General features: G+C 31.9%; 5 protein-coding genes and 1 long non-coding RNA gene across 6 annotated transcripts; all 6 read right to left on the bottom strand.

The window, feature by feature from the left end:
- Positions 1 to 6,832: 6,832 nt before the first annotated feature.
- Positions 6,833 to 14,886, bottom strand: LOC136275924 (eggshell protein 2A-like). The gene is made up of 2 exons (XM_066086396.1): positions 14,709 to 14,886; positions 6,833 to 7,752 (listed from the first exon to the last, which is right to left on the bottom strand). Exons 1-2 carry the CDS (start codon positions 14,884 to 14,886, stop codon positions 6,833 to 6,835), a joined length of 1,098 nt encoding a protein of 365 aa, XP_065942468.1.
- Positions 14,887 to 22,675: 7,789 nt separating this feature from the next.
- LOC136275927 (uncharacterized) lies at positions 22,676 to 23,545 on the bottom strand. Its single transcript, XM_066086401.1, has one exon. It carries the CDS (start codon positions 23,543 to 23,545, stop codon positions 22,676 to 22,678), a length of 870 nt encoding a protein of 289 aa, XP_065942473.1.
- A 6,132-nt stretch (positions 23,546 to 29,677) lies between these two features.
- LOC136273810 (N66 matrix protein-like) lies at positions 29,678 to 31,745 on the bottom strand. Its single transcript, XM_066079371.1, has 2 exons — positions 31,718 to 31,745; positions 29,678 to 30,517 (listed from the first exon to the last, which is right to left on the bottom strand). Exon 2 carries the CDS (start codon positions 30,501 to 30,503, stop codon positions 29,721 to 29,723), a length of 783 nt encoding a protein of 260 aa, XP_065935443.1. The 5' UTR covers positions 30,504 to 30,517; positions 31,718 to 31,745; the 3' UTR covers positions 29,678 to 29,720.
- A 5,375-nt stretch (positions 31,746 to 37,120) lies between these two features.
- LOC105337262 (multiple epidermal growth factor-like domains protein 11) lies at positions 37,121 to 41,751 on the bottom strand. Its single transcript, XM_066086406.1, has 9 exons — positions 41,733 to 41,751; positions 40,735 to 40,872; positions 40,060 to 40,200; positions 39,527 to 39,667; positions 39,083 to 39,223; positions 38,503 to 38,628; positions 38,056 to 38,184; positions 37,691 to 37,796; positions 37,121 to 37,458 (listed from the first exon to the last, which is right to left on the bottom strand). The coding sequence occupies exons 1-9, from the start codon at positions 41,749 to 41,751 to the stop codon at positions 37,314 to 37,316; spliced, it is 1,086 nt and encodes a 361-aa protein (XP_065942478.1). The 3' UTR covers positions 37,121 to 37,313.
- Positions 41,752 to 45,512: 3,761 nt separating this feature from the next.
- On the bottom strand, positions 45,513 to 55,433 carry LOC105337225 (multiple epidermal growth factor-like domains protein 11). Its single transcript, XM_066067543.1, has 11 exons — positions 55,298 to 55,433; positions 54,644 to 54,868; positions 52,833 to 53,075; positions 49,927 to 50,064; positions 48,906 to 49,658; positions 48,377 to 48,516; positions 47,939 to 48,079; positions 47,683 to 47,808; positions 47,236 to 47,364; positions 46,967 to 47,072; positions 45,513 to 46,743 (listed from the first exon to the last, which is right to left on the bottom strand). Exons 1-6 carry the CDS (start codon positions 55,353 to 55,355, stop codon positions 48,410 to 48,412), a joined length of 1,524 nt encoding a protein of 507 aa, XP_065923615.1. The 5' UTR covers positions 55,356 to 55,433; the 3' UTR covers positions 45,513 to 46,743; positions 46,967 to 47,072; positions 47,236 to 47,364; positions 47,683 to 47,808; positions 47,939 to 48,079; positions 48,377 to 48,409.
- A 10,953-nt stretch (positions 55,434 to 66,386) lies between these two features.
- Positions 66,387 to 67,968, bottom strand: LOC105337224 (uncharacterized). Its single transcript, XR_010708056.1, has 3 exons — positions 67,832 to 67,968; positions 66,837 to 67,532; positions 66,387 to 66,515 (listed from the first exon to the last, which is right to left on the bottom strand). It is a non-coding gene; the product is annotated as an uncharacterized lncRNA (long non-coding RNA).
- Between the last annotated feature and the right edge of the window lie 4,121 nt (positions 67,969 to 72,089).

The raw sequence follows: 72,089 nt of genomic DNA on the forward strand, positions 1-72,089 counted from the left end.
TTCTTTTCATACGGTAACAATTGTTGCGTAGAAAAAATTGGAATTATTTGAATAAATAAAATTTGCAATAGTTCAATTTCCTGAGTTTTCACTTATCTCTTTTAATTTAGTTAAGGGTCATTTCATAAACTTTAATCATGCCTTTAAATCCTATTTACAATGCATGTTTCGATCCAGCACAGGCATATTGTATTAAGCATGTAATTTTTTCTAGTGTGTTTTTGGTACAAATTTAATGCATTTGGCATTAGGATGCCTACCATTATTCACTTTATACAAGGGCATAGCACTTTTTAATACAAATTAAGAGAATGTTTAATTAATCAATAAGTGCTGCGGCTTCAATAAAACCAGTTGAATAAATTAATAAAGACGTAAAATATAAAGTACAGGTCACATCAACTGGAGCTTATTTCTTTGATATTTATTCTAATAAAAGATAAAGTCTATACAAAGAAACATCACGTTTCAAAACCTACTAGAAAAATAGAATTTAGTTATCATTTAATTTTTTCATTTAAATATGGGTATGTCATTGCGATATTGAAATGTGTTTATGGCCTCTATTCGGGAGAATAAACAACACATATTAGGTGACTGTCCAATCAGGTGACTACACATCTGCGTTCTTGGTGAAGAAAATAGTTTAAAGTTAAATACGCTGCACAGTTAAGGCTGTCAATAAACTCCTTTCAGACAAAAAGTACGGGAAATGTGCGTTATGACATCACAGTATATTACAGACCTCGAAAGTACTTATTAATCTATTTATTAGCAAAATTAACTTATGCTAATCTTTTAATTGAAAACAACTAATATTATCACTTACAATTTTGATGTCCGTTATATCGTACACACTGAAAAATAGGCGTGATGTCGTTCTCGCTGTACTACAAAATATGACGTCATATGCTTCAAAATGACGCATTAAGTTAAGTCATTCAAGGCTATTATGCAGTTTTATAGCGAAGAAAAATAAATGTCATAGATTAACGGAAAGTTATAAATTGATATTTTGTGTAACATTATTTTTAGTAAAATGCTACCTATATAGTCCTGTTTTCATTTTGTTAAAAGTATGCATCGTATAAAGAAGCAACCTCGGTTTTGTATAAAATATCGTATATCTGAAAGCTGAGTACCTAAATAAATCACTTAATTGCAAGGGCATACACTTACCCGATCCTGAAAAACTTTTACATGTTAATTTGAAATATGCTATGTAACTAAAAAAACTTCTACGATCCTTGTAAAATCTTACAAATTAATTATTTTTTAATTAAAATAACCCTGTGACCTTCAAAATTATTCAACAAATGCATTATAAATTACGGTTTCTACTAACAAATATTCTTATCTTATAAAGTTCGCACCGTTTTGCAAAATCTACGATATAACATCAAGTTATTTTATAATTCAGTTGAATTTTATAATAATTCAGTGAATTTTAACATTATTATGCCCTTGCAATATTGAATTTTTTTAAATGACTTCAAAACCACAAATACATTTGCTTGTACCATGCTACTGCCATATCACGTGACCACTATGAACATAAAATATTGTGTTGTTACATGTATATATATATATATATATATATATATATATATATATATATATATATATATATATATATATATATATATATATATATATATATATATATATATATATATATTAGAAATATATTGCATTTGAGTAACTGTTATTGATTTTAAGAAGGACATGCCAGTTAATCTAAAGTAAACGTGTTTTCATCACAAAAAATTGCCTATATTTTTATTGGCCGCCTTAACTGTACTGCGTATTGATGTCAACAAAATTAATTTGATAATTATTAAGATGTTCTTGAACACAATTAGTCTTTTTGGAATTGTTAAGATTTTTCTTAATTCGTACTTCAAATTTTTCAGATTTTGTTAAATTGTATTAAGAAGCATTCGAATTTTTATCGTTTTGTTTCAGTTACACTTGTTATAGATTTTCGATATCTGCTTCTTACAGGAACTCCCAACTTTACCTTCGATATTAAAGGAAGAGGTACTCGTTGTTCTGCAACGAGCGCTGCCCTAGTTTTTAATATACCTTTAGATATGGTAGGTTACTTCATTATGCAAAGTGAACTTGAACAATAATGTGCACTTCTACAATTCTGTCAAAATTGGCTGATAATTTTTTAGAATACATTATCAAAACATAATTTACTTTGATATGCGTCATTTTTCATTTTCTTTTTTTAAAGTGCTTTTGAATCATGCTTTGTCATACCATAATCTCCATTATAATCTCATTGCCAATAAAGAACATTTATTTATTTATTTATTTATTTATTTATTTATTTATTTATTTATTTATTTATTCATTTATTTATTTATTTATTTATTAGAAAAAATTTAATGATTTGATATTTTAAATGTAAAAACCAAACCAACTTTTTTCCAAAACACTTATATATTAATATCAAGTTGGACAAGACCTTTAATATCGGGTGGTCGTAGACTGTATTTCTCTCCTTAAAATGATAAGTTCTGTATAAATATATAGTAAAATACTTGAACTATAGAACTGACATATTTATCTTTTCCCCCATTAAATATTACTTTATGACCAAAAGGATTATGCATCAAAGTAAAGGTAGAATTGCCGGATCATTTCTTTTATTATAAGGGCTCCTTAAAATCAGCCGATTTTTTTTTCTTCTAGTTAAGTTTTTTATTAAAATTATTTTATCAAAATAATAATAAAAAATAATAATACATTTAATCTTTAATTTATATTTATTTACTTTATGTCAAACATGTATATAGATATATAATCTATATCTATAGTCAAAAGCAAGGACATATGTCTGATTGGTTTTCTTTTATGGGTTTTCGTATAAAATATATATTTTATTGGGTTTTCTTCGGGGGGGGGGGTCTTTTCGATTTTAATTTTTTTTTTTTGGGGGGGGGGTCGGTTTTAGTGTCGTTCTTTTTTCCCTTGTCCGTAATCTGTAACGAAAGAATTTAACGAGAAATAATAACATTAAGTGCGAATATCATCAACCTTACCATAACCTATTGTTTAATGAAGTTCAACCAATTTGTTTCAATTTATTTTACATTATCCTTGCTCAGCAGATCGTCTTTCGCATATTTTACCTGGATTCCTTTGCAAATGTATTTAGTTGTTATGAAAAACTTCCAGGGAGAACACATTTTGCTTAATGTGTTTTATTTAACATTAAAGAATAAGTGGTGCGTAACGATTTATGGTTTAACAATTAACTCTGTCAAGAATTGAGGTCAAATTGTGAATGTTCACATAATGTAAACGTCTTTTTGATTAAATATTAAATATGTTCAATTTCATAAAACTTAGAATATTTATATTTTGAATAGATTAAATCACTGTTTTAATCTTAAGTTGTAAATTTTACAAGATGTAAAAATCGTAAATGTTGTTTCTCGATTTGTTTTCGATAAAACAAATTGAGTTAAACCGCTTGAACAATTTATCTTAAGGAAATCTACAATACGTTTTTGCAAGAAGGCTTCATACGTCGTTTAGTGTAAGCTGGGTTTTTTTTTACTCTAGCTCTTCGAGTTATAAACTACCTGATGTTTTTTCTGTTTATAGTTAAATGTAATACCAGAATTTCAGTTTGTCGTGTGTCAGCAATTCTTGTGGATTTGATTAGATAGCTCATTTTCTTTAATTTAAACTTTTACTTATCAATTTCGGAGAGCTTCACATGCAATTATCGGTGAATAAATAAACCGTTTTGATTGTATCCTACAAAAATTAAATATCATTTACCTTTTATTTCAATCTTGTGATTTAGATCGATGAATTTAATTATGGTTTCAGTTTTGTTAGAGACTTGTTTTTAAAAAAGTTAGTATCTTTGGTAGCTACATCAATAAAATGTTGCTGGATTTATTTTTTTCTACTTGTCTGATTTGATACTATCTATAGTAGGGAATTTTCAAAATAAACCCGGTGAACAAAATATAAAGTTGTGTCTGTTTGAATTTAAGCGACAAAATAAAACTTCATAAAAAAAAGAATAAAAGTTTAACCTGGAAAGGTAAAGACTACACATTATCTTATTCTCTATATAGAATACAGCGTCTTCTCACAATTTCGTCTCCTTGAGATCAACGATTAATATTTACAGCGAGGCTGGCTGTTCCAATTCAAGGAATAATGAGTTACTCAAGGACTGAACAAAGAGGCTTATGCTCGTTCACGGTAAAAATGATGTTCAAATTTGGTAACAATTGGTTTTTATTTAACACACGTACATGATCGGTCATCAGAATAACTAGACATTGTAAAGCAAAAGTATGAGTAGAGGATCAACTCCTTCAGCGTAATCCAAGTAATCCAAGATATACCAATACAGCGTCTCACAGGTTTTATAGTTACCGCAACATTTACAATAATTGCACGTACAAAAAATTCTTTGTCGACATAACTATTATAGCTTATGATAGCATCTCCTTACATCAAGGAGATGCCCAGTTGTATATTCCAGCGATCTCACTCACAAATGACAACAGTTTTAACTAATCTTTCTTCACATTGAATAATATCACGAGCCATCGCATGTATGCTTCTTTCGTTTTTAATTCAGACGGTTTAAATTTCAACCTTCTATCTATTTGTGACTAAGTCATTAAATTCAGCTCAATACATCTAGCTCTACATCAGCTGTGGGTGCATCCATTTTGAATATTGTTGCTGTTATTGTTTTGTATTCATACGCGCCGCTTTACTTACATAATTTATAATACTTATAAATGACATTTCACGTTTTATGATTTGAAAATGTTTATTAAATGATAAGAAATAAATTTAACAATTGTTCTATTGATATCAGGATTCAAGGAAAACTTTCACGCGCATTGATGAAGTTTTCCGGTCAATTTTTTTATACGTATATAATTCAATAGAAAAATTATTAAATTTATTTATGAGAACGTAATTCTAAAATTTTAATGCTAAAATTTTAATACAATGACGCTGTTGTGAGAAAAAATGAGAGTTTAGTTAAATGAGTACTTTTTTTGTTTGGTTATTCATTGTAAAGTCATATATAAACCACTTTTGATATAAAATGAAAAAGGCCAGATTTGAAGAATATGGTTTACTTGTTAGGTAGACGATGTCTAATTTTTACATTTGATTTACGAAGCTGATAAACAGACTTATCCAAATATAACATATGAATTACATCTTGCTATAACAATATCAATTCTCCTTCTCCAACATATATTCTATGTAGCTAAAGCGATTGTATGCATTCAATATTTGGTTTTTCAGATTTTCGGATTTTTTTATCTAAAATCATCCTGGCTTTGAGTGGACGGACGTTTTTGATAATTTACGTGGCTAGCTTTTTGTTACCTTGTTTTGAATTGTGCAAATTGGGTGCATTCAAGGAATGCTTCTGGATGATAAACACCACCTCTTTAAAAATTGTTCTTCCATAAATAATTTGTTATTCGTTATCCGAAATGAAGAGATGAATTCAGTTCTTGAACCAAATCAAAAAATATTCAAAAAACACTCTAACTTTATTGTCTAAACCATAATTTGAATGCAAATGTATTTCTTTTCTGTATCTCCTTCGGATTACCTTTTCTCATAATTTACAGATATCTCTGTTTAAGGTCTATGTAAAAAATGCAAAGACTTGAGTTGATTGTCAATGATTAACAACCAAATTTTAATCGGATTTATTTGTTGCTAGCTATAGAGCTACTTATGAAAAATGGCGAAAAATCTCAAATTTTAATCGTACGCCTTTCTCACAATGTTATCATGGCTGAAAATGGATTTAATCTGCCTAATATTTTTTTTCATATACGCCGTAGTGTTTGTTTTGTGTTTCTAAGTAAAATTTTATATTGACATCATCCTTTAAGATGGCTTTAAGATGACAAACGTTTTCATTAATTTGCCTGTTTAGCTCTTTTGTGTCTTTTATTAAATTGTACATATTACGTGCATTCTAAATTTAAAATCCTATTGGAGTTTCTAAAAGCAGGAATTATATGTCCTGTAGGAGAATAGTTTTTCCTACAGGAATTTTTATTCAGAAAGGTAGTTTTTCTATAGGAAATTAAGATTTCCTATAGGTCTCTAAAATACTATTGGTGTTTTGTTTAATTCCTATTGGAATTAAAATTTCAATTGGAAGTTTTTTTTGTTATTCCAAGAGGAAATTCCAAATATTCTATAGGAAAATTGTTTTTATATGGGAAAAAGGTTTTTCTGTTATAAATTATTTTTTAAAGGTAAATATCTCACCTGACAGGTAAAATGCATAAATAAAAAAGGTGGATATGAACTCTTTAAGCAATGGTCTATCGCGTAGTTTACAGTGTACATGTTTTTGAATTTTTCAATACATGCAGCATATACGGGTGCAAAAATGCCACCTAAGCATCAGTATATCCGGCACAGTGTTATAAACTTAAGAATATTTTAAAGAATATGATAAAACGTAACATCTTTCCATGATTTAATATTATCTTTTTGCTACTTAATTTTGCAAAACTGGTATGTCGTGACTAACAGGAATAATTATGATTATCTGAAAAAATGACAATCTTTCTTTTATTCAAAACTCAAGAAATAAAACTCTTTAAATTGATAAATTTATATTTTACAATCTTTTTAAACATCAATGTTTTGAAAACCAAAAAAATCATCATAAATTGTAAGAGTTTTCTTTACATTTAATAATAATTGACATATACGTTAGCCAAAATTGGCTACAATGTAACAAGTTCAACTTCTTAACAAAATACACGTCATCACTTTGTTTCTTGCAGTTACCCTATCCATCGTATACTCCATTTCCACCACCAAATTTTCCGTTTTTATTGTTATAGTAATATTTGCCTCCTTTTCTTCCCTTTCTTCCACTTCTTCCACTACCTTTTCCAAATCGACTACCACCTTTGCCACCTCGACCTTTAATTTTTTTTGATTTTTTGGGATATCCTCCATCATTTTCTCCACCAATGAATGGGTATTTTTGTCCGTAGAAAGACGTTTTCACGCCATATCCCTCGCTGTATCCTTTTCCGTTATCACCATTGTTTTCTCCTTCTCCGTTATAAGAATCTACTTCATATTTCCCGCCATTTTCACCATTGCCACCATTACCACCATTTTCGCCATATCCATTTCCGTAACCGTATTCATCATTGCCACCGTTTGCGCCATTTCCATCATTTTCACCGTTATTTTCATACCCGTTGTAGCCTTTTCCTCCATTTCCACCATTGTCCCCGTAACCGTTTTCACCATATCCATCCTTCCTGCCATTGTTGCCGTACCCGTTTTTCTCATATCCACTATTTCCACCATTGTTTCCGTTGCTGTTATCCCCGTATCCTCCGTTTCCACCATTTTCCCCGTAACCGTTTTCACCATATCCACCATTACCACCATTATTTCCGTTGCTGTTATCCCCGTATCCTCCGTTTCCACCATTTTCCCCGTAACTGTTCCCTCCATATCCACCATTTCCACCATTTCCACCATTATCTCCATTACCTTTATCTCCGTATCCTCCGTTTCCACCGTTTTCTCCGTATCCGTTTCCACCATTGCCACCATAACCGTTTCCTTCATTTCCATATCCACTCTTCCTTCCGCCATAGCCTGACCTGTATACCACAGAGGCAAACGTATGTGATACAAGCACGACGCACAATAAACCGAAGAATAGGTGAGGATTCATGTTTGAGTCTGTAAAATGAAAGTATGACAGAAAATATGATTTCTTTGCACTTCTAAGTATGCGTTTATATTATTATCTGCCCCCCCCTTTCAGTTTTGTCTTAAGAAACCTTTGTTATTTTTTTTTTATTTCAATGAACCGTGAAACAGAAGCTGTCATAAAAGGATACCTTTTTTTGAACCTTGTTGAGCTCACTTTGCCACAGTACTGTTTAAATATTCTTGTGAAGCAAGTAATAACGAATGAAGCCAACAGCTTTATGTTTTTTATTTGAAATTCAGCTTTGGCAAAATATCATTCAATAACGAGAACTCCGTTTTTAATTGATTATATGTAAAGTAGTTTTATTACTCTTAAATTTAGTAAAATGTCTACTACCTGACAGTATGCAAAATTTGAAAGGTTAAAAATGTTGAAAGTTATACTTTTTTACATAAAATCTGGTTTGTTGTGAATTGAAACGTACTAGTATAAGAGCACAATGAATACAATGTTGCAAAATTATATTTTTTGATTTACAATATTGTTATTAAGCATGCGAGATCCCAAAACATTCATAACAAGCTTGTTGATGTCATCTTTTTAAACTTCTTACTTAACAATACGCCAGAAAATTGTTTTGGGTGCTTCTTGTAGGTAATTATCAATATATTTTAAGCATATAATAGAAAAAAAATCGTTGAAATTTGTATTTGGTTGAATTAACCATCATCTATATTTCTGTCTCTAAACAAATACATAAAAACATTAATCTTACCTTGTGAACCACTATTTATATTTGTATTTCATTGCAAGTACATATAAGCATTATATTCTTACCTTGTAGATCAGCCACTGAACAACTGAGGCAACTGTTGTGCATTTCTCTGTATATATACTTTAAGATACGTTAGTTTACATTCATTATGCAAAGATGACTTACAAAATAATGCACACAACTGCAATTCCCTCAAAATCAGTTTATAAGTTTAAATGTCATATTAACATGATTCAATTGGATATATATTATTTTTTGTTATCTTTATAATGCCACTTGATTTTAGCTGCGTCATGAAAAAAAGTAAATTTAAGAGGGTTGGGGATTTATTTGACCAAGAGAAATTTCCATAATCCGTGTTCTATTGCCGACAGAGAACTAGAAACTACAGTCAAACTTGTATTAATCAGTCACCTGCGGGAGGCACCCAAAGTGAGCTCTTTACTGAAGTGACCTTTGAATAGAGACTTGTGAATTTGCCAACATCCAATACCTTATAAAAACAGTTATCACAATAAAACAATATTGTATCAAAATGATAGATAAAGTAATTGATTATATGTTTTTTTATAGTATCTATTATATTTACAAATAAGTACAAGTACATAACAATGCATTGTGCATGCATTTTTTTATTTTTTTTAAATTATTGGAAAAAGTCATTTAGTGGTAAAACCTTGTCGCTGACATGTTCACAATTATAACACTAACTATTTTCAAAGCTACCGTATATATAAAAAACAAAAACTTTTAATACCAATCAACAAATAAGTTTTGAACTGACCGTATCTGAACTAAAAATCATATTATCAAATCAAACACTCTTCTATTGCCTCGCCGCAGACATTTTTACACCTATTTTATTCATGTTTATAAAACAAACATTGTTAATACATGTTTAAACAATTCACTTGATTCCCATTCGTATCTGATCTGCCAATTATGTATTATAAATACATCGATTTCTTTGGTTTCTTTCGCCTCAAGAGTATCATTATTGTTTACATTTATTACCGACATTCGGAAGCAATGTTTAAAATTCCCGGGTGTAAATCATGTGACCGGCAAAAATAGCCGCCTAATGCATGTCGACTGTACAGATTCGGATCAAAATAGGATGACCGATGACCGCGTTAGACAGCTGACCGCTCTTTAGAGGACAATTATTTTGGATTTGTTATCGGGAGGAAATAAAGTGACCGCTTACAAAAGGTGACCGCTTAGTAGGTGTGGCCGCTTCGGCAGTTTTGACTGTATCATTGTGGAATCAATTGAATTGTGAGTGCCAATTTTTGTGGATTGTTGGTTGTTTGCTTATTCGGGATGATATAGTTTTGTGGATGCGTCAGTTTTAAGTTTTAGTTTGAGAGATAATTCTTCTTAAATGGTTTTTTCGTCGAGAAGGTAAATTTGTTTTAGAGGGACACCCACGAATTTAACAAAAAATTTGATTTCACAGAACATGTATATATTAGAGAAGGTTCGATAGAAGGTACGTTTGAGTGTTATATATATATATATATATATATATATATATATATATATATATATATATATATATATATATATATATATATATATATATATATATATATATATATATATATATATATAACTCAGTTACATGATAATTAATGTATGTTATCCTTCATTTTGTTTCTTTATTTTCCTTGGAACATTATCCAAGTAAATTGACAATAAATCTCAATAACAACGAGTTTTCTTAATCGTTGGAAATAAAGGGAGAAATTATATTATGTGCAAACACAATAAACCTCAACATCACCTACTGTTTGACAAAGTTCAAACCATTTAATTCAATTTGTCATAAATTATCCTCGCACATAAAAACGACTTTCGCATATATTACCTGGATGCCTCTGCAAATGTGTTATGCTGTTCAGAAACATATTTTTTTATGTGTTTTAGTTAACTTCTTAATGAGTGGTGCGTAACGATTCGTGGTTTTACAATCAACTCCGTCAAGAACTGAGGTCATTATATTGATATTAACATCGGGTTGTTTTCCTTTCGATGAATGTAATACAATCTAATTGTCGTTTATAAAAATCATGAAAATCAAATCTAATTTCTTTTCATCGTACGAGAACTAATTAAATTGTTTATGGTATTAAACCTCATTATAATCATTCACACAAAATTCTCCAATGTGTCATTTTCTCTAAATTACAATTAGTAATACGTTTGCTTAGAGGGGCGGAAATTCATCCGATAAGAACAAAATTTCAACTTTTTATACATTTTACCCCTTTTTGTGGTATTGTTTTTTATTTTCAAATAACTAGATCAATGACCTATTTTTTTAGTTACCTCTTAATGTTTTTTGAAAATTTTGTTAAATTTGTAAACCCATACCAAGGTTTCCTAATTTTAAAATTATTAGAACAAATAAATCAATCTGATGGTTGGAAAATGATAAATTACCAAAATTTATATTACTTTTATATTTCAATTTTCAATTTTTTGTAATTATTAGTAATAGTTCAGATTTTATAGTTCAAAATGTGATAGTTTAAAACACGGCAGAAAACAAAACCTACAAATATAAAAATATGTTGTTTATATATTTTTTATTAAGCGTTGGAGATTTTTTCTTAAAATGAATTCAACACAACATTATAACAAGTATCAGTTATTTTTATATCTGTGCGTGATATGTCGTATACTTTCAGAAGGAAATCTGAAAGCCAAAGATTTTTTTAAACATCAAACCAAGAAAAGATTAATAAGCCGTTTTAATATTTCAAGTCGCAGAAACAATTCCAAAAGTCAGTTGCTGTTTTTTTCTTGGATTTTTTTTTATCGAAATGCAAAATTATAGGTACATGTACATGTAGGATTAGTAGAATAGGTAGGATGCGTACTCTGAATAAGAAAGGTCTTTGATGATATTTTCTTTGTTTTTTTTTTCTTTTTTAAATATTATCCAACTTTTCATAGCATAGTTTTGAGGATATTGTTGATATGTACTCCAATATGTATGCAACAAAAATAAAACCTCAGAATTGCTTAGTCTTTTTTTTGGGGGGGGATGTTTTGGGGTTTTTTGTATTTTTTTTTTTTAAGTGTGTCTTTAAATGCTGTAATTTTGTATTAAGTAAATTTTCAAATGCAATAACTCAAATAGAATTCAAGGCTTCTTTAATTTTCTTGCCACAACGCTTTCATTTTGTGGGATTTTTAACAAATAATATACTTTTCTGATAATGAATTTGTACGTAGCTTATGAACCACAAAGTGAGATATACTTTATACATCTGAATCCCTTTGTAATATTATACCTTTTTAATCGAATTGTGTTTAGTTCAAGAATTTGAGTTCGAAGGCCTTTTTTGATTTATCAGGTGCTTTAGGCGAGCGATAGTCGAACACTATATGAATTTCTAAAATTGTGTTCATTTCAAATACTACCATTAATTTTATGCATATAAAATCGATGGCTTTATTTTACGGAAAAGGGGTTATCTTAATTTTGGTCGGGATCGGCCTGCGGCCTTCTTATATCATTAAAGTCTGGAAACTCGGGGTCAACATTCTTTTCCAAAAGTTGCTGCATAGAGAGTAGGTGGAAAACTTTTAGAATTTTTGAAATTGTTTGCCATAAAGTTTTTGCATCCGTCTTTAATATATTCGAGATTCCATTAATGGATAGACAAATTATCCGGGGGGGGGGGGGTACATTATTTTTAATCCGGCCTCTATGTTTTCTATTGATAGGGCCAGAATAAAAGCAGGGTGTTTCCAGCATGTACCATTCATATATATATATATATAATTTGTTAATTTTAAATCGACATTTTAGAAATCGTGTTTTTAGTTTCAAGTGATTTATTGTATGTGTATTGTTCATTTTAATGACAACAAAAACTAAGAGGAATTGCAGACAGAAAGATTAAGGTCAAAAAGGTCAAGACTCGACCAATCAGCTCCATCCGCTGACGATCAGGCATCAAAGGAACCCGGTCCATAACGAAGCAGAGGAAGCGTCATCGATTTAGAAGGTGAAGATGTGGCAACTGTGAACCAAAGTTTGCCCCCTGAAACATGTTCCTTCTTTAGCTATTCAATCAGGTACAAGCATTGGTGTTGAAAGTCAATACATAGATAGCATTCATACATTGCTATCTAACAATGTTTTTAACTCATTAAATTAATAAAAAAATATTAGTTCATCATACATTGACATTAGCTTATTGCTTGATAATACCTCTCTGGCGGAATCTTCAGAGATAAAGAATATTTTTAATGAAAAGGGCGAGTAAGTCACAAGAGAGGTTATAAGGCCCAGCATAAAGATTCAATATATAGATGGACATATGCATTTCTAGTATATGCAAGTATCTATGCTTTAGCCCATCCAGAATCTTTTCAAGGTCTTCTAGAATATTTGTATGACATTAGACTAGGGACGTCAAGATATGGGGAGGGAGATTTGAGATGAAAGAAATATGATGAACAATTTAGACTTCGCCGCAGTATCGATCCCACCGAAGGAGGTCTAAAGTAGGCTACGAGTTACGGTTGATGTTTATGACATAATCTCCACAATCTAAAGTTCCACTCAACTCAAATCGCTCAACGTACATGTATAAAAAGTGTTTTGATTTCAATTTAAAGGGAAATTGCTACAAACCGTCTTGTCAGTGCAAAAGTGTAAAAGATGTTCAAGGTCTCATCCACAATACCAGTGTCTCCCTTCCCTCTCTCTAACCATATATTTAAGGCCACATATTGCCCGAGGGCACCATTGCAGAGACAATCCAAGTTTAGACCCCCTGTGTCACATCCAACACAAACTCCAAGGCCACAAAGATATATGGGCCCCAGGATCTTACCCTATTAAAACTAAAATATTTGGATCTATATTTACAATCATATCCATACAAATATGCCTCTTATTATTAAAATTGGTTTTTCCATGAGTTTTGAAATAAATTATACTGGCCAAGGGTTTCATGTGAATTCAAAACATCTCAAGTCTGCAAACGAAAACCATTATCATTTGTGGATATGATAAATAAAGAAATTAAGCTGGGCTGGAATATGGGTCCTTTTGATCAATTGCCTATTTCCAACCTTCACATTTCGCCAGTTGGTATTGTTCCAAAATCGGATGTGGGTTGCGAATGATAATTCATTTATCATATCCTAGTGATCGTGGGATCAAAGACTTTATAGACCAAAGTGCTGTACAATTTTTTTTTACAAAACAAATGACACCTCATATTTAAATTTCCATGATCCTTTTGGGTTTTTTTTTATTTTGAAATAATCCATTAAATAACTTTAAGTTGATAAACGTTTTCAATAATGTGCCTGTTTAGCTCGGTTGTGTCTTTTATTAGATCGTAAATATTACGTACATTCTCAATTGAAAATCCTATTGAATTTTCTAAGTCCTGTAGGAGAGAAGTATTTCCTACAGGATTTTTATTAAGACAGGTAGTTTTCCTATAGAAAATTAAGATTGCCTGTAGGTCTCTAAAATACTATGGGTGTTTTGTTCAATTCCTATTGGAATTAAAATTCCAATTGGAAGTTGTTTTTTTTTCAAGAGGAAATTCTAAATATGCTATAGGAAAATTGTTTTTATATGGGAAAAATGTTTTTCTGTTATAAATAATTTTTTAAAGGTAAATATCTCACCTGATAGGTAAAATGCATAGAATTAATAACAAATTAAAGGTGGATATGAACTCTTTAAGCAATGGTCTATTACGTAGTTTACAGTGTACATGTATTTGAATTTTTCAAAACATGCAGCTTATACGGGTGCAAAATGCCACCTATGCACTGGCATAATCATATCCGACACAGTGTTATCAACTTTAAAATATTTTAAAAAATATTTAAAACGTAACGTCTTTCCATGATTTCATATAATCTTTTTGCTACTTAATTTTGCAAAACTGGTATGTCGTGACCAACAGGAATATAATTATCTGAAAAAATGACAATTTTTCGTATATTCAAAACTCAAGAAATAAAACTCTTTAAATTGATAAATTTATATTTTACAATCTTTTTAAACATTAATGTTTTGAAAACCAAAAAAATCATCATAAATTGTAAAAGTTTTCTTTATATTTAATTATAATTGACATCTACGTTAAACACAGTTTGCTACAGTTTAACATGTTCATCTTCTTGACAAAATACCAGTCATCACTTGGTTTCTTCAGTTACCCTGATCCACCGTAAACTCCATTTCCACCACCGAATTTTCCGTTTTTATTGTTAAAGTTATATTTGCCTCCCTTTCTCCCCTTTCTACCACTTCTTCCACTACCTTTTCCAATTGGACTACCACCTTTGCCACCACCACCTTTATTTTTGTTGGATATTTTGGGATATCCTCCATCATTCTCTCCACCTTTCGATGTGTATTTCTGTCCGTAGAAAGACGTTTTCACGCCATATCCCTCGCTGTATCCTTTTCCGTTATGACCATTGTTTTCTCCTTCTCCGTTATAAGCATCTACCTCATATTTCCCGCCATTTTCACCATTGCCACCATTACCACCATTTTCGCCATATCCATTTCCGTAACCGTATTCATCATTGCCACCGTTTTCGCCATTTCCACCATTTTCACCTTTATTTTCATACCCGTTGTAACCTTTTCCTCCATTTCCACCATTGTCCCCGTAACCGTTTTCACCATATCCATCTGTTCTGCCATTGTTGCCATACCCGTTATTCTCATATCCACCATTCCCATACCCGATATTACCGGATCCTCTATTCCACCGTTATCCCCGTAACCGTTTCCGTCATATCCACCATTTCCACCATTATTTCCATTGCCGTTATTTCCGTATCCTCCGTTTCCACCGTTTTCTCCGTATCCGTTTCCACCATTGCCACCATAACCGTTTCCTTCATTACCATATCCGCTCTTCCTTCCGCCATAGCCTAACCTGTATACCACAGAGGCAGACGTTTGTGCTACAAGCACGGTACACAATAAACCTAAGCATAGGTAAGGATTCATGGTTGAGTCTGTAAAATGATAGTATGACAGAGAATATGATTTCTTTGCACTTCTAAGTATGCGTTTATATCATTATTTGGCCCCCATCAGTTTTGTCTTAAGAAACCTTTGATATATTTTTTTATTTCCATGAACATGAAACAGAATCTGTAATAAAAGAATAGCTATTTGAAACTTTTTTAAGCTAACTTTGCCACAGTACTGTTTAAATATTCTTGTGAAGCAAGTAATAACGAATGAAGCCAACAGCTTTATGGTTTTTTATTTGAAATGCAACTTTGGCAAAATATAATTCAGTAACGAGAACTCCGTTTTTATTGATTATGCGTACAATACTTTTATCAGTTCAAATGTAGTAAAATGTCTAATACATGTATGCAAAATTTGATAGTTCATTGGAGAAAGGTTATAATGTTAAAATGTATAATTTGTTGTCATAAAATCTTGTTAGTAGTGAGTCGAAACGTACAAGTATAAGAGCACAATGAATACAATGTTGCAAAATTATATTTTTTGATTTAAAATATTGTTTTTAAGCAGGTGAGAGCCTAAAAAAATTCATAACAAGCGTGTTCATGTAATTTTTTTAACTTCTTACTTAACAATATGCCAGAAAATTGTTTTGGGTGCTTTTTGTAGGTAATTATAAAAATATTTTAAGCATATCAAAGAAAAAAATCGTTGAAATTTGTATTTGGTTGAATTAATCATCATCTATATTTCTGTCTCTAAACAAATACATAAAAACATTATAATCTTACCTTATGAACCACAATTTATATTTGTGTTTCATTGCAAGTACATATAAGCTTTATATTCTTACCTTATAGATCAGCCACTGAACAACTGAGGCAACTGTTGTGCATTCCTCTTTATATATACTTTTAGATACGTTAGTTTACATTCATTATGCAAAGATGACTTACAAAATAATGCACACAACTACAATTCCCTCAAAATCAGCTTATAAGTTTAAATGTCATATTAACATGATTCAATTGGATATATATTATTTTTGATTATTTTTATAATGCCACTTGATTTTAGCTGCATCATGAAAAAAAGTAAATTTAGGGGGGTTTGGGATTCATTTGACCAAGAGAAATTTCCATAATGCGTGTTCTATTACCAACAGACAACTAGAAACTACAGTCAAACTTGTATTAATCAGTCACCTGCGGGGGGCACCAAAAGTAGGCTCTTAACTGAAGTGACCTTTGAATAGAGACTTGTGAATTTCCCAACATCAAATACCTTATAAAAACAGTTACTACAATAAAACAATTATGTATCAAAATGATAGATAAAGTAATTGATTAAATGGTTTTTATAGTATCTATTATATTTACAAATAAGTACAAGTACATAACAATGCATTGTGCATGCATTTTTTATATTTTTTTAAATTATTGAAAAAAGTCATTACGTGGTAAAACCTTGTCGCTGACTTTTTCACAATTAAAACACTAACTATTTTCATGGGTACCGTACATATGAAATACAAACACTTTGAATACAAATCAACAATAAAGTTTTGAACTGAACTAAAAATCATATTAATAAAATCAAACACTTTTCTGTTGCCTCGCCGCGGACATTCTTACACCTATTGTATTCATGTTTATAAAACAAACATTGTTAAAACATGTTTTAACAATTCACTTGATTCCCATTCGTATCTGATCTGCCAATTATGTATTATAAATACATCGATTTATTTGGTTTCCTTCGCCTCAAGCGTATCATAATTGTTTACATTTATTACCGACATTCGAAAGCCATGTTTAAAATTCCCGGGTGTAAATCATGTGACCGGCAAAAATAGCCGCCTAATGCATGTCGACTGTACAGATTCAGATCAAAATAGGATGACCGATGACCGCGTTAGACAGGTGGCTGCTCTTTGGAGGGCAATTATTTTGGATTTTTCATCTGGAGGAAATAAAATGAGCGCATACGAAAGTTGACCGCTTAGTAGGGGTGGCCGCTTCGGCAGTTTTGACTGTATAATTGTGGAATCAATTGAATTCTGAGTGCCAATTTTTGTGGATTGTTGGTTGTTTGCTTATTCGGGATGATATAGTTTTGTGGAGGCGTCGGTTTTAAGTTTTAGTTTGAGTGAAAATTCTTCTTAAATGCTTTTTTCGTCGAGAAGGTAAATTCGTTTTGGAGGGACACCCACGAATTCCACAAAAAGTTAGATTTCACAGAACATGTATATATTAGAAAAGGTTCGATAAAAGGTACGATTGAGTTATATATAAACTCAGTTACATAATAATTAATGTATTTTATCTTTCATTTTGTTTCTTTATTTTCCTTGGAACATTATCCAAGTAAATTGACAATAAATCTCAATGACAACGAGTTTTCTTAATCGTTGGGAATAAAGGGAGAAATAATATTATGTGCAAACACAATAAACCTCAACATCACCTACTGTTTGACAAAGTTCAAACCATTTAATTCAATTTGTCATAAATTATCCTCGCACATCAAAACTACAAAACGACAAAATCGCATATATTACCTAGATGCCTCTGCAAATGTGTTAAGCTTTTCAGAAACATTTTTAAGGAGGACATTTTTTTATGTGTTTTAGTTAACTTCTTAATGAGTGGTGCGTAACGATTCGTTGTTTTACAATCAACTCCGTCAGGAACTGAGGTCATAAGATTGATAATCACATTATTAAAATTTCAACTTTTTATACATTTTACCCCTTGTTGTTTTGTTTTGTTTTTATTATCAAATAACTAGATCAATGACCTACTTTTTTAGTTACCTCTTAATGTTTATTGAAACATTTGTCAAATTCGTAAACCCATACTAACGTTTCCTAATTTTAAAATTATTAGAAAAAATTAATCAATCTGATGGTTGGAAAATGATAAATTACCAAAGTTTTCATTACTTTCATATTTCAATTTTCATTTCTTCTTTTGTAATTATTAGTAATAGTCCAGATTTTTTACAAAACACGGCAGAATACAATACCTACAAATATAAAAATATGTTGTTTATATATTTTTTATGAAGCGTTATAGATTTTTTTAAAATTAAATTCAACACAACATTAAAACAATTATCAGTACTGACATAAAAGATGAAACAGGCAAACATCAATGTTTAACATGATGGTGATTTTCCAATTTTTTAATATCTGTGCGTGATATGTCGTATTCTATTAGAAGGAAATCTGAAAGCCAAACATTTTTTTAACATCAAACCAAGGAAAGATTAATAAGCCGTTTTAATATTTCAAGTCGCAGAAACAAATAACAATATTACCAATCTGGCGCATAATGTTCATACGAATTATTGTATACAGACGATGAATTCTAATTATTTTAATGAGGATGTTATATTCAATCCCAAAAGTCAGTTGTATTTTTTTCTTGGATTTTTTTTTATCGAAATGCAAAATTATAGGTAGGATTAGTAGAATAGGTAGGACCCGTACTTTGAATAAGAAAGGTATTTGACTATGTTAATTTTTAAGTATTCTTTGTTTTTTTTTTTCTTTCTTTTTTTTGAAATATTATCCAACTTTTTCATAGCATAGTTTTGGGGGTATTTTTTATATGTACTCCAATATGTTTTTAACAAAAATAAAACCTCAGAGTTGCTTTGGTTTTTTTGTGTTTGTTTTTTTTTTGTGGGGGGGGGGGGGGGGTTGTGTCTTTAAATGCAGTAATTTGGTGTCAAGTAATTTTTCAAATGCTATAACTCGAATAGAATTCAAGGCTTCTATAATTTTGTTGCCACAAAGCTTACACTTTGTGGGCTTTTTAAAAAATAATAGACTTTTCTGATAATGAATTTGTACGTAGCTTATGAACTACAAAGTGAGATATACTTAATACATCTGAATCCCTTTGTAATATCATACCTTTTTAATTGAATTATGTTTAGTTCAAGAATTTGAGTTCGAAGGCCTATTTTGATTCATCAGGTGTTTTAGGCGAGCGTTAGTCGAACACTCAATGAATTTCTAAAATTGTGTTCATTTCAAATACTACCATTAATTTTATGCATATAAAATCGATGGCTTTTTTTTTTTAACGGGAAAGGGGTTACATGTATCTTAATTTTGGTCGGGATCGGCCTTCGGCCTTCTTATATCATTAAAGTCTGGAAACTCGGGGTAAACATTCTTTTCCAAAAGTTGCTGAATAGAGAGTACGTAGGTGAAAAACTTTTAGGATAGAATTTTTGAAATTGTTTGCCGTAAAGTTTTTGCATCCGTCTTTAATATATTCGAGATTCCATTAATGGATAGACAAATTATCTGGGGGATTTTTTTACATTATTTTTAATCCGGCGTCTATATTTTCTATTGATAGGGCCAGATTAAAAGCAGGGTGTTTTTCAGCATGCACCATTCATATATAATTTGTAAATTTTAAGTCGACTTTTTAGAAATCGTGTTTTTAGTTTCAAGTGATTTATTGTATGTGTATTGTTCATTTTGATGAGCGGAAATGTCAACCAAAAAAACTAAGAGGAATTGCAGACAAGGGAAAGGATTAAGGTCAAAAAGGTCAAGACTAGACCAATGAGCTCCATCCACTGACGATCAGGCATCAAAGGAACCCGGTCCATAACGAAGCAGAGGAAGCGTCATCGATTTAGAAGGTGAAGATGTGGCAACTGTGAACCAAAGTTTGCCCCCTGAAACATGTTCCCTCTTTAGCTATTCAATCAAGTACAAGCATTGGTGTTGAAAGTCAATACATAGATAGCATTCATACATTGTTATCTAACAATGTGTTTAACTCATTAAATTTAAAAAAAAATAGGTTTTTTTTGCCACTTAGACCTCTATTTTTGTTAGATCTTTGTTGATATCCTCCATACACTCCACCTCTTAATGAGTACTTCTGATCGTAAGAAGTTGTTTCGACGCCATTATTATTAAAAATTGGTTATTCCATGAGTTTTGAAATAAATTATACTGGCCAAGGGTTTCATGTGAATTCAAAACATCAAAAGACCATGATCATTTGTGGATATGATAAATAAAGAAATTAAGTTGGGCAGGAATATGGGTCCTTTTGATCAACTGCCTATATCCAACCTTCACATTTCGCCAGTTGGCATTGTTCCAAAATCGGATGAGGGTTGCGAATGATTATTCATTTATCATATCCTAGTGATCGTGGGATCAAAGACTTTATAGACCACATTGCTGTACAACTTTTTTACAAAACAAATGACACAATATGATATTGTATTTTTCACCTCATATTTAAATTTGCCCCTGACGTCGAGGCGGGTACAATTGTATAACGACTTTGGCATTGCTTCACATGTGTATATAAAGGTCAAAAAATTTTGGCAAATGAAGAAAAATAGGTTTACATTTGGAGCTCTAATTTATATTTCAGGATTTTCGGGAATTTTTTTTTTCAAATTGATGCATAATATACGGGTTGAATAAAACCAATTATACTTGGCATGAAACCAAACGGTTCCATTTTCAAAACATTTCCATGACGCGTTAAGTTTGCCTTTCTCTCTCTCTCTCTCTCTCTCTCTCTCTCTCATTCTCTCTCTCCCATTCTCTCTCTCTCTCTCTCTCTCTCTCTCTCTCTCTCTCTCTCTCTCTCTCTCTCTCTCTCTCTCTCTAACTGATCATTGTTCTTTTTTTCCCTGGTCGTTGTTAAATTAAATTTACTTAAGAAAACAGAATGAAATTATTAATAATGAGACATCATAAAAGTAAGCATATTGCAAGGAATAATAACTGTAAGTGTTAACAGTCACCATAACCTACTGTTCAACACATTTGATTCAATTTTTTACATTATCCTTGCTCCTCTGAACGAATTCCGCACATTTTACTTGGATGCTCTTGCGAAAGTATTAAGCTGTTTTCAAACATTTTTTAGGGGAACAAATTTTATTTCATGTGTTTTATCTAACTTCAAAAAAAGTGGTGCGTAGCGATTCGTGGTTTAACATTGTCAAGAATTAAGGTCAAAATATAAATATTCACATCGTGTAAACGTCCCTTCAATTAGATATTAAGCAAGTTAAATTTTATTAAACTTTAAATATATATTCTTTGAAATTATTTTAATTACTTAATTCTAATATTAGGTTGTCAATAGCTTACGATACAGACATCATGGAGTTTGCGTCTGTCTTTGTTTTTCATAGAAAATTGACCAAAACCGCTTGAACAATTTTAATCATGTCCTTAGTATATCTACGTTACCGAACGTTTTTAGAAAAAGGCTAGCATGTGTCAATAAGTGTGAGTATTTCTGTTACTTCAGCTCCAGCTCTTAAAGAATTTGCTCCTCCTCACATAACTCGTTTTTCGTTATCCGAAATGAAGAAATGAATTTATTTGTCGAACCATATTACAAAATGCACAAAAGGACCCTAGACGCTATTGTGAGTATTGTCCATGACATGATTTGAATACAAAACTTTTTTTGACAGTATCTAATTTGGCATACCTTCTGTTATGTGTTACAATGTATATCTATTTAGGTCAATGTAGAACATTGCAAAAACCTTAGTTTGTTTTTAACGATTAATTATCAAATTCAAACGAATTAAGTTTTTGCCAAAGCTACTTATGATAAAGCGCAAAACCTCAAGTTTTATTCATATGCCTTTCTCACAAATTTTATCATGGCGAAAATGGATCTAATCTGTATATTTTTTTTCTTGTCTGCTGTAGTGTTTGTATTCTCTGAAAAGTTTCCAACAAATTTTTTAAAGTATTTTTCAACTATCTTTCGAGTTTTCTTTTCATGTTTAAAAAGTACCAATGTCATCAATACGAGCAATTTTAACAGTATTGGATTTATGTATAAACATGAACTTAAAAGATTTTTTTAAGAATTTGATCAAGCTAATCGTCGTTGTATGATTTCTAATAATTCATTTGCTACTAAATCTTGCGAAACTGATATATTTTGACCAACGGGAATAACCAATAAATGGCAAATATTCGTATATATCAAAATTCAATGAATAAAACTATTTGAAATGGTATAAAAATATTTGACAATTTTATTCAACATCAATATTTTGAAAACAAAAAGAACTATTTAAAATTGTAATATCAATAATATCCGAAATCTACGTTAGCCAAAATTTGCTATTTGCTACAGTGTCTCACTTTCATGTTTTTAACAAATTACCAGTCATAACTTGGTTTTTTGTAGCTACCTTGTCCACCGTATCCACCATGTCTACCACCGTTGTTTCCGTTTTTGTTGTTATTTCTGCCTCCCTTACTTCCCTTTCTAACACTTCTACCACTACCTTTTCCGACCCGTCTGCCTCCTTTCCCGCCTCGACCTCTATTTTTGTTAGATCTTTGTTGATATCCTCCATACTCTCCACCTGTAGCTGGGTACTTCTGGTCGTTAGAAGTTGTTTCGACGCCATATTCCTCGCCGTATCCTTGTCCATTATCGCCGTTGTTTCCTCCTCCGTTATAAGCATCTACTCCATACCCCCCACCATTTCCACCATTACCACCTTTCTTGCCATATCCGTTTCCGTTATCACCATTGCCACCGTTGTCACCTTTTCCACCATTTCCACCATTATTTCCGTTGCCGTTATTTCCGTATCCTCCGTTTCCACCATTTTCCCCGTAACTGTTTTCACCATATCCACCATTTCCGCCACCATTATCTCCATTGCCGTTATCCCCGTATCCTCCATTTCCACCGTTGTCCTTATAACCGTTTTCACCATATCCACCATTTCCACCATTATTTCCGTTACCATTATCCCCGTATCCTCCGTTTCCACCATTTTTCCCGTAACCGTTTCCGTCATATCCATCATTTCCGCCACCATTTCCATTGCCGTTATTTCCGTATCCTCCGTTTCCACCGTTTTCTCCGTATCCGTTTCCACCACTGCTGCCATAACCGTTTCCTTCATTACCATATCCGCTCTTCCTTCCGCCATAGCCTGACCTGTATACCACAGAGGCAGACGTTTGTGCTACAAGCACGGCGCACAATAAACCTAAGCATAGGTGAGGATTCATGGTTGGGAGGTAGTCTGTAAAAAATGTAACGAAGAGATTGATTTATATGCATTAAGCGTTTTATCATTACAAGCCAACACTACAAAGTGTCTCAAGAATTTCTTTTTTTTTAATATTAATGAAACAGAAACTATTATAAGAAAATACTGTTCAAAACTTTATATTTACATCTACCAAGTATCATTTCCTATATTTCTCACAGAAACTTATAGTAAATTCAAAGTTCTATAGAAAAAGCTAAACTGAAATCTACACGCCCAATTTTTCGATTGGTTGATATCTACAGTGGCTGAAACAAACAAGGACTGATAGGACTGAGATTGACACGCGTGTTTATCGTTTGATCGAAACCTATAGCGACGAAATAATTATGTTGATGTTAGAATCAAAGTCTAACAGGAGATAATTTGGCTGTTTCTTTAAGCTAACGTACATATGTACAGTATTTTAGTGAATTTTACTAATTTTTCATAATCAATTTATCAATTAGTTAAAAGAAAGATGTTAATATTAACAATAAAATGCTTGTTGATGATTCATGTGAGTTATGAAGGTAGCGATCATTGCAGAAAAAATTTACACACTGTAATATCGCTACCTTCATATCCCGAATGGATTACCGTAGAAAACATTTTTTAGTTAAGCTCAGTTTTCTAAAATTACTGTTTAAGTATTTTTGTGGAACACGTAATAAGGTGAGGTTCTTTCAATTAATATCATGCATGTAAGAAAGGGCAATGTCTTTCAGGGTAAAAAAAATTCATGTGAAAATTTCACTGTTCCTAAACGTGTAGGGTTTTTGCAGTTGAAATGCAATCTTGGCAAAAATACCATTCAATAATGATAACGCTGTCTCTAATTCAATATAATAACAGTAGTATTTTTCGGTTTAAAATGTTGTAAAATGCCTAATTAACGGAATTTGATAGTTTATTATTGTTGCAAACGTATATTCCTTTTTTAAATATTGTTGGAATTGCTACTTATTAGATTGGACCACACTAAATACGTAACGAGCATGTTAATGCCTATTTAAACTTTTTATCTTATAAAACGTGTTAAAATTATTTTCGGTGATTTTTTGAGCTAATATAAAGATACTTAAATCAAATAACATTAAAAAGTTTTAAAGTTTGTTTTTGGTAGAATGAACCATTATTTGTATTTCTGTTTCTTAACAAACAAATATGAACATTATAAGCTTACCTTATAGATCAGACACAACTGGACAACTGAATCAATTGTCGTCATTCTTCTTTATATATACTTCTCGATCTGTTAGTTTACCTTCATTATGCAAACTTGATTTAAAGACTAATGCGCAATACTACAATTCTGTCAAAATCAGATAACAATTGTAAAATGTCAAATTTAACCTGATTCTATTGGATATGTAGTTTTTCTTCTAATTAATAAAAGTTGTTTTTGCTGTGTCAACACAAAAAAGTCAATTTTGGAGGAAAAACTTAAAGTCATATAAAAAATGATTTACATAATGCGTGTTCATTGCCAGTAGAAAAGTAGAAATTGTTTGTATATTCAAAAAAATGTTTACATATAATATTGTGATTCAATATTTTAGTGACTAAACGAATTTTTTTTTTTGGTAGTTAAAAGCAATGAAAACAATTTTTTAAAGTCTTAAATCGTACATATAACTCATTTATTTGTTCAATAAATAATTATCATGGGTAAATGTACTTTATCTTTTTTTTTTCTTTTCCCTTCGTCATTGTCCAGTTAAACTCATTTAAAATATAGAATGAGATTAATTACAGTGTCAGTAATCTGAAACGCTATGCATATAGCGAGAAATATCATTAAGTGCGAACACGGTAAACTTTAGCATGACCGACTGTTTTTTGAAGTTCAACCATTTGATTCAATTCATCATAAATTATCTTGCTCATCAAAATTTGTTCTACATATTTTACTTGACCGCCTTTGCGAAAGTCTCATGCTTTTATCAAACATTATCAAGTAGGAAAAATGTTTTATGTGTTTTTGTTAACTTTGAAATAAGTAGTACGTAACGATTCGTGGCTTTACAATTAACTTTGTCAAGAATTGAGGTCATACCATGGAAATTCACACATGTAAGCGTTTCCTTTACGATTATATATGAAGCAATTTAGTTTTCATTTATAATCAGCATAAGAAAGCAACTTTGTTTTTCCTCACACATTTTTTTAAAGAAGATAATGATGTTTATTTTGCAGCAATATGTTTCGCTGTGTGTTCCAGCTAATGAAAAAAAACAAATTCGTAAATTAGATTATTTAAAGTCTTATTCCTTACACTACACACAGAATTCCAAAATGCCTCTTCATTTCAGTTTACATTAAATATTTTAAACGCAAGTTTTAAACATTACTTAAAAGAACATAACCAAGCAATTTATTTTGTTTAATTATACATGTCCGCGTACTTGCATAAAATGTTTGTACGATTCGACGATTTCTCACCAAGATGTTATTCAAAAGAGACGGTTCTTTTTTAAGCGAATAGTACATCATTGTTTGTATATTTTATTCAATAATTTTTGAAAATATTTTGATTAACAAACATGTAATTTCAATAATCTAATTATTCTATGGCAAAATCGTTAAATTTATCTCTCATTTTGTTTTTCATTTTGAAAAAAATCAAATTATTATTTAATCAGGTATTCTATTATTTTACATCACTAAACGTGTTTAGAAAAGGGTGTATTTCCCCCTAGCTTCTACATAAAAAAAACCTGTTGTAATAATTTTTTGTAAATAATACTGAAATCTTGTTTGATTTCTTTAAGCTTTTTTGGTGAATTTGACGAGATAGCTAATTATACTTTACTCACACTTTTATTCATCATTTATAAAAAGACGTTTCATAAATGCATGCAATTAGTAGTTTGATTTTAGCAAAAAAAAAATCTATTTTTACCTTTAATTTTAATTTTTTTTTTTTTTTTTGGGGGGGGGGGGTTCAATATTATTATTAACTTGCAATGTATACATGTAATAATTCAAACCTCAATATTGTTTATAATTACCATTTTTTTATCAAAATCATATCTATTAATATGTAGATTTAAAAAAATCACAATTTTTTTTATTTTCATTTAAAATGTTTAGTAAGCAGATTATTTGATATTTAAGTTTGATTAGTAAGGCTGATAATCATACTTCTCTTACAAAGAATATGAATCGTAACTGCTTCTGCAAAAATTTTGTTTACATGAACAAGCATTGTCGGCAGCTACAGTGATTATATGCAAAACTTAAAACATTGAACAAAGGATTTGAAACTACCTTATTATTACCTAATTTTAAGAGAGAGAGATGGAAAGAAAGAGAGATGGAAAAAAGAAAGAGAGTATTTATTCACATGTGAATGAATACATTGTTGATCACGTATTTTTCGTGGTTTTGTTTTCTTTTTGGCCACATGGGTGTTCGTCCCTCTGTCTGTCCGATGTATATATTCCTGTACATTGCATTCCTGGACCCAGTTTAATGCATTATATACCCATAACACGTCTTTTGATATCGCGTGTACGAAATCGCCAGGTCCTTGTCAGAAACATATCTCCATTAAAGCTCAAACTTCACCCACAGTGTCCCTCTTCAAAATAATGTACAGAATTCGAATTCAGGTCAATATCTTATCAAACCTCTGGTAAATACTTAGCATTTTCCCTTGGCTAATTAAAGTTCATTATTCACAAAGAACGTGTTTGTAGGTAAAGGATGTGGAGTGACTTTGAATCAATTTCCTAGCCCAAAGGTAAATGCAATCGCGGATCGCTTTGAAATTCACATCGATTGGCTACATCTTACTTATATCTTGATACCTGTTTTTTTATATTAAAAGCTTTTATTGTAAATTTTAAGTTTTAGAAGATCTTTGTTAAAAAATACTTCTACAGATATTGTTTCTCTTTAATTTCTCGGCCATGTCCATACATTAATATTAATGGTACTGATTAATGCTGTGACCTTAAGTCAAGGTTATAACATATATCTAAAAAATAAGATATCTTTTTTTTTTTAATTTTATCAACTTCCTAACGACCAAGAAAAATTTTGACGATGATTGGACTGATTGAGCGATTGTCAACTACTCAATACCCGTTGACATCCTTAATTTAGTTCTTCATTTTTTTGAGTCCCCTATAAAAAGATGATAGAATTTTATTATTAATTATAATTAATTATAAAATGTTTGCATAAATTTGAAAAGAACTAGTTTCATCTGCGTTAAGGAAATTTTGAAAAATTGCAAGGTTGTGCTTGACACACATACACAAAAATATTCTGCATAATTTCCATATTTGTGATATAACCATGATGCTTATGTGCACGTTTTGAAAGAAATTCTGTTTAAAAACTCATAAGTTAGTGAATTTTAGGTTTACATATTTTGATTTGGGTATAAAATTATCTCTTTTGCGTATGAAATAATGATAATGTAAAGATCAATTTAGTTATCTATTTACGATTGTTTTGTAGATCTTGCGACATTTACAGAGCTATAATGACGGTAATTTTACAGAAATTGGTTAAGGTATACTAGCTATACAGATAGCGCATGAAATGACCCCCGGTCATTATTTTACGGGGGTCATTATTCTACGTTACACCGGCGCTTTCGTCAAACCCCTCCTCAAATGGAACAGTGTTTTCTAAACCGTGTATCATTTTCGTGGCGCAAAAAGCGCTTTTCATCGCTTTTCATCATTGCAAATTTGATACATGCAAATTATTTTGTTTAATTATACAACTGTGTATTGAATGGTATATTGACCATTTAACCTCATTGCACTTTAATGCAGCTTTGATTGAACTTTGACCTCTGATTGAACTTTGAACTTCGTTTGAACTTTAATTGACCAATATTGCAAAATTGCGTGGCGTTGTGCATTTGTAACCTACCCAGTGCACAATTTAGCCCAATTTGGGGTCGCCACATTTGTTTGTCGGAAGTATGATTCGCCTACTAAGTGTAAAGTGGTTTAACTTTGTGAAAAATCGGGGTCATAATATAAATATTTATATCATGTAAACGTCCTTTCAATTAAATATCAAACAAGTTAAATTTCGAAAAACCTTAAATATATATTCTTTTAAATAATTCTAATTACTTAATTCTAATATTAGGTTGTCAATTGCTTAAGTTAAAGAAATCAAAGATTTTGTGTCTCGTCTTTTTTTTTTCTTACAATATTGACCAAAGTCGTTTGAACAATTTATCTTTTAATCAGGTCCTTAGTAAAACTATGTTACTGAACGTTTTTAGATAAAAGGCAACATGTGTCAATAAGTGCGAGTTTCTTTTCAACTTTAGCTCTAGCTCTAAAAAAAATTCGTTCCCCCTCAAATAATTTGTTTTTTGTTATCCGAAATGAAGAAATGAATTCATTTGTTGAACCATATTACAAAATGCAAACGGACCCTAGACGCTTTTGTCCATGACATAATTTTAATACAAAAATATTTTACAACTGTATTTAATTTGGCATACCTTCTCTCATATGTTACCGATACAATGTATATCTATTTAGGTCAATGTAGAAAATGCAAAGATCTTAGTTGGATTTCAATGATTAATGATCAAAATTTAATCGAATTTCTCTTTTGCCAAAGCTACTTATGATAGAGCGCAAAACCTCAAGTTTTATTCGTATGCCTTTCTCACAAATTTCTCATGGCGAAAATGGATCTAATCTGCCTAATTTGTTTTTTAAAAGTTTCATAATATTTCTTAAAGTATTTTGTAACTATCTTTCGAGTTTTCTTTCATGTTTAAAAAGTACCATTGTCATCAATACGAGCAATTCTAACAGTATTGGATTTATGTATAAACATGAACTTAAAAGATTTTTTTAAAGAATTTGATCAAGCGTATCGTCGTTGTATGATTTCATATAATTTATTTCTGCTAAAATCTTGCGAAACTGATATATTTTGACCGTCAGGAATAACTAATAAATGGCAATTATTCGTATATATTAAAATTCAATAAATAAAACTCTTTTAATTTGTATAATTATAATTAACAATTTTATTCAACATCAATATTTTGAAAACATAAAAGAATAATTAAAAATTGTGGTCTTTATAACATCAATAATATCAGAAATCTACGTTAGCCAAAATTTTCTACAGTGTACCATGTTCACCTTCTTAGCAAATTACCAGTCATAACTTGCTTTTTTGTGGCTACCTTGTCCACCGTATCCACCATATCTACCGCCGTTGTTTCCGTTTTTGTTGTTATATCTGCCTCCCTTACTTCCCTTTCTACCACTTCTACCACTACCTTTTCCGACCCGTCTACCATTTTTGCCAACTCGACCTCTATTTTTGTTAGATCTTTGTTGATATCCTCCATACTCTCCACCTCTAGATGGGTACTTCTGATCGTAAGAAGTTGTTTCGACGCCATATTCCTCGCCGTATCCTTGTCCATTATCGCCGTTGTTTCCTCCTCCGTTATAAGCATCTACTCCATACCCCCCACCATTTCCACCATTACCACCTTTCTCGCCATATCCGTTTCCGTTATCACCATTGCCACCGTTGTCACCTTTTCCACCATTACCACCATTATTTCCGTTGCCGTTATCCCCGTATCCTCCATTTCCACCATTGTCCCCGTAACCGTTTTCACCATATCCACCATTACCACCATTATTTCCGTTGCCGTTATCCCCGTATCCTCCGTTTCCACCATTTTCCCCGTAACCGTTTCCGTCATATCCACCATTTCCGCCATTATTTCCATTGCCGTTATTTCCGTATCCTCCGTTTCCACCGTTTTCTCCGTATCCGTTTCCACCACTGCCGCCATAACCGTTTCCTTCATTTCCATATCCGCTCTTCCTTCCGCCATAGCCTGACCTGTATACCACAGATGCAGACGTTTGTGCTACAAGCACGGCGCACAATAAGCCTAAGCATAGGTGAGGATTCATGGTTGGGAGGTAGTCTGTAAAAAGTGTAACGAAGAGATTGATTTCTATGCATTAAGCGTTAATATCATTACAAGCCAACACTACAAAGTGTCTCAAGAATTTCTTTTTTGATATTAATGAAACAGAAACTATTATCAGAAAATACTGTTCAAAACTTTTTATTTACATCTACCAAGTATCATTTCCTATATTTCTCACAGAAACTTATAGTAAATTCAAAGTTCTATAGAAACAGCTAAACTGAAATCTACACGCCCCATTTATCGATTGGTCGATATCTACAGCGGCTGAAACAAACAAGGTACTGACAGGACTGAGATTGACACGCCCTGTTTATCGTTTGGTCGAAATCTATAGGGACGAAATAATCATGATGATGTTAGAATCAAAGTCTAGCAGGAGATGATTTGGCTGTTCTTTTTTAAGCTAACGTACATATGTACAGTAGTTTAGTGAATTTTACTAATTTTTCCAAAATCAATTTATTAATTAGTTAAAAAAAAGATGTTAATATTAACAATAGAATGCTTTTGATGATCCATGCGAGTTATGAAGGTAGCGATTATTGCAGAAAAAATTTACACACTGTAATATCGCTACCATCATATCCCGAATGAATCACCCAAGAAAACATTTTATTGTTTTAGTTAAGCTCAGTTTGCCAAATTGCTGTTTAAGTATTTTTGTGAAACAAGTAATAAGGTGAAGTTCTTTCAATGAATATCATGCATTTAAGAAAGGACAATGTCTTTCAGGGAAAAAAATTCATGTGAAAATTTCACTATTCCTAAACGTGCAGGGTTTTTGCAATTGAAATGCAATCTTGGCAAAAATACAATTCGATAATGATAACGCTGTCTCTAACTCAATATAATAACAGTAGTATTTTTCGGTTTAAAATGTTGTAAAATGCCTAATTTACGGAATTTGATAGTTTATTATTGTTGAAAACGTATATTCCTTTTTTAAATATTGTTGGGAATGCTACTTATTAAATTGGAGCACACTAAATACGTAAGGAGCATGTTGATGCCTATTTTAACTTTTTATTCAATAAAACTTGTAAAAATTATTTTCGGTGATTTTTTTAAGCAAATAATAAAAATTCTGAGATTTAATAACAGAAAAAAAAATATAAAGTTTGTTTTTTGTTAAATGAACCAATATTTATATTTGTATTTTTTAACAAATGCATATAAACATTAAAAGCTTACCTTATAGATCAGCCACAACTGGACAACTGAATCAATTGTCGTCATTCTTCTTTAAATATACTTTAAGATATGTTAGTTTACCTTCATTATGCAAAGTTGACTTAAAGACTAATGCGCAATACTACAATTCTGTCAAAATCAGATAATGTAAAATTTAACCTGATTCTATTGGATATGTAGTTTTTCTTCTAATTAATAAAAGAAATTCTTGCTGTGTCAACACAAAAAGTCGATTTCGGAGTTAGAAACTAAAAGTCATAAAAAATTAATTTCCATAATGCGTGTTCATTGCTAGTTAAAAACTAAAAACTGTTTGTTTGTTTTTTAAATTGTTTACATAATTATAATATTGTAATTTAATCATTTAACGACTGAACAGATTTTTCAATAAAAGCATATTTTAAGTTGTAAATCGTTAATATAATTCATATATTCTGTTCAATAAATAATTATCATGTGTAAATGTACTTTATCTTCTTCTGGTTCTTTTCCCTTCGTCATTGTCCAGTTAAACTCATTTAAAATACAGAATGAAATAAATTACAATGTCAGTAATCTGAAACGCTATGCATATAGAAAGAAATATCATTAAGTGCAAACACAATAAACCTAAGCATAACCAACTGTTTATTAAAGTTCAACCATTTGATTCGATTCATTATAAATTATCGATTCATTATAATTTTCATACAAAATCAGCATAAAAAACAGAACAGTATATTTTTCCGCGCTCATTTTTTTTAAAGAAAGATAATGATGTTTTGTAAAGCTTGTAAAGAACATTAGTATGGACTTGAACTGATATACTTATAAGGTTCGGATATTTGATGTACAGTGTCCGTGCGTATAAAAAAGTGCATGGAAAGTAGCTCTCCAGTAAGCATCTGGAAGTTGTTTTTGGCCTCCTCTTTTTATAGAGGTAAGATCATATTAAAATACTTGCGCGTTTTTATAAATTAAAAGTTAACATAAATGATTGAGGGGTTTAAATAAATATAGCGTTTTAAGAGTTTCTTGTCATCCATATCTGCTGTTATTTATTATACATTATATCATATTTAAATTGTGGAGTTTTAATCAGAATGATTTATAATTAAAATACTTTGAATAAAAGAAGTAGTCAAATGGAAGATGACTTTTGCCTCCTCTTTTTATACAGGGAAAGGGCTACTCCCCCAGTAGAGAAGGAGATAAGTCTGTGTTATATAACATGGCAGGCAACGCCAGCTTTCTGGTCAAAGACGAATATGGTTCTGATGATCAAATTAACTGAAATTTCGTATTAGGCGAAATCATAGTACGATATGGTAATGGAAATCCGGTCTTTGTCAAAGCCACGGTTACCCTTCCAGCTAAAGAACTTTGTTAATGGCCAAATTAGCGCTCAATCAAAAACTTATAAGAGCTGGGTCGAAAATTTCTGTAACATTTCACTCAAATTCATTCAACCTGATTTTTAAGATTCATACATTAAATTTAACCCTGACACTTATTGACTAGATTTCGTATCAGGATCAAGCCAAAACTATAAAAAAAATACATTTTGCAAACTTCAGATAATTTGATCCTCAGGACCTTATTTGTCCTTGAATAAACACTTGACGTTTCCTGTGCAACTTGAGTGTTGTCAAGCGATGTAAAGAAACAAAAACCCTCATCATCATTTAGTGTGACGCTATAGCCAAACAAATTAGAAAGTGCAATATTTCATTGGACGATATGAATACTCTAGATTCCTTATCAATTGCGAGGAATAAATTTCCATGTAAAATCGCGTGAAGTAAACCCTCGCAGATTTTAAAGTACCGCTTTTATAGTTCAGACAGTTTTGAACTATAGGAAATTATAACAAAGGATGGGCGACGCGATTATATATTCTCGTGATTTGATACAAAACAGAATTAAGTACTTTAGTAAAATAAGAAATATACAGTATATGATAACCATTCGTAGCATTTTCAAACATATTGATCTATTTGAGTCTAATGTGGAAAAAATAAACGTTTTATTGACATCTTCGATTACGGGCAGGTAAATATATCGTTTTATATTTTTTTTTATTTTTCTAGTTTGTTATATATCGGCCGATCAGAGATATAGTAATTATATTATAAATATATTTATACAGAAATAGTAAGAGTATTATTGGAATCGGCACGAAAATATGATGAAAAATAGATCAAAATAAGCAATCTTTATTATTTACTGAATATTACATATTTGATTTGATATAAGTATATATACAAAGCATTGACTATATATACTAAGTGTCTACATTGTCAATTCTAATTCTAAATGAAATATACATTTTTAGTTCTAAACTTTAAATTTTATAAAGAGCTTTTTCTAAAATTTTTATAGCAACTTACCAATGCAAATCAAGAAATTAACATTGTTTTAGACTATATAAAACATAAAGTCGTTATATTCATTAGGTTTTTTTTCTTATGTAATTTTGTAATTTTTATTTGCAAATTTTTATTACTTTAGAACTAAGCAGGCACGTAGCATCGGGGAGGGGGGGGGGGGCTTTCTTGCAGCAAATATTTTTTTTTAATTTACATATAAAAAGAATTGAATATGTTGTTGCCCCACTCACTTGTTTTGGAGTATGTAAAAAATTAATATGAAAAAAAAATTAGGAGTGAAATTAAAGTTATAGGTATACTTCGCCAGCCCCCCCCCCCCTCCCCTCACTTTCAACAAGAGGCCCATGGGCCACATCGCTCACCTGAGGAACAATAGGTATGATAAAATCAGCTTAATGGAGTCATAATACAAACTATCTGGACAATGTACAATAATACATGTAGATCCTGTATAAATAAAATCCATTTTCCCCTGGATATTCTTATGTTTATAATCATAAGTCCCCTTTCTGACAGGATGATTTTATAGTCATGTCATATGTTGAGTATTGCAGTTCTCAAAAAGATCCTTAACAATAGTTTATACATCGGATATAAACGTACATCAAACTCTGAACCTTCTCGTGAGGCCAAAGAATTGTCCTGGGGCCAAAGTCTTAATAATTATAAAGAATCATCTGGCTGATTAGTTTCTGAGAAGATTTTTAAAGATTTACCCTATATATTCCTTTGTTAAACTTTGACCCCCCATTGTGGCCCCACCCTACCCCTGAGGATCATGATTTTCACAACCTTGAATCTACACAACCTGAGGATGCTTTCACACAAGTTTCAGCTTTCCTGGCTGATTAGTTTTTGAGAAGAAGATTTTTAAATATTTACTCTGTTTATTCCTATGTAAAATATCGACCTCCCATTGTGGCCCAAACCTATCCCCAGGGGTCATGATTTTCACAAATTTGAATCTACACTACTTGAGGATGCTTCCACACAAGTGCCAGCTTTCCTGGCTAATTAGTTTCTGAGAAGAAGATTTTTAAAGATTTACTCTATATAATCATATGTTAAACTTCGATCCCCCATTGTGGCCCCAACCTACCCCCAGGGGTTATTATTTTCACAACTTTGAATCTACACTACCTGAGGATGCTTCCACACAAGTTTCAGCTTTGCCGGCTGATTAGTTTCTGAGAAGAAGATTTTTAAAGATTTACTCTATATATTCATATGTTAAACTTCGATCCCCCATTGTGGCCCCACCCTACCCCCGGGGGTAATGATTTTCACAACTTTGAATTTACACTACCTGAGGATGCATCCACACAAGTGTCAGCTTTTCTGGCTGATTTGTTTCTGAGAAGCAGATTTTTAAAGATATACTGTATATATTCCTATGTAAAACTTCGATCCCCCATTGAGGCCCCACCCTACCCCAGGGGGTCATGATTTTCATAACTATGAATCTACACTACCTGAAGATGCATCCACACAAGTGTCAGCTTTCCTGGCTGATTAGTTTCTGAGAAGAAGATTTTTAAAGATATACTGTATATATTCCTATGTAAAACTTCCACCCCCCCCCCCATTGTGGCCCCACCCTCTGGTGAGCTAAAAAGATTAAGTTTACAATACAATAAGTTGTTAAAGTTGGTTTCTGGAAGAACAGACTTTGAACATTTTCTTAATAAATATTGACAATTATTTTACTTTTTTAATCTTTAGTTTTTAAGATCTGTGTACAAACATAGAATTGTGAGCAAATCTTTGTATCTTGCTTATAATTCGAAGCTTAACACTCAAATATGGTTAGTAAATAGAAATTGTAAACAATTAAACACAAGAAACATGCACTATAACAAATAAAGAACACAATTTATTTTTTCGAAATGAATCATATATATATACATGTATATACCTACATATTTCCGTCAGCGATATCAAAAGAATATGCCGAATTACCGATAGAAGGAATTGTATTTCAGTACCCCTACATCAGATTTTGCTTAATTTGCGCAGGTAAACAGTTAACTGTTTGATTTACCGAAGTATCTGTTTGAATTGATACGTAAAAATCACGAAATACCTGTAGACGATAGTTTCCAGGTTTAAAAGCGTAAATAATGAAAACGAAACGAAAATCCGAACAAGCTAACACCAACACACTTGTTTGATCCTTGTTGGAACAATTAGAAAATTAATCAATAAACAATAAAAACAGAGGGAAATGCACTTTAGTACGTTGTTAATGCATCAGATTTAATCATTTTCGCAGGTAAACATTTACCGAAGTCTATGTTCCAAATACAAGGCGATTGTTTCCCAAGTTAAAAAGCAAAATGAAACGAAAAAATGAAAACAAACTAAAACCAACACCACAAGTGAAAATGACAACGCGTTGAAATATTTAACCTCAATTTACTTCACAATAATCGGCACCAATGTTATTTCCATGTTTCATATATTATATTCCCACGTGAACTGTTGCACAACAAACTGCCAGCTTCAAACAAAGAACCTCGTTTTCGAGATGCGGTAGACTGGCGATGCCTGTCATAAGACCAGTCTATCGCAATGAATTGCCAGTCTACGATATATGGAATAACGAGCCATTCTTTATAAGTATTTTCGCAATTATCTCAAATTTGGAACAGAAATCGCCTATAATTTTTGCAATTTATATTTTCCTTTCCCTAAGGATGATTTATGCTAAATTACGTTAAGATTAACTCGGTAGTTCTTGAGAAGAAGATTTTTAAAAATGCACCCCCCTTTTTCTACAGTTTCAAGGTTTTCTCCGCTTTGAATACAGATCGGACTTTTATTTCTGCAATTTATATTCGCCCTCCCATAAGGATGCTTTGTGCCAAATTTGGTTGAAATTGGATAAGCGGTTTTAGAGAAGAAGTTCAAAATGTAAAAAGTTTACAGACGGACAGACGGACAGACGGACGGACAGACGGACGGACGGACGGACGACGGACAAAATGTGATCAGAATAGCTCACTTGAGCTTTCAGCTCAGGTGAGCTAAAAACTATGCTATGTGCCTGCTAAGGTACATTTCAATATTGATAATAATGTATTGATAATAATGTCTTTGTATATGTACAAAGAAAGTATGTTGTCTTAAGACAGGTTTAATAGACCTGTTTCATCTAAAACCAAATATTTGATGCATTTTATTGATCAAATAAAATATTGGTTTGTACATAGCAAAAGAGAGAGTATTTATGTTAAATTCTGATAATTGTTTTCATTCTTTCTTTCCTTGAGCTCTTGGTAATGAGGTTCCTCGTCTTCAGTTTTATTCTGTTTGGTTTTGAACGTTGTCTTCAAACAACACTGGATATTATTCCAATTGAAAGATTTTTTCCTGTAATTTTCTCTAGTATTTTATAAAAATGGTAACATTTAAAAAGGTACTATAAATTTTGCAAAAAAATAATAATAAAAAAAACCCATACATTACTTTCAAAATAAATAAGATAAAATCTTTGATCCGCTCCAAAATAATTGGTACACAGAGCGATTTTTTTCAAGCGGATCAAATTTCAATTAGATTGCTCTACATTCAAAAGCCGCCAATAAAAAGATAAATAACGTACCTTCTCCGAAGCATGATCGCACTGATGACAATGATGTTGAGAACTAGTGAAACTGTAAACCCAGCGATCGATATTGTTAGAGTCGTTGGAGACTGCTGACTATCTGCTGTAATAAAACATTTTGTGACTTCTTTTCACAATGAGTTTTTGCAAGGCAGAAATTATAATTAATTCAATAAAGAGTATCATATATTTCATTTATAAACTCTAAATGATCCTTGAATTATTACAAAAAATAGAAAACGACTTACACAAATTTTAAAAAAACAATATTACAGGTTGGCTGCATTCTTACAAAAATTTTAAAAAGTGAGAAAACTTGACAATTCTTTTAATATATTGAGTTTTTTATTCGTATGTTTTACCTGATTCACAGTACATGTATTCATTACTGTAACCAAGCAAACAGCTTCCATTGAATCTGTCACATGTCTGGTTTCTACAGTGTCTACTGCACGGATATTGACAATGACCCCCATAGGACCAAACACATTCTGTAGTGAATTGTTTTGTATAAAACAAGTTCTTTTAATATAGAAGAATATTAATGATCTATCCATAACAGGAAGGGAAAAGTCAACTCGCAACTGGAATTCGCCAGAGTCTCTTATGTATCGAAACAACCGCTTTTACCACTCAATTACTGGGACCCGACATATTGATGACCATCACACACCGGATAACCCAGTGAAATAAAAATTAACAAATTGTATAAAGGTCCACAAAATTACATTTACTATTGCCTGTTACATATCAAATGGATCTTTAGTTTTGATATTTTATTCATAATTATTCGATGTTAATTTGCATACCTAAAGAGCAATTAGGACCTATCCAACCTGCGCCACAAGTGCAAAATCCGTCTGTGTTTCGACACGTTGTGCAGTTAGGATGGCAAACCATTGAACAATTTTTGCCATAATATCCTTCTTGACAAGCTGGTATATAAATAGAAAAATGCTACAGTGTGCGAACTTAGCAAAACACAACAGTTTATACTGGAACGAGTGTTAATAATGATATATTTCTATTTCTATTACTGAAACTTATGACTAATTCATAACTCTATAGAAACAGCCGGACTGAAAGCTACACGCCCCGTTTATCGATTGGTCGAAATCTACAACGGCTGAAACTGACAAGAAATTGACAGGACTAAAATTGACACGGTCTGTTTATCGATTGGTCGAAGCCAACAGCGCCTAAGAAAAATCATGGAATTCACGAAATAATCATGATGATGTCAGTTAATATAAATAATGAAATGCATTCTTTGATGATTCATTCGGGATATGAAGGTAGCGACATTGCAGAAAAATACATAGCCCGCGTTTAAATAAGATAAAATATTTGCAGATGTTGTGAAAGTTAAGGAGGGATATTTTTACATACAAATGTTACAGTATTTTCCAATATATCCATCGTGACACCCATTGAGACACAGTCCGCTGACGTGATCACAGGTTTCATTGTTTAAACAATGTCCAGGACACAGTTCCTTGCAATCCATTCCAAAATTACCAGAAGGACACTCTTAGGATAAAAAAAAAATATAATCATAAGTGATACACAATAATGTAGTTGTTCTGCATGCATTGGTTTAAAACAATCGAATAAAATACAATTATGTTTGATGAGGCGAAAAAGTCCAAAACGCATTATACTAATAGTAACACTATCATCAAAGGTCATATAAGTATTTGCTTCAATAAAGAAAGCCCCAAAAACAATAAACTTTGACCTCACAAAACCAAGTCTTTAATTAGGGTTATGTGAAATATTCTTATAAATGTTCAATGTATATGACAAAGTAAAACCGCCAAAAGCGTTTCTTACTTGTGCCACAGTCACTGTTTATGTATCCAACCTTACATCCCCTCTCGCAATGGCCAGTCTGTTTGTTACAGGGAGAATCTCCAAAACAGTGACCACTGCATGTGTTGACACAGTCAAAACCATATTCTCCGACTTCACATTCTGTAATAGACAATATTTGTTAATATTATACTTTTACAAACTGATTGACTTTGTAAAAAATACATTTTTGCATTCCTGTTATAAACAAAGATCCGTGTCCAATAATTCAAAAACAATCATGAACTTCATTACAACTTTACATAAATCTTTCCTTTTCTCAGGAAAAATCCGCCCGCAAATAATTTTACGGTTTTTACGGTTTTAAAACTGCTGTTCAATGTATTAGTGTTTATTGCTTTAAATAAAAATAATTAAATCAAGTTCAACCTACAAATAATGCTTACCACTTTTCAACTTTTTTAGATCTACGCTTGTATTATATATCTCCAAATAAAATTCAAACAAATTTACAAAAAAACTAAAATAACTTTTCATTTCAGATCCAAACTCACCTTTGTTACAAAAATAGCCTGTCCATCCGGCATCACAGCCTCTGTCACACTGACCAGTCACGTGATTACAAGTTTTCCCACTTCTACAATGTCCTACACATTGCTGACTACAGTTGCTACCGTACCATCCTTCTATACATTCTTTTAATAAAATGCAACAATAATTAAAGCTTTTTAATGAAAAAAAATCTTTGTGCCACATTTTTAATAGGCAACACACTACAGACCTTTTTAATTTGATTACAATAGTACTGAATTGAATTGGTCAAAACCTTTTGAAATTTTTTTTTCGGTAAAATTGCAGTTATCTACAAATATACGATCTCTCTTTTGTCTGTTTGCCTTTAAACGATAAGATATGACTCCGAACAATGAAATATAATTTCTCTGCTCTTTTCATGACGATAAGATGAATGTAAATATAAAATTTCTACATTCTTAAGAATTTGTTTTAAATATTAAAGTAAAAAAAGACGATGCTTTTAAAAGAAGAAATCAATATGTTCTTATAAGGCAGGAAATAATCGTTTTGACAACAAGTAACAGGAATTAAATCGGAATTTCAATATGAAATGCCATAAAAAACAAAACAAACTGTCAACTGTACCCGGCGCTGAATTTATGAGGGAATAAAGTTTATTATCAAATCAAGCTCAGATTTTTGAACTGACATACTTGTAATACAGGAGTTTCCTGTCCATCCAGGTGGACATGCAAAACAGTGTCCAAGTTGTATGTGACATGTGTTGTCCTTACAGTTGATGGGGCATGGTCTGTCACAGTTACTGCCATACACAGTAGAATTCTGACAGCCTTTTAAAGTAAAGAAAAACATGGGTCATTATGAATGTATGAAAATGTGTCAATGTTCAATAGAGTATTCATAAAGTATTTATTTGGTGCATCTACTTGCTAGCATAAAAAAGATGAATAAGGGTTTTAAAACTTAATTTACAAATATTATTAGTCACCACAAAACACAGTAAACTACAGTATCGATAAGATCCCACCTAACAGAAAGTAAACCCCAATTAAACCCTGGGTTTACTCCGGGTTTACTAGAGTGGGCCCAGAATAAACCCACAGTAAACCGACAGTAAACCCAGAGTGGACACAGAGAGTAAATCCCGATCAGAAGAATACCCCTGCAAGCAGATGCTTCATGATTATTCGGAATATACAAGGGGCAGGAATTACATGCAGTAATATGGTAAGACAAAATACAGATTTCCTCCACACGTCAGTGCGAACAGTTGACCTCAAAATCAATTCTCGAGTAACCCCTAAGTAAACCCCGAGTAGACCCAAATTTTCAAAATTTAAACCCTGATTAAACCCAAAGTAAACCCAGAAAGTAGACCCGGGTTTATTTGGGGTTTCCTTTGAGGTTAGGTTTGGTCTGATCGGTACTGTATATAGTTGATTTCAATCATAAGTTTCAACCCTTGTTACCTTTCAGATGTTAAGACAAATAAAGAAAATGTCCAAAAATCTTCAAAGATTTTGAAATTGTTCAGTTGTTGACTAAAGACAGACTTAATCCAATTGGTCAGTTAGTGGCAGAAATGACTGTAATATATATTCATGTTTATTATACCTCAAAATTGTTATTCTATATCATGCAACATCTGATTGTTTCCAGACAATCACGTGCAAGGGCAATAAAACTTCACATTTCCCTGTCATGGTCATATTTATGTCATATCCACACCCCTCGACTTTTCATTCCATGCTTATGAAAAATCTTGAGGATGGTAATATGATGTAATTAAATGATTTATTCTTTTAAAAAATCGTTTTAAATCTTCTTTAAATCAGAAAATTGTCATAGAAAGAAACCGATAAAACATTAACGTTTTTGCTCTACTGGAATTGAAAAACGAATAGAAACCGATGTATTTTATATTATCCACTGTCGTTCGTATAATAAACAATTTATTACATGAACGTTGGGGAAATATGATGATTTATTCCCCCAGAAAAATCATATAATTATGTAAATCAGGAAATATGATATTCTTTGTGGGAATAAATCTTCCTATTCCGTAACAATCATGCTATAAATGTATAGTAACCAACACAATACCTTCAACAATGACTTCACACAGTTCGGTGTAAGCATTTGCTAGTTGATAACCATCTGGATAGATTACTCCATCGAGCCTTTCGTTGTAAAAGATGACGTATCGTCCGTATTCAGGGCAGGTTGTTGTAAAGTTCAGAGGAGGCAACTGTGGTCCATCTTTATAGCACAGCGTAGCACCTTGTTTATCGCCAGTGATTGATACAAAGATAGAAAATCCTGCAAAACGGCCTCGTTGTCGGCTCTCTAAAAGCATTATTTGAACTACGTAATGCAATAACAGAACCAATTTTGACATGCATACAAATGTACACTACTTTGATATCATATATCGGAATACTTTCATGAATTCGTTTCAGTGTAAAAGCAATGATACATCAAATGTGTTTTAGTACATAATATTGCAGTTCAAAGTTTTTGTCAAAATCCTAAGATTTGGAAATATGAATAACTAGGTAACTTCTAAACTCAAAAATGCAACGTTTTGAAAATTTAAAAAAAAGTTACAGTATCAATGGTTGGAATGTAATATATTAATTCTTAAAGCGAGAACTTAAGTAACACGCATGAGGCGAAAGAAAGAAATATTTTTAGCTTCGATTGAAACTGCAAAACTTACACTGTTAAAAAGCATTTCAATATTAACATACCATGACCGTTGTAGTTTCTAAATAAAATGGTCACACTATAAATACTGTACACCCAACCAAGATCAACTTTCCACCAAACAGTCTTTTCCGGAGAATTTGGTCCTACGTTATTTGTCCTCATACACGTAATAAGGTTTCTATCAACTGCATTGCGTGCATTATACATGCTACTCGAGCCTGTGTAGGTATGTGATTGGGTGGCATCTTTATTTAAGGATAGATCATCTGCAGGATATAAAGATAGATAGATAGATAGATAGATAGATAGATAGATAGATAGATAGATAGATAGATAGATAGATAGATAGATAGATAGATAGATAGATAGATAGATAGATAAATAGATAGATAGATAGATAGATAGATAGATAGATAGATAGATAGATAGATAGATAGATAGATAGATAGACAATTGATATTACAATAGAAAAACGATACATACCGTAAGATAATACTAAAGCTAATCCTCCTAAATAGATTTGTAGAACTGAACACATCATCATTCTGATTCTGATAAGTCATTTAACAGTCGGGTTGTCGCGTACTAGGAAGATTCAAAAGACCCTGATCAAATAAACGGCGGATCTTTCCTGCAGTGAATATTAAGTCTAGTTTATCGGGTTTTTTTAAGAACGAATTTCTTATTTAAGTAATGTATATAGAGATACTTTAATTACATGTATCGCATCTTCCTCACATACATTATCAATTATCGTAGTAGTTTAAAATGTAAAACATTTCTACATATACACCTGATGGATTAAAATCAAATGTTTACATTTAATGAATTAGTTCTATTTAGTTCTTGTTAGAAATCCACATGTCTTATCAAACTTTTCTGCTTAAATTAAAAGTTTTTAGGAAATGACGTCTGGTTGAGGAAATAGCTTTAAACTATAAAATCTCAAATGTCTGTCTTTTTTTTTAAATGCTCATAAGGTTTTTATACAACATATCAAATTACACATACCTAGAAACACACCAAACAATTGAAACAGAGTTTTAAAAATATCGAGCGGTAAAATTGTGCCTAACATTTCTATATTCTTTCATATACCAAAAATTAGATTTTAATGATTTAGTTCTGGTTGTAACGCGGATGGGATAAGAAAGGTTTGTTAAATTTGTGTAACCTGGTTTGCATGTCACAAGACACGTACCGCCCGCGTCACAATGTACTAACGTCAAAACGTACTAATCCGTTTGAATTTTGAACAGAATAATATAATTTTAAATGTAAAACGCACTCAATTTGTACAGTAAATTACAGAAAATGAAATTATAATGAATGAACTCAATATCTACCCAAGTTTTACGGTATAACCTGAGATGGAGCAGTTTACGCTTTTTTATAATCCCCTTCGCGGATTATAAAGCGTAAACTGTCCCGACCCAGGTTATACTCGTCTAACAGACATTGAGTTCATTTCTTAAATGGATATACTTTTAAAATTTTATTCCTTAAAGACAATTGCTCTGGCTTCGAATCAATATTCTGAATTGTTCATTCCATTATCTTACTTTTTGTCCACATATATAATATATTTTAGCTAATCTTATATAAAAAATACGTATTTTTTATACGAGATATGTCATTTATCATTTTGGAATAGAAAAAAATTACCTGACTTAGTTGCCAGTGTGAACAATATTTGAGTGGGTAGAAATACGTTTATCTTCCTTAACGGAAATATAAAATTTTGACTTAATAATTATATTTGCAAACAAGGCAAGAATTTAAAAAATGTAAATATAAGCATTAAGTTGATATAGCCTTATAACTGCAGTGCAGCGGTGTGTGCATACAAATTTTCATAACGCGCGTAAGTGCCATTGCCAAATATCATTTACAACACTATTGAAAGCGAAAGCGGAAATTAGATAAAAGAGATTTATATTTTGCTGCTATTATTAGTTCACAAACAGACCTTTATCAATGTTTGTTGTACGTTCAATGTGTCTTAAACAAGAGGGCATGCATTTTCTTTATACCAGTGTGGTTATTAATTATTTTGTTTAGTTAAAAAATGAATTTTCGTTTATATCCGTTGGGAAAAAATCTGTCATCCTTATTTGTTAACAGAATGTTTCCCTAAATGAACAGTGCCCATAGCTATTCTAGTTCGATTATTTTAATGCAATTTCATATTCACCTGTGAATACACTTGTATGCAGTTTGATTGCACATAAGATAAACAATCTATAGGTAATGTAAATGTTATGTAATTTTTTTTCTGCAATGATCGTTACCTTCATAACCCATATGAATCATCAAAAAAGCATTTTATTGTTTATATTTACATTTTTCTTTTTTGACTTATTAATAATTTGATTTTTAAAAGTTAGTAAAATTCACTTATTTACTGTTAATGTACATAAGTAAATTAGCTAAGAGAAACAGCCAAATTGTCTCCTGTGAGACTTTGACTCTGAAGTAATCATGAATGAAGAAATAAAGATGTGTTGTACAATAAAACTAGTATGTTAATGCGCACTTGTCTACGGGAAATCTGTTTAAAAATTCAGAAGTAAATTTAAGATGTACATATTTTGATTTGGAAATAAAATCATCTTGTTTCGAACCGAAGTACGATAATGTCAAGATCATTTTACTTAATTTATTAACGATTGTTTTGTATATCTGCTTAAAACATTTACCGAGTAAATACAATAAAACAAAGCACTTACATAAACATAGAAGCAAGTCTTAAGTAGGATTTTGATCCAAACTATTCAGCGCTACTTTGCTCATATTATGTATGTTTAAAGCAATATGAGCTGCAACTTCCATGAATTTGTTAACGAAAATCTAATTTTCTACTAAAATGACAAAAATATCATGGTTTTTAAATTTCTTTTCGCCAAATTTTTCTGAAAAGGACCGTTTAGGAACCTTTATTGGGGCGAAATTGAATTATTGTCGTCCTGTACAAAAATTGATTTGCTTTATGTTCCATAGAAGAGATATCTTCCTCTGACAAAAATTAATGATTTTTTCCAACCTTATTTATCATAAAAGTTTAAGTTTTATGCAGACTTACCATACTAGCAGGTTTTTACACCAAACAGAAATCTAAAAAAAAATACAGCTCAAATTGCTTTAAGACTTAAATAATTCGGTTAAAAATAATTAAAACTTCGATTTAAATTAATCCTCTATTAAAGTGTGTTTGAGTCATATTGCTTGATGTTAGTTACATGTATATGATTCAGCAACGCGTTGATACAAACATATCAAACTGAGTGTTATTATGCAAAAAAAACGAATTACTATCAGTGTGGAAAAACAGCTAAAAGACACAAAAATACTTTAAAGAATTGTATCATTAAACAGCAAACTTTTTTTTTCTAAAAAGCAAACATTTGATTCAGTATACATCAATCCACAGCACTAATTATATATTAGGCTTCTCTATAGCAAAGCTTAGTTTTTAGTTTTAATATAATACACATTTCCTTTCCTCAACATTAAGTTAAATATGTAGCATGTCCATTATGCTATATTTTCTTTTAGCATCTTGCCACTACAACAACAGGAACCAATCATTGTCTTAAACTATAAGGGACATCCATTCATTCATTAGGTTTTAACATGATTTTTATTTGCATATGTTGATACTTCAATCTCTTTAAATCGAACGTACATTCTAATAATGATAATAATGTCTTTGTTTATGTACAAACAAAATATGTTGTTTTTTATGAAAAACTAGGTTTGTATTTTTTTTCTATCTTAAACCACATAGTTGCAGCATATTCATTATTGATTAATAATATCTTATATATAACACTAGAAAGGTTAGTCAATCTTGTGTTAAATTCTGATAATTTTCTTTTTTTCTTTCCTTGAGCTCTTGATAATGAGGTTCCTCTTCTTCGGTGTTTGTCTGATTTCTATTCGACGTGGACCTCAAACAACTTCGGATATTATTCCGGTTTGGCAATTTTTTCCTGTAATTTTGTTTAGTATATTCTTAAAAATGGTATCATTTACATAGGAACTAAAAATGATGAAAAATTGATAAACTGATACTCTACTTTCAATTTCATTAAAATTAAATCTTTGACCCTTACACCAAATAATCGCTACACGAAGGAATCAATTTGGAGCGGATCACAGATCTAATATTAATTGCTCTATATTTAAAAGCCGACAAAATGATAAATGTGTTACCGTCTCCGAAGCCTGAGCGCACTGATGACAATGATGTTGATAACTAGTGATACTGTAAACCCAGCAATCGATATTGTTAAAGTCGGTGGAGACTGTTCACTATCTGCTGTAAAATATACGTATATATGTAATCATTAGATTCAAACCATTTATTTTGTGTGTTTTTAAATGTATTTTTGAAATTTGAATCGATAACTGTTTTTTAGCACAACTAAAAACGCTATAAACTGACCACTCTCTGATGAATGACTTCATTTGTAATGTTTTACCTGATTCACAATACATGTATTCATCACTATAACCAAACAAACAGCTTCCATTGAATCTGTCACATGTCTGGTTTATACAGTGTCGACTGCACGGATATTGACAATGACCCCCATAGGACCAAACACATTCTGTAAAGAATTATTTTGTATAAAACACATTCTTGATATACTGAAGAATTTTCAATGATATTTGTGTAACAGGTGGTGAAAAGTCAACTCGAAACCGGAATTCGAACCAGTGGGCGTTGAATATCGTGCCAGGGCTCTAACCACTGAACTTCCTGGACACATTATGTTGACTGGCCATCACACACCTGATAACCCAGTGACATAAAAATGACAAATTGTATAAAGGTCTACCATATCACTTTGTTTTTTTTTGTAGTAATCAAATGGGTCTTTATCTTTAATATCTTATTCATCATTATCTGATTTTAATTTTCATACCTAAAGAGCAATTAGGACCTATCCAACCTGCGCCACAAGTGCAAAATCCGTCTGTGTTTCGACACGTCGTGCAGTTAGGATGGCAAACCATAGAACAATTTTTGCCATAATATCCCTCTTGACAAGCTGCGGTATTCAAAGATAAATGTTACGGTGTGCAAACAAAACATACTAAAACAAGTGTTAATGATGATATAAGATAAAATAGTTGCAGATACTGTGATCACTAACAAGTTATTTTCAATGTTTTACATACAGTTGTTACAGTATTTTCCAATATATCCATCATGACACCCATTAAGGCACAGTCCACTAACGTGATCACAGGTTTGATTGTCTTTGCAATATCCAAAACACCGTTCTTTGCATTTAATTCCAAAATATCCAGAAGGACACTCTGGGTATAAAAGAATCAAAAGTTATAAGTAACAAACAATTTTGTTACTGCCATTGGTGTAAAAAAAATCAAATGTAATACAATGAGTTTGATGAGGCTAAACAGTATAAAATACATTACGCAAATAGTACCACTAATATAGAGTCACAAAAGTATTTGCTTTGATAAAGAAGACCCTCTATAATGCAATGAATTTCAACCTAAAAAAACTGTATAGTTAAGGTTTAGTGAAAAATTCTTATAAATGTACACTGTATATGACAAAACTAAACCGCCTACAGCATTTCAGTCGCTTACTTGTACCACAGTCACTGTTTATGTATCCAACCTTCATCCCCTCTCGCAATGGCCTGTCTGTTTGTTACAGGGAGAGTCATTCAAACAGTGTCCACTACAGTTGTTGACACAGTCAAAACCATACATCCCCACTTCACACTCTATGATAGACATTTACTGTAACGTATTATACTTTTGCAAACTAATTGTGTAAAATGACCATTGTTTGCATTCCTATTATGAATACAGAAATGTGGCTTATATTTCAAACACAATCATGAACTTTCTTTTAACGTTTCATAAATCTTTCCTTTTCTCAGGAGCAATTAGCCCGCAAATAGATTTACGTTTTTTACGGTTTTAAAACTGCTGTTAAATGTATTAGTTTTTTATTGCATTAAGTGAAAATAATTGAATCAAGTTCAACATACAAATAATGCTTACCATTTTTCAACTGATTTAGGTTTCCGTTTGTATTATTTATCTCCAATTAAAATTCAAACATACGTACAAAAGAAAACTAAAAAAATCATTTCAGATCCAAACTCACCTTTATTACAAAAATAACTTGTCCATCCAGCATCACAGCCTCTGTCACACTGACCAGTCACTTCATTACAGACTATGTTATCTCTGCAATGTCCTTCACATTGTTCGGTACAGTTTACACCGTACCATCCGTCTGCACAGCCTACGTCACATTGACTAGTTACGTGATTACAAGTTACCCCACCTCTACAATGTCCATTACACGCCTGACTGCAGTGTATACCATACCACCCATCTTCACATCCTTCGTCGCAATGACCTGTTACCTGACTACAGATTGTGTGCAATTTACACTGCCATTCACACGATTGATTGCACCTGATGCCGTACCATCCGTCTTCACACCCTACCTCACAATGACCATTTATGTGATTACAAGTTGCCCCACCTCTACAATAGCCTACACACGGCTGAGTACAATGTATCCCAAACCACCCATCTTCACATCCTCCGTCACAATGACCTGTCACGTGATTACAGGTTGTACCAACTTTACATTGCCATTCACACGGTTGACTACAATACGCATTGTACCATCCATTTTTACATCCTTGATTACACTCGCCAGTTCTTTGATTACAAGTTGCCCCACCTCTACAATGTCCTTCACACGGCTGACTGCAGTGTATACCATACCACCCATCTTCACATCCTACGTCACAGAAGCCAGTCACGTGATTACAAGTTGTCCCACTTCTACAATGTCCTACACACTGTTGACTACAGTTTCTCCCGTACCATCCTTCCATACATGCTTTTAATGAAAAGCCACAATTACTTATTCTTTTTTAATGTAAAAATTATCAATCTTTGCGCCACATTCTTTTAATAATGAACAACACACCCCGATCCTTTTCATTTAATTGAAATTACATGAATTGTAATGGTCAAAATGTTTTGAAAGCCTTTTTTTTGGAGGGGGTTGCAGTTATCTCGAACTACTGTATGCAGGGAAATATTCACCCCCGTTTAATGAATGATTTAAGTTTATTATTGAAACTTATATTATAGAAGTGACATACTTATATTACAAGAGCTTCCTGTCCATCCAGGTGGACATGCAAAACAGTGTCCAAGTTGTATGTGACACATGTTGTCCTTACAGTTGGAAGGGCATGGTATGTCACAGTCACTGCCATACACAGTAGCATTCTGACAACCTTGGAAAATAAATAATAAAAAAAGTCATTATAAATACTAGTATATCAAAAAGTACCAATGCTCATTACGCATTCGTTCTGTTTACATTTCTGCGTATGCTGTGCATTGAAAATCTTTGACGTTCAATGTTCAATAGCACACGTAGAATTTGATCACGGCGTATAAGAAAAAGGAAGCGTCATCACTCACTTGAATAGAATTATCATTTTAAGATAAAATGAAACTCTTTTATATATACTTTTCAAAATAAGAATAATTGTTAAATCATATCTATTCTATCTCACAAAAGAGTTTTCCGGCAAGGTTTCTGGCACTAGATCTCTATATTCAGCCGCGGAAGTGCACTAAATAATGATTATCGTGTCTGTTCCATCATTTATTCAAACAGTACCGATAAGACCCAACCTAACAAAGAAACCCCAACTAATCCCTGAGTTTACTTTCAGGGTTTACTCTGGGTTTACCCCAGGTTTACTAGAGTGGATCCAGAGAAAACCCCGAGTAAACCCAAAATAAACCAGAGTGGACACAGAGAGTAAACCGCGATCAGAAGTATAGCCCTGAAAGCAGACGCTACATGTGTATTCTGTATATACTAGAGACCTGAATTACAGGCAGTAAGATGGTAAAATAAAATACGGGTTTGCTTCACACTTCAGTGCATACAGTTGACCTCAAAAGCAATTCCTGAGTTAACCCAAAGTAAACCGTGAGTAAACCCAAAGTAAACCCCAAGTAGACCCACATTTTCAAAAAATAAATCCAAAGTAAACCCCAAGTAAACCCCAAAAGTAAACTAGGGGTGTAGTTGGGGTTAACTCTGGTGTTAGGTTGGGTCTGATTGGTACTGTATGTTTTATGACCAGAGTAATCTTTTATTGTGCAGTAGACATGATAAAAACAAATTCTGCAACCTGATTAAACATCAACATGACAGTGACACCCCAATCATATCGTAGTAGAACATATGGCCATTGCAAAAAAAATGGTGATGCTTTGAAACTAGACGTTTTGTAAAAAACGTCATTTCAGTTACTAAATGACGCCCAGGACGAAATTAAAATTTCCTAAACCTTATTGCGCCTCAATAGGAAAACCTAAAACATATTCCTAAAGACGATTAATCTTCTGTTTAAAATGTATGAGGAGTTCAAGGAACAAGTTTTTTGTAAAAAAAATATTTTACCTAACGATTGACTATTAGAACTACCAGAGAATTTTTTAACCAAAGCAATATGACACCAAAAATCAAATTCCAAAAGATCAGTTTATAAGATGTATTATCAGTTTGAGAAAGTAAAACATGATGGAAGGATGGACGGACAGACGGACAAGGGTAACAACAATATACCCAAACTGGAAGGTGTGAGTATTATTAGTTTATACAGAACACCATTCACTATGTATCTAATTGGTTTAAATCATAATGAAAAACTCAGTTAAGCTTAAAGATACCATGACAAAAACATTCTAAAAATAATAAAGATTTTGCAAATAGTCAAAAGTTTACTAAAGACAGACTTAAGTATGTTGTTTACTCAAGGTTTGAGTTATTAAATTCGGATTGTGATAAAGTTCAATGTCATCAGTAAAATTTATTGTTAGCACAAAACGTATTTATAAAATAAATTTATTATTATGACGTAATATTTGATATATATGTCAGGGGGCCAAGCCCGTTTTAACATTAATTTCAATGTAACCATTAAATAAAAAAAGGGGTCGAACTCTGACCCAGATAAAAAACTACCAGCTCGCTTCAAAAGCCTAATAAATCAATTCTTTTTTATAACACTTGCAATATGCATGTGTTTTTCATAAAAGGAATGTCTAAGATACACTCATGCCGAATTTCAAATTGATGGGTTTTAAAATAGCGGAGATATACGTCATTATACTCTCGAAGTCGCCAGTTTATATTTACTCGGACATTTACCGGTCCAGGGCTCACGATGGGATTTTGCCTAAGACAATAGCAGTATTGCAACAAGTCGAGAAACATTCGCACTTATCTTTTAAAATCTCACATCAAACGCACGCTACTTACATCCTTAAATTCCGATAAAATTCCTTAAATACTCTCCAAACTGAACTTTTATTCTGCAGCCACATCAACTTTTGACCAGACCGGCCATTGTGATAGAAAATGTTAAACTCAATTTCATTGGTTAATATTCATGATGGTCCAATCAGAATCAGTCGTTCTCGAAGACGTCAGAAGTCAATGTGGCTGCAGAATAAAAGTTCAGTTTGGAGAGTATTTAAGGAATTTTAGTCTGCATACTAAGGTCTTTAGTCTTACAATTTTTACTGGTATTTTTTAAATTCAATCAAAATGGGTAGGGGTTTGAAAACTGATTTGAGAACATTTAGACAGGATGGGTTTTTTCAGTTATTACTGAAAACTTAATGCATTTTTTTCAGTGCCACTGCTATTCATAAGCTGCATTGCATTTTTTAAAGCGTCTAATAGTTTGCGATATTTTCAAAATTAAGAAAATCTTTATCATAGTGTAAAATTTAAATGGAATTTCCATTATTCTTATGATAGTATTAAATGATCATTGAATCAAACGGTAGATTATTGACCTAATTTTTTGAATGTGAAAAATAACACTACAATCAAAGGTCTGTAGCATACATAGATGGTTTCATTTTCATATATTTTTTTTTCATTCTAAGAAAATGTCATCTTTAAAAGGATTGCAATTGGTCAATTATTGACGGTGGTGACTGTTATGAATAGCATAAACTTTGTAAAAAATACCTTGTACAATGACTTCACACAATTCAGTGAAAGCACTTGTTACTTCATAATCTGTTGGATAACTCACTCCGTCGAGCCTTTCGTTGTAAAAGATGACGTATCGTCCGTATTTTAGGCAGGTTGTTGCAAATTTCAGGGGCGGTAACTGTGGTCCGTCTTTGTAGCACAGCGTTGAACCTTGTTTATCACCATTGTTTGATACATAAATAGAGAATCCCGCAAAACGACCTTGTTGTCGATGCTCTAAAAGCAAAACATTAAATATTTTTCATCAACATTAATGCTAAAACTTTTCAAGCAAAGTCCAAACAGATACAGATATCATTACGTATAAGAAGTTTAACTGTGTGTAAACAAAATTTAGATATGCAACATTTAAAAAGAGAACATAATTCACTTTTCATTAATATAAGTCAAATATGTCATAGAAACCGTTTTCAGCATTCTCAGTTTAGCAATACATGCTTGAATTGTGATTATATTTATAGCCAATAGATTATGAAAGTATTGAACGAGATATTAACAGTTGGATTGTGAGGAAATTTAGATATTAAGTGTAAACCTTTCAGTGATTAAACGTTTACGAACATAATACCAAAGCTCCAAATTGTGACTGTTTAATAGAACTAACCAATAATAGTAAAAAACATCTAAAAAGACTCATAGTCAAATAATCAAGTCTAGGCAGAACATTTATTGTTCTTCAAAATAAATTGCACAACATGTTCTGACAAAAACTAGTATAGGTTTTAATGTCTAAAGGTTTGAACATATAAATGTCAAAGAAAATTATTAAAACAATGTTTTATTTGAACTTGAAACAATTACATGTTGGTAAAAAATTGATGACACACAACTACATTAAAGGGACATGGTCATGATTTTTGTCAATATCTATTCATATGGGGGGGGGGGGTTGGGGTTATATATTATTTGCAATGCTTTACTATGCATCTCTAATAATCAAATGAAATTAGAGAGTCAGTCGTTGAGTTTTAAGCAAGATAAATTGCTCACAGGTTTTTGTCATGTAAACAAGGCTCTTGTCCTGATTTTGTTTAAGTACGTTCAATAAACCAGTTAAAAACTGTTTTTTCAAACTAATTTGTCTATCTTCTTATTCATTTCAAGCATCCATAACAAGTTCCTAACATTTAACACATGCATTATAGGTATAAAACTGGAATTTTTACTTCAACGTTCAATATGTAAACAAAAGCTTTGTTTACAGAGTAGAGAATTGTAAGCTCTGTATCTCGCTTGTAACTTAACTAAAATTTTGGTTGCCTTATTAAAAATGCTTTACCTAAACATTGTAAACATTAAAATCGAAAAATTATTTTTGACCAAATCATGATCATGCCCCTTTAAATCTAAACCACTAACAGGAGCCAATAACGTTGTAGAAGCAAGCAGGCAATAAGGAAATGTGTCGAAATATTGAGTGCACCAACACTAAAAAGGTGTCCATGAAAGACTACCAAAATGTCATCAAAAAAATTTTGGGGGAGGGGGGGGAGGGAGGTGGTAGATGTATCATTGACTGTCTTTGGAACATTCATTCATATTTTTTATGTACACATATTATTATATTCAAAGCAAATCGTTTTAATTAATTGTCATAAACAATACTTTCAGAAAGTATTAAAGAATTTCTGGGTAACGTTTTAACGTTTTCTTTTAACCTGCAAAAAGAAAATGTTCCTCCTCAAGCAAAAACTTTAGTTAAGAGGCCTTAAGAAAGAAATACTTTGCATCAGCTTCAGAGTGAAAAACGCATTGTGTTAAACGCTGTATCAACAATAACATACCTGAATTGTCGTAATTTTTAAACAAAATGGAAACACTGTAAATGCTGTACACGTCACCAAGATCCACTTTCCACCACACAGTCTTGTAGTCAGAGGTTTTCCCTATATCACGTGTCCTCATACAAGTTTCTGTGTTTCCATCAACTGCATTGTGTGCAGGATAATCTTGTCCTTTGTGAGAAAGTGATTTGGATTGAGTGGCGCTTTTATTGAAGGATAAATCATCTGAAAAAATGTACATAAATATAGATACTTAAGATTCCTATTTAAACGCGAGGAATTAATTTCCGCTTAGAAGCGCGAGAGGCAACCCTCGCGGATTTTAAAATCTCGCTTATATTTTTCAGACAGTTTTGAATTATAGTAAATTATTGCAAAACATTGGTGATTGCGATTATATATTCTCGCGATTTGATACAGAACAGTGGAATCGCGGAATTAAGTATTCGTGTAAAATAAAAAAAATTACAGTAGATAGATAGAGAGATAGATAGATAGATAGATAGATAGATAGATAGATAGATAGATAGATAGATAGATAGATAGATAGATAGATAGATAGATAGATAGATAGATAGATAGATATTGATCTCAAAACAACACCTATATGATCTTTGATGAGGTATAAATAAAACAATAGAAAATAATACATACCGTAGGACAATGTTAAAGCTAATCCTCCTATATAGATTAGTAAGTATGTACACATCATTGCTCTGATTTGTCATTTAACAAGCAGATTGTCGTGTACCAGGAAGATTCGAAGATCCTTATCAGATAAATGGCGGATCGTTCTAGAGATAAGATTTAAATCTGGTTAATCGGTTTCTTTTTAAATTTATTTCTTATAATGTAATGTTATAGGGACACTTCCATCATTGCATCACCCTTACCTACATTATCAATTATCGAGTTTAGAATGTAAAAAAAAAAAAGCACTACACAGTACATATACATCTAAATATATAACCGTTACGCACGATGAGTAAGAATTATATACTTATGTTCGAAATTCACGTGCCTTGTCAGAATTAGCGGATTTATATAGATTAATTAGCAGGAAATGACATTTGATAGAGGTAAATGATAATTTAGTAAATAATGGTCTTATTATTTTTATACAGATGCAAATACCTTTTAGAAAACCAATCAAATTTAAAACATAAACACAGATCAAGCAAAGGTTATAAAGCTGGAAAAAAAACTATTATGATGCAAAAGACTTATGTCTTAACGCACATAGTTCTAATTCTAAAATTGTATCCCTAAAAGAGCATTTTCTCTAGCTGAAAAATTCAGCTGAATTTGTTTATTCCCTTCTCTTTATATTTTGTTTCTTTACATATTCAATATGCATGTTTTCAATAATCTAAAGATTAAGTAGATTCTCCTTTGTATGTTATAGATAATATACGTTAGCTATCGTTAAGGAATATGGAAAAATAATTCACCCAGCTTGTCAGTGTGTATAATTATGTAATAATAATGTGTAAAAAATACATTTACCTTCCCTTAACTTATCAGCCATTACCTGCAGAATGCCAGTGGCGTTGAGATTTAAATCCCCTACGGAAATATTCTTTTTGATCGTGTTTGAAAATCATATTCTTGAGTGGCTTTTTGTCTCGTCTTTTCCCGTTTTTATGTTTATTTTACTATGAAACTCAGTCATTAATAATATCAAATCATTTAACGCAACATGACATACTCAATACCTCTAGATAAGAGTTATATAATTTGTCTTGGCTTCGATCTGAATGAATTTCATTTCGAGTGACTATAGTTATTGCAATTTAAATCCTTCGCACTTTTCTAATGTCGAACATGATAAAGCAGCCGTTATGATCCTTGTATGACTGTCGTCTCATAGGGCCTTTTTCCAATGTGTTTCACAACTCTCTGTACAGCACCAAGATCAGACGAAAGACATGTGTTTTCTGACGACATTCCATAACCAATTTTTGAAATCAAAGTTCAAGTAATCCCTATTCAAGAGGTACAAATACATGTATGTGTCAAGTGTATTTTGTGTATTGCCTATTTTATTCTCTCTTGGTTTGTTCATAAGATAGATCATCTGCTTTTGATTGATTTTCCTGTCGTTTTACAATGTAACCTGTCTGCTTTTATCTGCAACGCGTTGCAAATAAGTTTTAGCTTACGCTGCATGGTTCCTATCAATCAACTTGATAATGTACATGTTTCTGCAGGTGTCCCTGGGAAAGATTTTTTTTTTTTTGGAAGGGCTACAGAAAAAAAAACAGTCTTTGTTCCTTTTGGGAGTAAAACATGAAGTTTTTGACATTTTATCTGTAATACCTGTTAATAAAGCAGTAGGCTTTGACAGTTTAAGTCACACAATACCTAAATCCTGCCAAGAAACTATTTTAAATCCCTTATGCAAACAAATCACTATCCTGACTACTAGAAATTGGCACAAGTAATTTCATTGTTTAAGAAAGACGATCCATTTATTACATCAAACTACAGACCAGTTTCACTTTGAGCTGAAGTAGTAAAAGTTTTGAGAGAACCTTGTCTACACATCCACACAACTTTTTATACTCCAACAACATATATTATAAATATCAGGATCATGAAGCAATTTCAGACAGTCAAAATTTCAGTCGGTCATAAAATGATTGTTTATCACAATATGGCAATTGAAATTTGTAATTAACAACTTTATATCAAGACACTATTAATAGTTAATCAATTTTGTCAGTGTTTTCAATTAGGAGAGATTAAGAAAGTGTACAATGTTTTACTTAAGTTTTGGATTGTTTCATGATCCTAGAGCCAAGCTGGTTTTTGCCTGTACATTCAACTGTTAACCAACTTTTAGAAACTTATTGATGACTTTTAGAAAAGGACTGTGTAATTACTGCTGTGTGATTTTTGTGATCTTTCAAAAGCTTTTGATAGGTCTGGCAGAAGGTCTCCTTATTAAATTGAAAGCATATATATCTAATCTTCCGGCCAATTCTTGAATGGATTTTGGAGAACACAGAAGTTTTATGTATTAAAAACTTTCTTCTAGACGATTCTTAAATGCAGGTGCTACTCAGGGCTCAGTGTTTGGTCCATTATTGTTTTCTAAAAAAGAAACTCGATGGACGAGACGGAAGGAAGATCATGCAATGAAATATTGTTCAGAAGAAATGACGACTCTAATTGGGATTCGAACCAACTTTTGAAATGTGTATCATGTGTGTTATGGTGAACTTGTTGCTCCTTATTGACTAATTAGGAACTATTGTGAAGAAATTAAATCCCTAAATAAATAAACTGAGTATTATCTAACATTTGGGGACTTGTTGTATTTGAAACAATTTGATATGTTGTATAATGATTTAACTTACTTTAGCCATATAGGTTAGAACCTATAGCATAACTTTACGAAGAGTTAAAAGACAAAATTTCAACCATATTTCAACCTTTATACTTTAGATAAACGTCAGAAGACATTAAATCAATGTTGAAACAACGCCAAATTTCAACGTTCATTCAACGTCGGAATTCCAATCCATTCAACTTTCATAATCATCCACATTTCAATGTTGAAGGGTGTTAAAACAACGTTGAAATGGATGCAAACCCAATGGAATTAAACATCAATCGTTTTTAGTGTGTTAAAATGTTTATTAGCAAAACAATCCTTAATGAATAATCTTTAATCGCTGAACTTTTTAAATTTAATTGAAGTACATTTAATTAATACCAATGGGGTGATCAACCTTTGTCCTATGATGAAAACGGGAAAATATATATTTAAAGATAAGTCTCCGCATATCATCAAATACATCAGCTAATAGCAGCCCAAATCAGGAGTCTCGGAATCTATCTCTATAAGCGGAATCTCTAAATCTGTTCAACATCATTTTACATGGATATATATAACATTTTACTTATGATGGACAGTTCTGACTAGTTCGGCCCATTTACGACGATCATGAGTGAACATTTAGTGTTCAAAATTAAGATTAATAGTTTATTCCTAAATAAAGTAACAGAACCGTCAAAACTGCCAATCAAAGAGTCTGGATGCAGGATGTGAGTCTCCGAGTCCTGGGTCTCGGAGTCCCCCACCTAGTATGAGGCATCACTTACTCACAATACGTTCATTCATACACGACATAAAAGGTTACAAAGGTTAATATATAGAATACACAATACATGACTCAATATAAAGTACTAGAGCTATCGTTGCAGACACAGAATCGCCAAATATGTCACTTGTTGTTAAACTCTCAATTTGGATATTATTATGCCCGTATTATGCACCTGTTTTCATAACATCATTTAGGAATACTACGCATTGCTACAAGAGTCACAGAGTTTATTCTGTTAATTATCATTAACACTATTCAGTGCGCAGCACCTAGGTACACATAAGTATCATAGTGATCATTATGTAATACTAACAACTCAAGGTCATAGCATGGCCATCTGTTTACAAATAATACATACCGTAGGACAATGTTAAAGCTAATCCTCCTATATAGATTAGTAAGTATGTACACATCATTGCTCTGATTTGTCTTTTAACACACAGATTATCGTGTACCAGGAAGGTTCGAAGATCCTTATCAGATAAATGGCGGATCGTTCTAGAGATAAGATTTAAATCTGGTTAATCGGTTTCTTTTTAAATTTATTTCTTATAATGTAATGTTTTAGGGACACTTCCATCATTGCATCACCCTTACCTACATTATCAATTATCGAGTTTAGAATGTAAAAAAAAAACACTATCCAGTACGTATACATCTAAATATATAACCGTTACGCACGATGAGTAAGAATTATATACTTATGTTCGAAATTCACGTGCCTTGTCAGAATTAGCGGATTTATATAGATTAATTAGCAGGAAACGACATTTGATAGAGGTAAATGATAATTTAGTATATAATGGTCTTATTATTTTTATACAGATGCAAATACCTTTTAGAAAACCAATCAAATTTAAAACAGAAACACAGATCAAGCAAAGGTTATAAAGCTGGAAAAAAACTATTATGATGCAAAAGACTTATGTCTTAACGCACATAGTTCTAATTCTAAAATTGTATCCCTAAAAGAGCAATTTCTCTGGCTGAAAAAATCAGCTGAACTTGTTCATTCCCTTCTCTTTTTGTTTTTTTCTTCTTTACATATTCAATATATTTTCAATACTCTAAAGATTAAGTAAATTCTCTTGTGTATGTTATAGACAAAATACGTTAGCTATCATTCAGGAATATGGAAAAATAATTCACCCAGCTTGTCAGCGTGTATGATTATGTAATAATGTGAAAAAATTCATTTATCTTCCTTTAACTTATCAGCCATTACCTGCAGAATGCCAGTGGCGTTGAGATTCAAATTCCCAACGGAAATATTCTTTTTGATTCGTGTTTGAAAATCATATTCTCGAGTGGCTTTTTTTTCTCGTCTTTTCCCGTTTTTATGTTTATTTCACTATGAAACTCAGTCATTAATATTATCAAATCATTGAACGCGACATGACATACTCAATACCTTTAGATAAGAGTTATATAATTTGTCTTGGCTTCGATCTGCATGAATTTCATTTCGTGACTAAAGTAATTGCAGTTTAAATCCTTCCCACTTTTCTCATATCGAACATGATAAAGCAGCCGTTATGATCCATGTATGACTGTCGTCTCATAGGACCTTTTTCCAATGTGTATCAACTCTCTGTACAGCACCAAGATCAGACGAAAGACATGTGTGTGTTTCTGACGACATTCCATAACCAATTTTTGAAATCAAAGTTCAAGTAATCCCTATTCAAGAGGTACAAATACATGTATGTGTCAAGTGTATTTTGTGTATTGCCTATTTTATTCTCTCTTGGTTTGTTCATAAGATAGATTATCTGCTTTTGATTGATTTTCCTGTCGTTTTAAAATGTTGCTTGTCTGCTTTTAACTGCAACGCGTTGCAAATAAGTTTTAGCTTACGCTGCATGATTCATATCAAACAACTTGATGATGTACATGTTTTTGCAGATGTCCCTTGGAAAGATTTTTTTTTTTGGACACAGGGCGAAAAACCATCTTTAAGCAAGTCCTTAAAGGTGGCTTAAAGGTGACTTAAAGGAGCTTAAAGGCTATACAACCTTTAAGCCGCCTTTAAGTCACCTTTAAGCAAGTGCTTATAGGTCCTTAATGTCCAAACTTCTTTAAGCTACCTTTAAGCCCCCTTTAAGCCACCTTTAAGCATCTTTAAGTGGCATTTACGCTCTCTTTACGCTGCCTTTACACTGTCTTTAAGTGGCCTTTAAGTCAATATTGATCAAGCTGAACAATAAAAACATATATTAAATGCAAAAGCTCTTTTATAGAGATGGGAGGGGGTCATCCGAGTGATAATATAATTTCCAAGGAAGGGGGGGTGTTCCAGGCGGTTTTAATCGTCGCTCCATTAAACACAGATCGCTATCATCAGCACCGCTCTGATGGACACAGATTGCCATTATAAAATTCTTTATAATTTTGGGGGGGTTTTAAAATTATTGTAGGTATGAGCGCAGTCTCTGTATCTTAATATGTGCGTAAAACTAATTAAAGTATGTTTGTTTCCTATTATAAATTAATCGGTGAAAAAAATCTCTCTCTCTCTCTCTCTCTCTCTCTCTTTCTCTCTCTCTCTCTCTCTCTCAGTTCATCCGGTTATTAAACAAAATAAAGATAATGAACCAAAAATGCATGATTTAATTTGTTAATTGGTTTAAGGTTTGTATTTTTTTTTCAATTTTCATTATTTCTAACTCTAGATCTGCTAGATACATGTTAAAGATGAAAAGACTCTCAACTGCCTTTGTTATATCGGGCAGGATATTACTGCTTTGTTTGTCTAGACATAGTTTTGTTCGTTTGTGTATATCTAATTAGAGTCTATTGTTTGTCCAACTTAAGAAAACCCCTGGAACTAACACAGAATATACAAGATATACACAGCAGTTGTGTCGTGTGCCCAGGTGCATGTTTGTGTATATCTAATTAAAGTCTATTGTTTGTCCAACTTTAGAAAACCCCTGTAACTAACACAGAATATACAAGATATACACAACAGGTGTGTCGTGTGCCCAGGTGCACGTCAGGGTTTCTAAAGGCGTTGAATCTTAGTATGTACGAGTATACGATAAGTCTAGTGAATAAAAGTTAATTTACATTTGTAATTCATTTTCAAAGTATTATTTCCTAGCTCTGGGTTTCAAAGATGTTACGTCTACAAATTAATGATACATGTATGTAAGAGTAAAATCTTGAGGCTAATTAATTAATGTACCGGTGATCATAAATAGGGGTTGATTATTTAAATATATGTATAAGGGTAAATATGTCAAATATACCCGGCCTGGCACATCATACAATTGTATGTACAAGTCATTTGCAATTGCCACATGCAGTAAATACGTCACCGGTAATTGGTAATTTTGTTTGTTATAGAATTGATAGTTTAAAAATCATGTACATGTACATACAATTACATGTAAATATTTAAACATATTGGAACGGCGCCGCGATCATGAAAACCGGGAAATTGCGGGAAATTGAACAAATACCCTAATAGTATCAATGCATTTAATAAAAGAAATGATTTCATTTTCTTTCTTACATTTTTATTTTATTTAATTTATAAATTAGATATAATTGATTGTTACAAACTGAATGGTTTGTCAAAATCTTTTCAAGTAAACACATTCAATACAGTGATTCAATATTCACTGATATATAGGATATAAAAACGATCACATGGATGTAAGTTGCCGTGGCGCAGAGGATGTGTGGTGATGCTAGTAAGCTAAGGGTCCCGGGTTCAATTCTCGCCGAGGCCAGTTTTTTTTGTGTTTTTTTTTTCATTTTTCTTTCTAGAACAAAAACCGTTTTAATACCTTTTCTTTCATAAAGTTAATACATTTTGTTGGAAATTAAGCACAATATTGAATTAATTTTTTTTTAATGGCTTAAAGGTGGCTTAAAGGTAGCTTAAAGGTGGCTTAAAGGTGGCTTAAAGAAGTTTGGACATTAAGGACCTATAAGTTGTCCTTAAAGGTGGCTTAAAGGTGGCTTAAAGATGGTCTTTAAGCTGCCTTTAAGCCATCTTTACGCTTTCTTTAAGCCACCTTTAAGCAATACTTATAGCTTAAAGGTAGCTTAAAGGTGGCTTAAAGATCGTCTTTAAGCTACCTTTAAACACCTTTAAGCTATCTTTAAGGAGGACTTAAAGATGGTCATTCATCCTGTGGGAAGGGCTACAGAAAAAACAGTCTTTGTTCCTTTTGGGAGTAAAACATGAAGATTTTGACATTTTATCTGTAATACCTGTTAATAAAGCAGTAGGCTCTGACAGTTTAAGTCACAAAATACCTAGATCCTGCCAAGAAATAATTTTAAATCCCTTATGCAAACAAATCAATATCCTGACTACTAGAAATTGGCACAAGTAATTTCATTGTTTAAGAAAGACGATCCATTTATTACATCAAACTACAGACCAGTTTCACTTTGAGCTGTAGTAGTAAAAGTTTTGAGAGAACCTTGTCTACACATCCACACAACTTTTTATACTCCAACAACATATATTATAAATATCAGGATCATGAAGCAATTTCAGACAGTCAAAATTTCAGTCGGTCATAAAATGATTGTTTATCACAATATGGCAATTGAAATTTGTAATTAACAACTTTATATCAAGACACTATTAATAGTTAATCAATTTTGTCAGTGTTTTCAATTAGGAGAGATTAAGAAAGTGTACAATGTTTTACTTAAGTTTAGGATTGTTTCATGATCCTAGAGCCAAGCTGGTTTTTGCCTGTACATTCAACTGTTAACCAACTTTTAGAAACTTATTGATGACTTTTAGAAAAGGACTGATGAGTGTAATTACTGCTGTGTGATTTTTGTGATCTTTCAAAAGCTTTTGATAGGTCTGGCAGAACGATTCTTAAATGCAGGTGCTACTCAGGGCTCAGTGTTTGGTCCATTATTGTTTTCTAAAAAGAAACTTGATGGAAGAGACGGAAGGAAGATCATGCAATGAAATATTGTTCAGAAGAAATGACGACTCTTGGGATTCGAACCAACTTTTGAAATGTGTATCATGTGTGTTATGGTGAACTTGTTGCTCCTTATTGACTAATTAGGAACTATTGTGAAGAAATTAAATCCCTAAATAAATAAACTGAGTATTATCTAACATTTGGGGACTTGTTGTATTTGAAACAATTTGATATGTTGTATAATGATTTAACTTACTTTAGCCATATAGGTTAGAACCTATAGCATAACTTTACGAAGAGTTAAAAGACAAAATTTCAACCACATTTCAACCTTTATACTTTAGATAAACGTCAGAAGACATTAAATCAATGTTGAAACAACGCCAAATTTCAACGTTCATTCAACGTCGGAATTCCAATCCATTCAACTTTCATAATCATCCACATTTCAATGTTGAAGGGTGTTAAAACAACGTTGAAATGGATGCAAACCCAATGGAATTAAACATCAATCGTTTTTAGTGTGTTAAAATGTTTATTAGCAAAACAATCCTTAATGAATAATCTTTAATCGCTGAACTTTTTTAATTTAATTGAGGTACATTTAATTAATACCAATGGGGTGATCAATCTTTGTCCTATGATGAAAACGGGAAAATATATATTTAAAGATAAGTCTCCGCATATCAAAATATTCTCAAAAATTCGAGCACATTTTTTGATCCAGTCTAAAGTTTTCTTTTAAAAAACACATCTATTGTTTAGTGTTTACATCGTTTGGTGCATATATATTTATAATTGTAATAATTTTGGTGAAACTCTATATTTACTATAAATTTTCTACCATCATTTGTTTTATGAGTATAAATAATATTATACATAACAAGATTTTCACCAAATAAAATTGAATCGCCCCGCTAAAAGGGGAATCCGAAAAACTGTGTACAGATATACCCATCGTGCATCATAATTTACAATGTTATTTTCAGTATAGTGTGTTTCTTGAATAAATATGACATCAAAATTACTGTCATTTATCCAGGTATACAGTTTTAGACGTTTTTCTGCAGTATTTAACCCCCTACAGTTAAAATGAGTTAAGCTTGTCTATTACGTTAAATGAAGCATACTGATAAAGCTTTCTATAGCTTAAATTAGTTCTTATTTTTCCTCGTTGATGTCCTGGAGCTGTTGCTGGATCCTGACTTAGGGTTGCTTCCAGAATTTCACTCATCACGGTAACTTTAGACGAAATCAACGCATCAGATTTAAAAGCACTTGGCGTCCAGGACGGTTTCTGATTTACGGAAAGCCTCCGCGCGGCCAAGGTATCCTCACCTAATTGATTTCATAAGCTGGATACATCTTCAGCTGACGGAAACGTCTGTCCCAAAACTTTGAGATCCGATGGAAAGAACTTGAACTGGATAAAGGGTTGTCTTGAAAGCATACTGTAATCGTATAGTGGTTATTGTAACGTCACGGCACCAATGTAATCGTATAGTGGTTATTACTTTTATTTATACCAAGAATCCCTTGTTATTCTTACGTCTCTAGTTAAGGTTAAGTAAGTCTCAAATCCGTCAGTTTTCTTAGTCTAAATTTAATTCTCCGTAACAATGAAAATGTTCTAGAAATTAATATCAACGCTCAATCACTCTATCAAATATTTACGTATATTTCAAAACCACACTAACTTCCAGCTACATGTAAATGAAAACACTTGTTATGGATCCATAGATTTATTAATGAGCAAATGTTATATAAATATATAGAGTTATACAAACTTCCCGTTATCACCATCCTTTCCAAGTTACAACGTAAATGTAAGCCTGTCTTAAAGTTAATTGGAAGTCCAAGTAACCCAAACCTAATACCAACCCACTTAGCACGGACTAAACCCCTTGCATGCTGCACAATGGAAATTTACGGGCAAACTAATATTGATATATTAGTTTGTACATAGCAAAAGAGAGAGTAGTTATGTTAAATTTTGATAATTGTTTTCATTCTTTCTTTCCTTGAGCTCTTGATAGTGAAGTTCCTCGTCTTCAGTGTTATTCTGTTTGTTATTAAACGTGGTCCTCAAACAACCCTGGATATTATTTCAGTTGAACAATTTCTTTCTGTAATTATGTCTAGTATTTTATAAAAATGATAACATTTACAAAGTTACTATTAATTTTGCAAAAAATAAAAAAAAACTTATACATTACTTTCAAATAATTAAGATAAAATCTTTGATCCGCTCCAAAATGATTGGTACACACAAAAAAAATTTCCAAGCGGATCAAATTTTAATTAGATTGCTCAACATTCAAAAGCCGCCAATAAAAAGATAAATAAGGTACCTTCTCCGAAGCATTATCGCAATGATGTTGATAACTAGTGAAACTGTAAACCCAGCGATCGATATTGTTAGAGTCGATGGAAACTGCTGACTATCTGCTGTAATATGTTAATCGTTTTAAACCATTTTTGCAACTTCTTTTCACAATGAGTTTTTGCAAAGCACAAATTATTTTTCATTCAATACAGGGTATCATATATTTCATTAGTAAACTTTAAATGATCTTTGAATTATATCAAAAAATAGAAAATGACTTACACAAATTTAAAAAAAAAACAATATTACAGGTTGGCTGCATTCTAACAAAAATTTTAAAAAGTGAGAACATTTGACAATCCTTTTAATATATTGAGTAATGTATTCGTATGTTTTACCTGATTCACAATACATGTATTCATCACTATAACCAAACAAACAGCTTCCATTGAATCTGTCACATGTCTGGTTTATACAGTGTCTACTGCACGGATATTGACAATGACCCCCATAGGACCAAACACATTCTGTAAAGAATTGTTTTGTTTAAAACACGTTGTTTAATTGCAGAAGAATATTTAATGATTTTTCAATAACAGGTGGTGAAAAGTCAACTCGCAACTGGAATTCGAAACCAGGGTCTCTTATGTATCGAAACAACGCTCTTGCCACTAAATTACTGGGACCCGAAATATAAATGACCATCACACACTGGATAACCCAGTGAAACAAAAATGAACAAATTGTATAAAGGTCAACAAAATTACATTTACTATTGCCTGTAACACATTAAATGTATCTTTAGTTTTAATATTTTATTCATAATTACCCGATGTTAATTTGCATACCTAGAGAGCAATTAGGACCTATCCAACCTGCGCCACAAGTACAAAATCCGTCTGTGTTTCGACACGTTGTGCAGATGGCAAACCATTGAACAATTTTTGCCATAATATCCTTCTTGACAAGCTGGGATATTAATAGAAAAATGCTACAGTGTGCGAACTTAGCAAACATAACAGTTTATACTGGAACGAGTGTTCATAATGATATATTTCCATTTCTATTCCGAAAACTTAAAACTAATTCATAGCTCTATAGAAACAGTCGGACGGAACATTACACGCCCCGTTTATCGATTGGTCGAAATCTACAACGGCTGAAACTGACAGGACTAAAGTTGACACGGCCTGTTTATCGATTGGTAGAAGCCAACGGCGCCTAAGAAAAATCACGGACTGCACGAAATAATCATGATGATGTCAGTTACTATAAATAATAAGATGCTTTCTTTGATGATCCATTCGGGATATGAAGGTAGCGACATTGCAGAAGAATACATAACCCGCGTTTAAATAAGATAAAATATTTGCAGATGTAAAAGGAGGGATATTTTTACATACAAATGTTACAGTATTTTCCAATATATCCATCGTGACACCCATTGAGACACAGTCCGCTGATGTGATCACAGGTTTCGTTGTCTGTACAATGTCCAGGACACCGTTCCTTGCAATCCATTCCAAACTTACCAGAAGGACACTCTTAGGATAAAAAAAATTATAATCATAAGTGATACACAATAATGTAATTGTTCTGCATGTATTGGATTAAAACAATTAAATATAATGCAATTGTGTTTAATGAGGCAAAACGCATTATACTAATAGTAACACTATTATCAAAGGTCATATAAGTATTTGCTTAAGTAGAGACAGCCCCCCAAAACAATGAACTTTGACCTCACAAAACCAACTCTTTAATTAAGGTTACCTGAAATATCCTTATACATGTTCAGTGTATATGACAAAATAAAACCGCCTACAGCGTTTCAGTCGCTTACTTGTACCACAGTCACTATTTATGTATCCAACCTTACATCCCCTCTCGCAATGACCAGTCAGTTTGTTACAGGGAGAATCACTAAAACAGTGACCACTGCATGTGTTGACACAGTCAAAACCATATTTTCCGACTTCACATTCTGTAATAGACAATACTTGTCATACTTTTGCAAACTGATTAACTGTGTAAAATACATATTTTCGAATTCCTGTTATAAACAGAGATCCGTGTCCAATAAATAAAAAAAAAATCATAAACTTCATTACAACTTTACATAAATCTTTTCTTTTCTCAGGAAAACTCCGCCTGCAAATAATTTTACGGTTTTAAAACTGCCGTTCAATGTATTAGTGTTAATTGCATTAATTGAAAATAATTAAAACAAGTTAAACCTACAAATAATGCTTACAATGTTTCAACTTTTTTTTGTTTTACGTTTGTATTATTTATCTCCAATTTAAATTTAAACAAATGTGCAAAGAAAACTTAAATAACTTTTTATTTCAGATCCAAACTCACCTTTTTTGCAAAAATAACCTGTCAATTCGGCATCACAGCCTCTGTCACATCGACCAGTCACGTGATTACAAGTTGCCCCACCTCTACAATGTCCTTCACACGGTTGGCTGCAGTGTATACCATGCCATCCATCTTCACATCCTCCGTCACAATGACCTGTCACGTGATTACAGATTGTATTAACTTTACATTGCCATTCACACGCTTGACTACAATATGCATTGTACCATCCATCTTTACATCCTTGATCACACTCGCCATTTGTTTGATTACAAGTTGCGCCACCTCTGCAATGTCCTTCACAAGATTGACTACAATATGCATTGTACCATCCATCTTTACATCCTTGATCACACTCGCCATTTGTTTGATTACAAGTTGCGCCACCTCTGCAATGTCCTTCACAAGATTGACTACAATAAGCATTGTACCATCCATCTTTACATCCTTGATCACACTCGCCAGTTGTTTGATTACAAGTTGCACCACCTCTGCAATGTCCTTCACACGGTTGACTGCAGTGTATACCATACCACCCATCTTCACACCCTACGTCACATAGACCAGTCACGTGATTACAAGTTGTCCAACTTCTACAATGTCCTCTACACTGTTGACTGCAGTTGCTCCCGTACCATCCCTCTTTACATTCTATCAATAAAAAGCATCCAATCTTATCTTTATGTAAAAATTATCATTCCTTGCGCCACATTCTTTTAATAATGAACAACACACCCAATATTTTTTTATCTAATTGAAATTGTAATGAATTGTAATGTTCAAAACCGTTTAAAAGTTTTTTTTGGTGAAATTGCAGTTATCTAGATCTATACCATTTCTTTGTCTGTTGGCCTTAAACCGAAAAGAGATGAATCCAAACAGTGGGATATAATCTAACTTATTTTATCATGAAGGTCATCGCAATGTAAACTTTCTACATGTAGTGTATATGTAGTGTATCTGTAGTGTATCTTTCCGGATTAGTTTAGTCCAACCTGATAGAATCTTTATGTTATGTGAATGTCTAAAAAAGAAGTTTAGTTCCGGTATATGTGTTGTTTCCCAGTCTTATTAGTCTAAAGCAGCCAAAATACAAAATAGTAAACTCTTTAGAATTCATTTTACACACTGAAAAATTAATATGTTCTTAAAACGCTGAAAAAAATTGTTTCGGCAACAAGTAACAGAAATCAAATCGATATATTAATAAATTTAAACAAAATAAAACAAAACTGACACTTGGACCCTGCACTAAATTAATGACTACAGTCTATTATCAAAACAAGCTAAGATTTTTGAACAGATATACTTGTAATACAAAAGCTTCCTGTCCATCCAGGTTGACATGCAACACAGTTTCCAAGTTGTATGTTACATACGTTGTCTTTACAGTTGATAGGGCATGGTCTGTCACAGTTACTGCCATACACAGTTGAGTTTGGACAGCCTTATGAAATAGATGATAAAACCCTTGGCCATTTTCAGTACATAACGAAGTGTCAAATCTGAATAAAGTATTAAATTACCGATCGACTTAATGATTAGTTATGGTCATAAAACAATTCATCTAATTGATAGTAAAAAAGATTTAAAAGTTTAATTACAAATTTAAGTACTAAATACAACAATAACTGGGGGGGTTTTCATAACGATAAAAGCCAAATTACCTTTTAAATTTCAAGAAAAAAAGATTTTGACAATGTTTAAAATTTAACTCAAGAGTTAGTTAAACGGAATGTTATTGTTTAGTGATTGACAGAGGTAACTGTAAAACATTGAATACACTTAAAAAACACTACCTAATATGATGACTTCACACAGTTCTGTGTAAGAATTTGTTACTTCATAACCGCCCGGATAGGTCACTCCAGGTAGCCTTTCGTTGTAAAAAATGACGTACCGTCCGTATTCTTGGCAGGTTGTTGTAAAGTTTAGGGGAGGCAACTGTGGTCCGTCTTTGTAGCACAGCGTAGAACCTTGTATATCACCAGTGTTTGATACAAAGATTGAGAACCCTGCAAAACGGCCTCGTTGTTGTTCCTCTAGAAAAAGAATTCTAAAATGTATTTTATTTTTATATAATTTAATTCTGACTGTAACGCCTAATTTGCTTGTCAAAACAAATTTATATATATCATGTAACATAACTTGCCTACGTCACAATACGACGCGCGTGCAAAAGGTATTAATCCATTTGATGTTACGTTTAGATTTCGTACAAATTAACATACTTTAACTAATGGGTATTATTATCTGATTTAAATAGTAGAAAATTAAATCATAAGGAATAAATTTAAATTTAATCTCTACCTATGTTATACGAGTATAACATAACTTGGGACAGTTAACGCTTTTTTATAAACCGCGTCGCGGTTTATAAAGCGTAAACTGCCCAAAGTTATGTTATAACATAGTCAGAAATTAAATGAATTCTTTAAATTCCTTGTGCCATATTGACTAAAACGGTAGGAACAAAGTTCATTCAAAATGAGACAATATTAGGAACACCTAGTGAAAACTTTAAACAATATCGTCAGTCCTATAACACACAAGGCCGTGCAGATAAATTGAATACCACGCGTTAGTACTGTATGATTCATCTGCACGGCCTGGTGTGTTATATGACTGACTATATCAATAAAGCAACTATTGCTTATATTCTTACCTTGTCTGCAAATGAGATTTATGCCTCAAAGTAACTGTATTACCTAAGGATTACTTCATATTAATGGTAGAGCCTCTGTAAGAACCACAAGCTCAAACTCTGATTTTCGCTTACGACGTTTCTCTTGTCAGTGTTTGTGAGGCCATGATAAAATTCGTCATCTAACAGTGTATGTTACTTAAGAAATAAACAACGTTATTTAGTGAACATGGCGTTATGAATAGCAATTGCTCTGTTGGCTTACGGGCTTCACAGGATTTGATCACGTACCAACCAACTTCATATCTCAGTGAACTTTTTAACATTGCTGTTTATTACTTATATTTACGTTTGAAAAAGACAAATCGCTCAGAACTGTTAAAATAACCGAGATTTTATGTTTACAATAATCCAAGCGATAAGCGCGTGCTATGATCATTGTGACGTCACAAAAACGTTCATACAGAATTGAACGTTTTTGCTATTCTATAGATTTATCTAAGGAAACGTATTAACAAATGTAAATATAAGATCTTAACATTCAGGTATTGCATCAAACATGTAATGAATTTTTCATTCTTTAAGTCATTTGTATAATTATTTACTTTAACATAATAAATGATCTGTTACAAAATTGATTCCTTTAAAATTGTTAATATAAGACGTGTTTTAAATGCACCAATTTTAGGGAGTGAGAGAAAAAACATATGTATAGTATAAAAAGTGGTTTAAAAACTCCGACATATGTTATGATCTAAAACGTCATGTTAATGTCTATGACGTCACACTTTTATGACGTCATATTACGCAAAAGTATTTTATAAATCATGGTATAGTTAAAAAGAGTTATCTTTCCTTGTACATTGACTTTTGTAAAAAAAAAAAAATCAAACACTTTCGTCTTATTTGGGTACATTTTTATTATACAATGATAAATAACAATTGTAATTAATCAAAATTAAAAAAAAAATGAAACTAAAACACCTTGTACTGTATTTTAAAATGAAGATAATTCATATTAAACACCACATGTTTTTGTAATTAGAAATATTTACTATATATACGAGTAAAAATCAATGTAATTGTTGGGAAT

This window comes from Magallana gigas, chromosome 1, assembly GCF_963853765.1.
Source record: "Magallana gigas chromosome 1, xbMagGiga1.1, whole genome shotgun sequence".
NCBI classification, from domain to species: Eukaryota; Metazoa; Mollusca; class Bivalvia; order Ostreida; family Ostreidae; genus Magallana; species Magallana gigas.

Coding starts and splice junctions, on each gene's coding strand:
- LOC136275924 (XM_066086396.1), bottom strand. CDS start 14,886: ATGATGGAGGATATCCCAAAATATCCAACAAAAATAAAGGTGGTGGTG. Junction 7,753..14,708: donor GGAGTTTACGGTGGATCAGG/GTAACTGAAGAA, acceptor TTCATTTTACAG/ACTCAAACATGAATCCTCAC.
- LOC136275927 (XM_066086401.1), bottom strand. CDS start 23,545: ATGAATCCTCACCTATGCTTAGGTTTATTGTGCGCCGTGCTTGTAGCA.
- LOC136273810 (XM_066079371.1), bottom strand. CDS start 30,503: ATGAATCCTCACCTATGCTTAGGCTTATTGTGCGCCGTGCTTGTAGCA.
- LOC105337262 (XM_066086406.1), bottom strand. Junction 38,185..38,502: donor AGGTCCTAATTGCTCTTTAG/GTATGCAAATTA, acceptor AATTCACTACAG/AATGTGTTTGGTCCTATGGG. Junction 37,797..38,055: donor ATACATGTACTGTGAATCAG/GTAAAACATACG, acceptor GTTTTATTACAG/CAGATAGTCAGCAGTCTCCA.
- LOC105337225 (XM_066067543.1), bottom strand. CDS start 55,355: ATGATGTGTACATACTTACTAATCTATATAGGAGGATTAGCTTTAACA. Junction 54,869..55,297: donor AGCTTTAACATTGTCCTACG/GTATGTATTATT, acceptor ACATTTTTTCAG/ATGATTTATCCTTCAATAAA. Junction 48,517..48,905: donor AAGTTATTTTTGTAATAAAG/GTGAGTTTGGAT, acceptor TGTCTATCATAG/AGTGTGAAGTGGGGATGTAT.